General features: G+C 52.5%; 1 protein-coding gene across 1 annotated transcript; it reads left to right on the top strand.

Annotated features, from left to right (window-relative positions):
• Window positions 1-3,350: 3,350 nt before the first annotated feature.
• Window positions 3,351-33,565, top strand: LOC140400224 (serine/threonine-protein phosphatase 2A 56 kDa regulatory subunit epsilon isoform-like). The gene is made up of 4 exons (XM_072489691.1): window positions 3,351-3,512; window positions 6,340-6,467; window positions 33,052-33,153; window positions 33,371-33,565. Exons 1-4 carry the CDS (start codon window positions 3,351-3,353, stop codon window positions 33,498-33,500), a joined length of 522 nt encoding a protein of 173 aa, XP_072345792.1. The 3' UTR covers window positions 33,501-33,565.
• Window positions 33,566-63,327: the final 29,762 nt, after the last annotated feature.

The following is a 63,327-nucleotide window of genomic DNA, read 5'->3' as shown; positions in this document are numbered from 1 at the left end:
TGCAGCTCTGGGTCGACTGGGGCCAGAACTGACCGTGTACTGGCCTAGGGTGTCATAGTTCCCCGCCCAGCTTTGATGTGTTGCGCTCTGTCCCTCGATCGAGGAGGGTCTTGCTCTCTCGCTTTCGGAGCAAGAAAGCCTGAACTTTGCTCCAGAGAGGGGCCCATACCTTCATTCAGGGAAGGAGCCGGCCATTTTGGGACCGAGATGAGGAGAAATCTCTTCTCTCGGGGAAGGAGCCGGCCATTTTGGGATCGAGATCAGGAGAAATCTCTTCACTCTCGGGGAAGGAGTCGGCCATTTTGGGACCGAGATCAGGAGAAATCTCTTCTCTCGGGGAAGGAGTCGGCCATTTTGGGACCGAGATGAGGAGAAATCTCTTCTCTCGGGGAAGGAGTCGGCCATTTTGGGACCGAGATGAGGAGAAATCTCTTCTCTCGGGGAAGGAGTCGGCCATTTTGGGACCGAGATCAGGAGAAATCTCTTCTCTCGGGGAAGGAGTCGGCCATTTTGGGACCGAGATGAGGAGAAATCTCTTCACTCGGGGAAGGAATCGGTCATTTTGGGGACTTGAGATGAGGAGAATGTCTTCACTTGGGCAAGGAGTCAGCCATTTTTATACTCAGATGAGGAGAAATCTCTTCACTCAAAGGCTTTGTGAATCTTTGGAATTCTCCACTCAGAAATATTTACGGTTGTGGGATGGACCGGTTTTTGGTCACTCGGGGAATCATGAGAAATGTTGAGCGGGCGGGGCAATGGAGTCAAATTTCTACAGTGTATTTGGGACCCTTTTCTGGAAGTTTGTTCTAGGACCAAGAAGAGAACAGGCCAGATTGGGCTTTACTGATGAGTAATGAACCAGAATTGACTGTGATGGAGCATCTTGTAAATAGTGATCATAGTACAGTGGTGCATAGTACACAGTACTGTCTGAGGGTGAACCAGACCGTTTGTCGACCTTGGCCTCCGTTATCCTCTCCATCATCATAACTACCTGTTTCCAGCTCTACCCACCCCTGCACCCTCCTCCTCTCTCTCTCCCGCCCCCCCCCTCCCTCCCCCGTCTCATCTGCCAGTACCCTCATCGGAGCAAGACTCAACTATTCCAGTTCATTTCTCGGCAATCCTTCCAACTTCACTCAGTCCGCGGCCGCCCTGGTCGGGTGAGGGCCCATCGGAGGGCGGGGGGGGCCTATACGGGACAGGGCAATTTTTGGGTGGGCGGTCCGGGTGGGGCGGGCGGCCGATCGGGGGCACTATGTTTAAGGTCCAGCTCCACGGTCTGAGTCCGTCATGGAGATCTGCGCGGCCACTGGTGCCCGCCGCCGTGCGCATGCGTGGCCTCTGTCCCGGAAGTGCGGAGGCCCGTATCTGCAGCAAAAGCTCCTCGTTTCACGATGTTTCACTGCTAGCCCCCTGCAATGGCATTGGGGCCATCGTCCCAAAAACGGAGAATCCAGACCCTCTTAAACAAGTGTGCCTGAGTGCTAACCGTATTTAAAAGTGGATTGAGAGCTGAGATGGTTCTGTTGTTTGTGTGAAAGTAAAGATAGCAGTTAAGGGTCACTGTAATGATCAGAATTGTTTACGGGGCAATTGTAAGCTATTTTCTTGCGTGATGTTAAAGATATTTTAATACAGTGTTCATAATAATCTACTGTATCGTGAAATCACTCCTGGAGTGAGGTATCCTTTCCCCACACTCTTCCAAAATACAAATATTGGGGTTTGTGTCTGGTGTCTGAGCCTCTGTTGGGGTCTGGTCCAGGATCATAATACTGGTGTTTTAGTGGAAATTTATTAATATCACTTTTTTTTTTAATTAAGCTTTTTTGATTTGTGTACCCAATTCATTTTTTCAATTAAGGGGCAATTTAGCGCGGCCAATCCACCTAGCCTGCACATCTTTGGGTTGTGGGGGCGAAACCCACGCAAACACGGGGAGAATGTGCAAACTCCACACAGACAGTGACCCAGAGCCGGGATTGAACCTGGGACCTCGGCGCCGTGAGGCAGCAGTGCTAGCCCACTGCGCCACCGTGCTGCCCTAAATATCACTTTACTTCAGGGTACGGTCTAACTAAGGAGGTGCAGAGTCGTTGCCCAGGGGCCTCCACTTTGTGTCAGATTTATCAGTGTGAAGGAATGAAGGTCCAAACTTGCAAATAACGCCAAGTCAGGAGGGTTGCTCAGTTGCTCAGCTGGGAGCAGGGAGCTGCGATGGGGCATGGGCAGGTCCAGCGCGTGGGCACAAAGTGTGGCAGATAGAGTTCACCGCGGGCGAGAGGCCAGTCATCCACTTTGAGGTGCTTCCCCGCGGCTGGAGGGTGGGAACTGTGGGGGAACGGAGGGACTCGGGGCGTCCGTGTATCGCAGAAACCAGGCTGCAGGGTACAAACCTCGCGAGCTGGCCGGGACGTGGAGCATTGGTCCGTCTTTATGCCGAGTAACTGGGTTCGGCTATGGGGCACCCCTCCCCCCACCTCGGGAAGGGTGCAGCGACCCTTGGAGGGGGCAGCAGCGAGGGCATAGATTCGCAAGAATGAAACTGGGACTTAAAGGGGTTAAAATGAAGGCGGGGTTTGATGGGGGACTGTTTTCACTTGAGCAGGACCAGTGTGTGGATCCTTAAAATTAGCCATTCAAGGAGGGGTGGAAAAGAAGGGCAAGTCTCGAGCCCCCCCCCCCCCGGCACCCCGCACCATCCCAGGCGCAGGAAGCTGTTAAGGTTAAGGCTCTCCTTGAGATAGTTGACGATGGTTGGGAAAAGGGGACACGGAATATGAATGCAGTCGACATTGAAGGTCGGCCCATGACCTGATGTGAATTATGGAGCGGGCTCGAATAGCTGGATGGCCTCCTCCTCCTGTCAGGCAGCGAGATGGTGCGGGAATGGAGGAGAAGGATTGGGAAAGGCTGACGTGCGGTGGGTGTCCTCGCTGCGCCGGTTGGCGGACCGAGCGTTGTACCTCCTGAAGGATACGTCGGGGTTGGGGGAGGGCCGCAAGGGGCCACAGGGGACTTGATCGGAGATGCTTCGGGGGTAAGGGGAGGGTGGCAAACTCTATGAAAGATTGGCGGAGGGAGGGAGGGTAGGAGCCGCGGTGCGTTCTTCGGAGGGGTTAGTAGTTGGGCAGCGATGCCCTTCGTTCAGTTTTGGGGCCAGCTCTGTTCAGAGCGATACCGAGCCGGAGAGAGTGCTTTAAAAGCGTGCGGCGGAAAGTAGACGAGACCCCCCAGTCTCGCTGGAGTCCCGGCACACGTCGCGCTCCGTTAAGCCTTTAACTCCCCTGCCCACCCCATGACATTGGGACCCCATGACATTGTATTATTTCCAATGATGTAAGATGGTATTAACAGGTGTCCTGTATACTTTACCCCATCCACAGGTGATGTTCCTGGGGGAGCTTGAGGAGATTCTCGATGTTATCGAACCCTCTCAGTTTGTGAAGATTCAGGAAGCACTTTTCAAGCGGATAGCAAAATGTATCTCCAGCCCTCATTTCCAGGTCTGTGTCTATCAGCCTCACCCCCCCCTCCCTCTTCCTCACCCCCTCTCCCTCTTCCTCACCCCCCTCCCTCTTCCTCACCCCCCTCTCTCTCCCTCACCCCCTCCCTCTTCCTCACCCCCTCCCTATTACTCACCCCCTCTCCCTCTTCCTCACCCCCCTCCCTCTTCCTCACCCCCTCCCTCTTCCTCACCCCCCTCTCCCTCTTCCTCACCCCCCTCCCTCTTCCTCACCCCCCTCTCTCTCCCTCACCCCCTCTCTCTTCCTCACCCCCTCTCTCTTCCTCACCCCCTCTCTCTTCCTCACCCCCCTCTCTCTTCCTCACCCCCCTCTCTCTCCCTCACCCCCTCTCTCTTCCTCACCCCCTCTCTCTTCCTCACCCCCTCTCTCTTCCTCACCCCCCCTCTCTCTTCCTCACCCCCTCTCTCTTCCTCACCCCCTCTCTCTTCCTCACCACCCTCTCTCTTCCCCCCTCCGCCTCTCTCTTCCCCCCCCTCCGCCTCTCTCTTACCCCCTCCGCCTCTCTCTCTTACCCCCTCCGCCTCTCTCTCTCACCCCCTCCGCCTCTCTCTCTTACCCCCTCCGCCTCTCTCTCTTACCCCCTCCGCCTCTCTCTTCCCCCTTCCGCCTCTCTCTTCCCCCTTCCGCCTCTCTCTTCCCCCCCCTCCGCCTCTCTCTTCCCCCCCCTCCGCCTCTCCCTTCCCCCCCTCTGCCTCTCTCTTCCGCCACCTGCCTCTCCCTTCCCCCCCCCTCCGCCTCTCTCTTCCCCCCTCCGCCTCTCTCTTCCCCCCCTCCGCCTCTCTCTTTCCCCCCCTCTGCCTCTCTCTTCCCCCCTCCGCCTCTCTCTTCCCCCTCCGCCTCTCTCTTCCCCCCCCTCCGCCTCTCTCTTCCCACCCTCCGCCTCTCTCTTCCCACCCTCCGCCTCTCTCTTCCCACCCTCCGCCTCTCTCTTTCCCCCCCCCCCTCCGCCTCTCTCTTCCCCCTCCGCCTCTCTCTTGCCCCTCCGCCTCTCTCTTGCCCCTCCGCCTCTCTCTTCCCCCTCCGCCTCTCTCTTCCCCCTCCGCCTCTCTCTTCCCCCTCCGCCTCTATCTTCCCCCTCCACCTCTCTCTTCCCCCCCCTCCGCCTCTCTCTCTTCCCCCCTCCGCCTCTCTCTTCCCCCATCCGCCTCTCTCTCCCCCCCCTCCGCCTCTCTCTTCCCCCTCCGCCTCTCTCTTCCCCCTCCGCCTCTCTCTTCCCCCTCCGCCTCTCTCTTCCCCCTCCGCCTCTCTCTCCCCCTCCGCCTCTCTCTCCCCCCCTCCGCCTCTCTCCCCCCCCTCCGCCTCTCTCTCCCCCCTCCGCCTCTCTCTTCCCCCCTCCGCCTCTCTCTCCCCCCCGCCTCGCTCTCCCCCCCTCAGCCTCTCTCTTCCCCCTCCACCTCTTTCTTCCCCCCTCCGCCTCTCTCTCCCCCCCTCCGCCTCTCCCCCCCTCCGCTTCTCTCATCCTCCCCTCCGCCTCTTTCTTCCCCCCCTCCGCCTCTCTCTCCCCCCCCCCCACCTCTCCCTTCCCCCCCCCTCCGCCTCTCTCATCCTCCCCTCCGCCTCTCTCTTCCCCCCCTCCGCCTCTCTCTCCCCCCCTCCACCTCTCCCTTCCCCCCCTCCGCCTCTCCCTTCCCCCCCTCCGCCTCTCTCTTCCCCCCCTCCTCCTCTCTCTTCCCCCCCTCCGCCTCTCTCTTCCCCCCTCCGCCTCTCCCTTCCCCCCCCTCCGCCTCTCCCTTCCCCCCCTCCGCCTCTCTCTTCCCCCCCCTCCGCCTCTCCCTTCCCCCCCTCCGCCTCTCCCTTCCCCCCCTCCGCCTCTCTCTTCCCCCCCTCCGCCTCTCTCTTCCCCCCCCCTCCGCCTCTCTCTTCCCCCCCTCCGCCTCTCTCTTCCCCCCCTCCGCCTCTCTCTCCCCCCCTCCGCCTCTCTCTCCCCCCCTCCGCCTCTCTCTTCCCCCCCCTCCACCTCTCTCTTCCCCCCTGCGCCTCTCTCTCCCCCCCCCTCCGCCTCTCTCTCCCCCCTCCGCGTCTCTCTCCCCCCTCCGCCTCCCTCTCCCCCCTCCGCCTCTCTCTTCCCCCCCTCCGCCTCGCTCTTTCCCCCTCCGCCTCGCTCTTTCCCCCTCCGCCTCTCTCTTCCCCCTCCGCCTCTCTCTTCCCCCCCTCCGCCTCTCTCTTCCCCCCTCTGCCTCTCTCTTCTACCCTCCGCCTCTCTCTCCCCCCTCCGCCTCTCTCTCCCCCCCTCCGCCTCTCTCTCCCCCCTCCGCCTCTCTCTCCCCCCCTCCGCCTCTCTCTCCCCCCCTCCGCCTCTCTCTCCCCCCTCCGCCTCTCTCTCCCCCTCTCCGCCTCTCTCTCCCCCCCTCCGCCTCTCTCTCCCCCCCTCCGCCTCTCTCTCCCCCCTCCGCCTCTCTCTCCCCCCCTCCGCCCCTCTCTCCCCCCTCCGCCTCTCTCTCCCCCCCTCCGCCTCTCTCTCCCCCCCTCCGCCTCTCTCTCCCCCCCTCCGCCTCTCTCTCCCCCCCTCCGCCTCTCTCTCCCCCCCTCCGCCTCTCTCTCCCCCCCTCCGCCTCTCTCTCCCCCCCTCCGCCTCTCTCTCCCCCCCTCCGCCTCTCTCTCCCCCCCTCCGCCTCTCTCTCCCCCCCTCCGCCTCTCTCTCCCCCCCTCCGCCTCTCTCTCCCCCCCTCCGCCTCTTTCTCCCCCCCTCCGCCTCTCTCTCCCTCTCCCTCTGCTGCCCTCCCTCGCCTTGCTCAGGGTGCAGTGTTTGTACTGGGCTTTGTGAGAATGTTTCTGCTGTGATGATGGTTTGCGATATTCTGTGCAGGTGGCGGAGAGAGCGTTATACTTCTGGAACAATGAATACATCCTGAGTTTGATTGAGGAAAACTGCCAGGGAATCCTGCCCATCATGTTTGGCACACTCTACCGCGTGTCCAAGGAACATTGGAATCAGTAAGTACAAGTGGGGTTCACATCCTCACACTGCCCCCTGTCATAATATACACATCAGTATATGATGGTGCAGAGACACACACTGACTGACACACTGCAAGACCAATCAGCACACACAACACAGCAGCCAATCACCAGTTAGGGCACGGTCACTATAAAGACAGAGGGCACCAGTTTTCCCGCTCGTTCGGGATGCAGCCTCAGAGAGACAGAGCCCGCAGTCAGTAACATCCACCATGTGCTAGCAGTATAGGCTGGTCAGGTTAGGCATAGGTCTTCAGTCAATCTAACATAGTGTCGACCCACAGTGCAAGTATGTTTAACAGCTCTTAGTTAAATAAAATAGAGTTGGACTATTACAAGGGCAGCACGGTAGCATTGTGAATAACACAATTGCTTCACAGTTCCAGGGTCCCAGGTTCGATTCCGGCTTGGATCACTGTCTGTGCGGAGTCTGCACATCCTCCCCGTGTGTGCGTGGGTTTCCTCCGGGTGCTCCGGTTTCCTCCCACAGTCCAAAGATGTGCAGGTTAGGTGGATTGGCCATGATAAATTGCCCTTCGTGTCCAAAATTGCCCTTAGTGTTGGGTGGGGTTACTGGGTTATGGGGATCGGGTGGAGGTGTGGACCTTGGGTAGGGTGCTCTTTCCAAGAGCCGGTGCAGACTCGATGGGCCGAATGGCCTCCTTCTGCGCTGTAAATTCTATGAAAGTGTTGGTAGCCTGTCTATGTCACTGCTCAGGTAAACGCAGTCTCCACAGATCCAGAGTACCCAACACATCATGGTACCAGTATGTGATGTTAGAGCTTAATAGACCGAACTTCAAGTGATCTGCCTTCGACCAGCAATCAGCCATCCGGTAGTATGGACAGTGTCCGCCCTCCCCCGCCGCTCCGCATCACCGGCAACCTCGGTGCGAACTGGAAAATCTTTAAACAGCGATTCCAGCTATACCTCGAAGCTACAGACCTGGAAGCTGCCTCGAACGCCAGGAAGATTGCTCTCTTCCTTTCCACGGCCGGGGACCACGCCATCCATATCTTCAACTCTCTCACTTTCGCTGAAGGTGAAGACAAGTCCAAGTTCAAGACAGTCCTGCTCAAATTCGACAGTCACTGTGACATCGAGGTAAATGAAAGTTTTGAGCGCGATGTCTTTCAACAGCGTCTGCAGGGTAAGGATGAACCTTTTCAATCTTTCCTCACCCGCCTTCGCATCCTCGCGCAGTCCTGCAATTACGGCCCCACCTCCGACTCGATGATCCGCGACCAGATCGTTTTCGGTGTAATCGGACCCCCTACGCCAGCAGCTCCTCAAGGTTAAACAGCTCACCCTTGCGATAGCCATCGAGACCTGCGTTCTGCATGAACACGCCACTAACCGATACTCGCACATGCAGGCGGCTGAAACTGCGCGGCAAGGTCCCCACGAGGCAGAGCGGGTGCAAGCCATTAAACAACTCCAGGGCCGAAGCCTGGATGAGGGCGGCCATTTCGCGCGCTTTCATGCGCGCACTGACCGAGGGGACGGCGAGGCCGAAGACCGCACTGCGCAGGCACGCACTACTTACGACCGCACCGCGCATGCGCGGTGGCGTACCGAACGTTCTGACGTCACGCCGTGCGGCAACCGTGGCTCCGCCCACTTAAAGCGGCAATGTCCTGCAAAATCCCCACGCTGTCTCCAATGTGGCCAGCTTGGCCACGATGCAGCCCTATGCAGGTCTGCTCAACCTACTACCTCTCGTCGCTCCAACCAGCCACGCAGGGATGTCCGAACCATCCAGCCACCGGTCACCGATTCCCACTCCGACTTGATTCCGGACCTTGACACCGAGGACCCGAAAGCACCATTTCGGGTGGACATCATCACCAAACACAAGATGCTCCAGAAGACAAAAGGCAAGTCTCTCCCAATATTCGGCATTGATCCGGACAACGAGTGGTGTGCCACCCTCACGGTCAACCGATACCGCATCCGATCCCGCCTGGACACCGCCGCTTCAGCCAACGTCACTGTGCGGTCTGACCTCGGAAGCCTCCATGTCAAGCCTACCATCCTGCCATCCGCCTGCCAGTTTCTGGACTATAATGAGTAATGCCATTGCTGCCAGCGGCTCTTGCCAGCTTGAAGTGTCGCACCGGTCATTAAAGGCTAACCTGCCATTCGAAATAGTGGGATCCACTAAAGCCTCCCTGCTTGGTGCTCAGGCGTGCAAACTTCTAAACCTTGTCCAAAGGGTTCACTCCCTGTCACCCGCTGACGCTTCCGCACCTCAGGACGCTGACTTTCGGACACAGCTGAACGCCATCATCACCCGATACCACGGTGTGTTCGAGGGCATGGGCACACTCCCATACACTTATAAAATCTTGTTAAAACCAAATGCCACGCCTGTGATGCACGCACCTCGCAGGGTACCAGCACCCCTCAAGGACCCCCTCAAGCAGCAGCTGCAGGACCTCCAGGACCAGGGCGTCATTTCGAAAGTTACAGAACCGACTGACTGGGTCAGCTCTATGGTGTGCGTGAAAAGACCATCCGGCGAATTACGCATATGTATTGATCCCAAGGACCTCAACCGCAATATTATGAGAGAACACTATCCCATTCCAAAGCGCGAAGAACTCACCTGCGAGATGGCTCGCGCCAAACTTTTCACCAAGCTAGACGCATCCAAGGGGTTCTGGCAGATCCAACTCGACGCATCCAGTTGGAAGCTCTGCATCTTTAACACCCCGTTTGGCCGGTATTGCTACAACCGGATGCCGTTTGGCATCATCTCTGCATCGGACGTGTTCCACAGAATAATGAGCAGATGATGGAAGGTATCGAAGGGGTTCGCGTATATGTGGACGGCATCATCGTCTGGTCTACCACCCCGCAGGAGCACACAGATCGCCTCCAATGCGTCTTCCGACGAATCCGCGAGCAAGGCCTCCGCCTCAACAGGGCCAAATGCTCCTTTGGTCAAACAGAACTTAAATTCCTCAGTTTGGCGTGCAGCCGGGTGCTGACAAGGCATCTGCCATTAAGGCCATGAAGACACCGGAGGACAAGAAGGCAGTCCTCCGCTTCCCGGGCATGGTCAATCTCCTGGGGAAATTCATCCCTAACCTCGCCTCCCACGCCACGGCTCTCAGGAACCTGGTTAAGAAGACGACCGAGTTCCAATGGCTCCCCGCCCACGAACAAGAATGGCGGGAACTCAGGGCGAAGCTGACCAAGGCCCCGGTGTTGGCATGTTTCGATCCGGCCAAAGAAACAAAGATCTCCACGGATGCCAGTCAGTCCGGCATTGGAGCAGCGCTCCTTCAACGTGACGACGCCTCCTCGGGCTCCTGTCGCATACGCGTCACGTGCAATGACGCCCACCAACCAGCGCTATGCGCAAATTGAAAGAGTGCCTGGGCCTTCTTACCGGAGTCGTCAAATTCCATGACTATGTCTATGGACTCCCAAAGTTCACAGTCGAGACAGACCACAGGCCACTGGTCAATATCATTCAAAAAGACCTTAACGACATGACGCCGCGCCTGCAGCACATTCTCCTTAAACTCAGGCGGTACGACTTCGAACCCGTCTACACCCCGGGTAAGGAGCTCATCATCGCCGGTGCACTCTCCCGATCTGTCACCACACCCTGCGACCCAGCGGGCTTCGTGTGCCAAATTGATGCTCAGGTGGCATTCGCCGCATCCAATCTGCCCGCCACGGACGAACGACTCATCCAGATTCGTCGTGAGACGGCCAACGATCCCCTGCTCCAACGTGTCATGCGCCACCTGTCAGACGGGTGGCTCAAGGGCCAATGCCCTCAATTCTAGAACATTAAAGATGACCTGGCGGTGGTAGATAGAATTCTACTAAAGCTGGACAGGATCATCATTCCGCACAGCATGCGGAACCTCGTCCTTGAGCAGCTCTATGAGGGCCGCCTGGGAGTGGAGAAATGCCGCCGATGGGCCCATGTGGCAGTGTACCGGCCTGGAATCAACGAGGACATTGCCAACGCCGTTCTTAACTGCCCAACATGCCAGCGTTTCCAGCCTGCTCAGCCAAGGGAGACCTTGCAACCCCATGAGTTGGTCACGTCCCCCTGGACCAAAGTGGGCATCGACCTGTTCCATGCACTTGGCCGGGACTACGTCCTCATAGTGGACTATTTCTCAAACTACCCGGAGGTAGTTAGGCTACACGACCTCACCTCAACTGCGGTCATTCGGGTGTGCAAGGATACCTTCGCTCGGCATGGCATCCCGCTCACGGTCATGTCCGACAATGGCCCGTCTTTTGCCAGTCAGGAGTGGTCCAATTTTGCCAAACGATACAACTTCACACATGTCACGTCCAGTCCCCATTACCCCCAATCCAATGGCAAAGCTGAAAAGGGGGTGCACATTGTCAAACGACTCCTGTGCAAGGCGGCCGATGCAGGATCCGATTTTTACCTCGCCCTGTTTGCTTACAGATCAGCTCCATTGCCACCGGCCTGTCATCGGCCCAATTGTTGATGAATTGCACGCTGCGGACGACGGTGCCGGCCAGTCATGTCCCGGACTTGGACAACCTTCCGGTCCTTCGTCGAATGCAGTTGTCTCGGGCCTACCACAAATCGGCGTACGACGCCCGTGCCACGGATCTCCCTGCTCTGGCTCCTGTTGACGAGGTCCGTGTCCAACTTCCCGATCGTGGTTGGTCCGCCACCGCTGTGGTGCTCAGACAAGTGGCCCCCAGGTCATTTCTGGTTCGTCTACAAGGCTGCTCCCTTCGTCGCCGAAATAGGCGGGCACGACGACTCCTTCCTCGCTCGCCACCAGATCATGTTGCTATGGGCGAGGTGTTTTCAGAACCCCAAAATGTATCATGGAGTTCAACAAACCTCCCCCTTTAATGGATGTGTTGCTTTTCCGAGCACACGGCTTGTTCTCTAGGTGTGGGATTACAATTATGGACACGTGGGTTTTTAAACACAAAACACTGTTTATTCCATGAACTCAATTTAACATCTTAAATAAACATTGGATCTCTTAACGCCCCTTACTTCAAAGATAACTCAGAAAATATTGCAACAGTAAATAACTCCTTAAAATGTTCCTTCAAACTTCCAAGATACTTAACACCTTTAAACAGTCTCACATCAGGTTAAAGGATATATATATTTTCTGTAGAATGGCAGAGATATATTAGCTTGGTTGACTTCCGCTCCAGCACCTTGCTTTCTTCATGCAGCTCTCTGGACACACACAGACACACCCAAGCTGCTGTCTCAAACCTGGCTTTCTCCCTTCAAGCAGATCACAGTGAACCAGAACTTCTCAAGCTGCTGTCTCAAACTGGCTTTCTACTTTTAAACTGCTCTCAGCAAAACCAGCCAGGCACTTTTTAGCTGCTCTCAGCAAAACCAGCCAGGCACTTTTCAAACTGCCAAACCCAACTGCAAAATGGCTGACCTGAGCTGAGCTCCACCCACTCTGACATCACTGTTTTCTTAAAGGTACATTGCTTAAACATCCAGTTCTTAAAGGCACTCTCGCATGACACCTCCCCACCCCAAGAAAAAAAAATAAACAAACTTCAAGATGGTTTCATTTTTCACTTTTGCACCATCCACTAAGGAATGCACACAATAAATATACATTTTCATTTCAAGAAAACACACACAAACTGGGATGATGATTCTTCTTCCTCCAACCAAAATTCTTCTTGATCGACAGTCTCTTTGAACAGTCTCTGCACGATCCATCCGTTCCTCTACTCCTCTGCATTTCTCTTCAGAATCAGATACTTTAGTTCAATCTGACCACAGCTCCCTTGCAATTCTCCAATACAGGAACATTGGTGATCACAGCTTTCAGGCCGTCAAATGCCTGTTGAAAGTCTGCTGTCCATTGAAATTTTTTACGTTTCTTCAGCAAGTCCAGCGGAGTAATCACGCCACAAAACCTTTGGACAACTGTTCGATCAAATTCATTCATGCTAAGAACTCGCATTATCTCCCTTCGGCTTGAGGGTATCGGAAACCCCTCAAGGAAAATGATTCAGGCTTCTCCAAATTCACTTTCGGCTAGGTTCATCACCAAACCCGCCTCCTGAAGTCGATCGAAGAACTCCATACGATGGTTTAAATGTTCTTTCCATGTCTGGAAGTTGGAAATAAAAGCGGATTGTCTCTCTTTCTCCATGCAATCCTTCAATGGTGGGACAGGATAAGTGTCTGTTCTTGTAACTGCATTCACCTTTCGATAGTCCACACACAACCCTTGGGTACCATCTGGTTTAGGTACCATCACTATGGGTGAGCTCCATTGGCTGCAATCCACTTCAATTATGCTATTTTTCAGCATACACTCAATCTCTCTGTTAACCTGTGCCAATTTTAAAGGGTTAAGTCTATATGGATGTTGTTTGATAGGAACAGCATTTCCCACATCTACACCATTTTAGTACTTCCCAATTTATCTCTACAAACTTGCCCATGTAATATCAATAACTTTCAGGTCAGTTCGTTTTTCCTCTGGAAGGTAACTTAACAATTCATCCCAATTTTTAAGAACATCCTCATTTTCCAATTTAATTTGAGGTATGTCAAATTCACAGTCATCTGGATTTGGTTCATCACTTTGAGTTAGAATCATTAAAACCTCCTTTTTCACTCCTTCCCTTTCAAAGTACCTTTTAAGCATATTCACATGGCACGCTCGGTGAGTCTTCCTTCTATCTGGTGTTTTTACCACATAATTCACCTCACTTAATTTCCTTTCAATCTGATACGGTCCACAAAACCTAGCTTTTAAAGGCTCCCCTACCACTGGTAACAACACTAAAACTTTATCCCCACTGGCAAAACTACGGACTTTGGATTTCTTGTCCGCTACCAGTTTCATCACATTTTGTGCAACTTTCAAATGTTGTCTAGCCAATTCACCTGCTTTATTTAATCGTTCCCTAAAATTTGACACGTAATCCAATAGTGTAACTTCCGATTTCTCACCCACCAATTTTTCCTCAATCAATTTAAGTGGTCCTCTTACCTCATGACCAAAAATGAGTTCAAAAGGACTAAATTTGGTAGACTCATTAACTGCATCCCTAATTGCAAACAATACGAATGGGATTCCTTTATCCCAATCCTCTGGATAATCTTGACAATACGCCCTCAACATTGTCTTTAACGTCTGATGCCACCTTTCTAACGCTCCCTGCGATTCTGGATGGTACGCAGTTGATTTAAATTGTTTTATTCCTAAGCTATCCATAAGTTCTTTGAATAACTTTGAAGTAAAATTTGTTCCTTGATCCGATTGAATTTATGTGGGTAGTCCATATCTAGTAAAGAATTGAAGTAACTCCTCCACAATCCTTTTAGCTGTAATATAACGTACTGGAATGGCCTCTGGAAACCTAGTAGACACATCCATTACAGTCAAAAGATATTGATTCCCACTTTTTGTTTTAGGAAGCGGTCCTACACAATCGATTAGGGCCCTTGTAAAAGGTTCCTCAAATGCTGGAATGGGTATTAAGGGCGCTGGTTTTATCACTGCTTGAGGTTCCCCTGTCACTTGACATGTGTGACATGATCGACAAAATGTAACTACATCTTTATGTAGTCCAGGCCAATAAAAATGTTTCTGGATTTTAGCTTGAGTTTTCCTTATTCCCAAATGACCTCCCACTGGTACCTCATGTGCAACTCGCAACACCTCCTTTCTATACCCTACCGGCAATACTACTTGTTGAACTTCTGCCCACTTTTCATCCGCCTGCATATGTACAGGTCTCCAATTTCTCATCAAGACATCATTTTTACGGTAATAACACTCTGGTATACTCTCAGATTCCTCTTCCGTATATGCTTTCTGATATATCCGTTTTATTTCTACATCTTTCTGTTGTAACTCCGCCAATTTTCCTGAACTAAAAATATCCGCCTCATCCTCCACCTGTTCTTGTCCTTTTTCAACCATCTGATCAAAAATCGTTTCTGATAATTGCACTTCAACTTCATCTTCACTCTTTGATTTCTCCTCTTGTCTTAACCGGTGACTTTGCGACCTTGTTATTACACAATCCTAAAAAATCCCAGGTTATTCGTCCTTCAACCCTTCAGTTGACTGATTTTCCACTGGCTTATTAACCACAGTAGGCATCACTCCCACCTGCGATCCAGCTATATCATTACCCAAGATAAACTGTATTCCTGGACAAGATAGTTTACCTATTACTCCTACTACCGCTTCACCACTCTTCACTGGACTTTCCAACCTTACCTTATATAATGGAACACTACTCTTCTCACCCTGAATTCCACATATCACCACCTTTTCTGGCAACATTCTTCCCAAACTACATAATTCCTCATCTCTTACCATTAAAGATTGACTAGCCCCTGTATCTCTTAAAATTGTGACTTCATTACCTGCTCCTCCTGATACACATGAGTAAACTTTCCCCACACAAGCAAATTCTTTAAAGACATCTGGCACCTTCTGAATAATTACTTCTTGAACAGGCTGTACAATCGTTTGCACCTCCTTCACTTCCCTTGGGCTTTCCTTTACCACTCTAACAAATCCCACTGTCTTATCCTGTTTTACCACATCAGCCTTCCCAGTGCTTTTCTTCAACCACCAACACTGACTTTACACGGCCTAGTTTATTACAGTGAAAACATCTGAAACCTTTCATTTTTCCACCCTCCTGGATTTATTTTTTAATCTGAGGTACACTCTCTTTATTGTCTCCCATCAGATCACCTTTACCTTTACCACTTGAGTATTTCTCATGTCCCCAGTTTCTATCCCTCACCGGCTGAAACTGATGTCGGAAACCAATCTTTGATTTATGAACTAATTCATAATCATCTGCCATTTCTGCTGCTAATCTCGCAGTTTTAACCCTCTGTTCTTCCACATGAGTTCTCACTACATCAGGAATTGAATTTTTAAACTCCTCCAAAAGTATTATTTTTCTGAGAGCTTCATACGTTTGGTCTATTTTCAAAGCCCTTATCCACCTATCAAAATTACTCTGTTTGAGCCTTTCAAACTCCATGTATGTTTGACCAAATTCTTTCCTTAAATTTCTAAACCTTTGTCTGTAAGCTTCAGGCACTAGCTCATATGCACTTAAGATGGATTTCTTCACCTCCTCATACGTTCCAGATACCTCCTCCGGGTGTGATGCAAATACTTCACTAGCTCTACCTACCAGCTTTGTTTGAATCAGTAATACCCACATGTCCTGTGGCCATTTCACTTGTTTAGCTACCTTCTCAAATGAAATGAAAAAGGCTTCCACTTCCTTCTCGTCAAACCTTGGCAATGCTTGGACGTATTTAAATAGATTCCCACCAAGCCTTCGACTATGATGCTCTTTCTCACTATCCTCATCACTATCCTCCAACTGTACGTTTCCCTTTACGTCTGCCAATTTTAACTGATTGTCATGTTTCATGGCCATTTTCTGAAGTTCAAACTCCCTCTCTTTAACTTTTTCCCTGATCTGTATCTCCCTTTTTCTTTTTGTTCTGCTAGAGCCATTCTTTCTTTTCTCCTTTCTCTCTCTCCTTTTCTTTTTCCTCTCTCTCTTTCTCTTTCCTCTCTCTCACTCTCATATTCCAGCCGCTTTAATTCTTTCTCGTGTTCCATTTGTTTAATTTGCAACTGAATTTTTGCCATTTCCAATGAGTCAAACTCTATCTCAGGCAACTTTAAATGCTGAACCACCGCCATAATTACCTCATCTTTTCGCATTTTGTCAGGTAATGTTAACTGCAATGTTCTTGCCAAATCTAACAGTCTGCTTTTCGTTTCTGTCCGTAAAGTACTGCGTGTGACCGTCTCCACCCCAAAATCTTCTGAGCCTCTGAAAGAGCCATTGTTCACAACACTCTCCCCACTTAAACTAAAATACCACACCGGAAAGCAACAATCCTTCACTGTCTTTAAGTTCACGAAAGCCAATCCAATCGATAGACTTTTATCCCCCTCGAGCCCCCAATTGTTATGGACGAGGCTTTTTCAGTACCCCAAAATGTATCATGGAGTTCAACAAACCTCCCCCTTTAATGTATTTGTTGCTTTTCCGAGCACACGGCTTGTTCCCTAGGTGTGGGATTACAATTATGGACACGTGGGTTTTTGAACACAAAACACTGTTTATTCCATGAACTCAACTTAACATCTTAGATAAACATTGGATCTCTTAACACCCCTTACTTCAAAGATAACTCAGAAAATATTGCAACAGTAAATAACTCCTTAAAATGTTCCTTCAAACATCCAAGAGACTTAACACCTTTAAACAGTATCACATCAGGTTAAAGGATATATATATTTTCTGTGGAATGGCAGAGATATATTAGCTTGGGTGAATTCCGCTCCAGCACCTTGCTTTTGTCCTGCAGCTCTCTGGACACACACAGACACACCCAAGCTGCTTTCTCAAATCTGGCTTTCTCCCTTCAAGCAGCTCACAACAAACCAGAACTTCTCAAGCTGCTGTCTCAAACTGGCTTTCTGCTTTTAAACTGGTCTCAGCAAAACCAGCCAGGCACTTTTCAAACTGCAAAACCAAACTGCAAAATGGCTGACCTGAGCTGAGCTCCACCCACTCTATGACGTCACTGTTTTCTTAAAGGTACATTGCTTAAACATCCAGTTCTTAAAGGCACTCTCGCATGACAATGCCCTGCCGCGCCGTCACGACGAACCCGTCACGGACTTTGCAGATCTCCCTTTCGCTCTGCCACCCTCGGAGTCTGACACAGTCCCGCCCATTCCAGAACAGGCGGCCCCTGACCCACCTTTGAGGCGGTCAACCAGAATTTGTCGCCCACCTCAGAGACTGAATTTATGAACTGCCTGAATTCATGGACTCTTTGAACTCATGAACTGATTGTTTCGTTACCCTGTTTGATTAACTCACTGTTTGTACATACTGTTGATCTAGTTATATTTTGTGTTACATATTTGGAAGGAATAACAGGAATGCGGAATATTTGGCTAATGGTAAAGTTCTTGGAAGTGTGGATGAGCAGAGGGATCTCGGTGTCCATGTACATAGATCCCTGAAAGTTGCCACCCAGGTTGATAGGGTTGTGAAGAAGGCCTATGGAGTGTTGGCCTTTATTGGTAGAGGGATTGAGTTCCGGAGTCAGGAGGTCATGTTGCAGCTGTACAGAACTCTGGTACGGCCGCATTTGGAGTATTGTGTACAGTTCTGGTCACCGCATTATAGGAAGGACGTGGAGGCTTTGGAGCGGGTGCAGAGGAGATTTACCAGGATGTTGCCTGGTATGGAGGGAATATCTTATGAGGAAAGGCTGATGGACTTGAGGTTGTTTTCGTTGGAGAGAAGAAGGTTAAGAGGAGACTTAATAGAGGCATACAAAATGATCAGGGGGTTGGATAGGGTGGACAGTGAGAGCCTTCTCCCGCGGATGGATATGGCTGGCACGAGGGGACAAAGCTTTAAACTGAGGGGTAATAGATAGAGGACGGAGGTCAGAGGTAGGTTCTTTACGCAAAGAGTAGTGAGGCCGTGGAATGCCCTACCTGCTACAGTAGTGAACTCGCCAACATTGAGGGCATTTAAAAGTTTATTGGATAAACATATGGATGATAATGGCATAGTGTAGGTTAGATGGCTTTTGTTTTGGTGCAACACCGTGGGCCGAAGGGCCTGTACTGCGCTGTATCGTTCTATGTTCTATATTGTCCATCTGCACTAGACACCTTCCAATGTAAATATCTTAGAGTTTCTGTACATAGTCCTGTAAATATGCTCGCATGTGCCACACATAGTTAGGAACATTCGCATACTACATTATTTATTGCCACAAACATTTTTTTTAGAAAAAGGGGGATGTCATAATATACACATCAGTATATGATGGTGCAGAGACACACACTGACTGACACACTGCAAGACCAATCAACACACACAACACAGCAGCCAATCACCAGTTAGGGCACGGTCACTATAAAGACAGAGGGCACCAGTTTTCCCGCTCGTTCGGGATGCAGCCTCAGAGAGACAGAGCCCGCAGTCAGTAACATCCACCATGTGCTAGCAGTACAGGCTGGTCAGGTTAGGCATAGGTCTTCAGTCAATCTAACATAGTGTCGACCCACAGTGCAAGTATGTTTAACAGCTCTTAGTTAAATAAATTAGGGTTGTACTATTACAAGTGTTGGTAGCCTGTCTATGTTACGGCTAAGGTAAACGCAGTCTCCACAGATCCAGAGTACCCAACACATCATCTCCCCACCCGCTCTCGTAAATACTGACACACTCCACCTTGTAAATACTGACGGACAGCCCCGTGTAAATACTCACAGTCCCGTGTAAAAACTGACGCACAGCCCCGTGTAAATACTGACACACAGCCCAGTGTAAACACTGACGCACAGCCCCGTGTAAATACTGATGCATAGCCCCGTGTAAATACTGACACACAGCCCAGTGTAAACACTGACGCACAGCCCCGTGTAAATACTGACGCACAGCCCCGTGTAAATACTGACGCACAGCCCCGTGTAAATACTGACGCACAGCCCAATGTAAACACTGATGCGCAGCCCCATGTAAATACTGACGCACAGCCCCATGTAAATACTGACGCACAGCCCAGTGTAAATACTGACACACAGCCCAGTGTAAACACTGACGCACAACCCCGTGTAAACACTGACGCACAGCCCCATGTAAATACTGACACACAGCCCAGTGTAAACACTGACGCACAACCCCGTGTAAATACTGACGCACAGCCCCGTGTAAACACTGACGCACAACCCCGTGTAAATACTGACGCATAGCCCCGTGTAAATACTGACACACAGCCCCGTGTAAATACTCATGCACAGCCCCATGTAAATACTCATGCACAGCCCCATGTAAATACTCACGCACAGCCCCGTGTAAATACTGACACACAGCCCCGTGTAAATACTGACACACAGCCCAGTGTAAACACAGACGCACAACCCCGTGTAAATACTGACGCACAGCCCCGTGTAAACACTGACGCACAACCCCGTGTAAATACTGACGCATAGCCCCGTGTAAATACTGACACACAGCCCAGTGTAAACACTGACGCACAGCCCCGTGTAAATACTGACGCACAGCCCCGTGTAAATACTGACGCACAGCCCAATGTAAACACTGATGCGCAGCCCCGTGTAAATACTGACACACAGCCCCGTGTAAATACTGACGCACAGCCCCGTGTAAACACTGACGCACAGCCCCGTGTAATTCCTGACGCACAGCCCCGTGTAAATACTCACACACAGCTCCGTGTAAATACTGACGCACAGCCCCGTGTAAATACTGATGCACAGCCCCGTGTAAATACTGACGCACAGCCCCGTGTAAACACTGACGCACAGCCCCGTGTAAATACTGACGCACAACCCCGTGTAAATACTGACGCACAGCCCCGTGTAAATACTAACACACAGCCCGGTGTAAACACTGACGCACAGCCCCGTGTAAATACTGACGCACAGCCCCGTGTAAATACTCACACAGCCCCGTGTAAACACTGACGCACAGCCCCGGGTCAATACTGACGCACAGCCCAGTGTAAATACTGACACACAGCCCGGTGTAAATACTGACGCACAGCCCCGTGTAAATACTGACACACAGCCCGGTGTAAACACTGACGCACAGCCCCGTGTAAATACTGACGCACAGCCCCATGTAAACACTGACGCACAGCCCCGTGTAAACACTGACGCACAGCCCCGTGTCAATACTGACGCACAGCCCCGTGTCAATACTGACGCACAGCCCCGTGTAAATACTCACGCACAGCCCCGTGTAAATACTCACGCACAGCCCCGTGTAAATACTGATGCACAGCCCCGTGTAAATACTGATGCACAGCCCCGTGTAAATACTGATGCACAGCCCCGTGTAAATACTGACGCACAGCCCCGTGTAAATACGCACGCACAGCCCTGTGTAAATACTGACGCACAGCCCCGTGTCAATACTGACGCACAGCCCCGTGTAAATACTGACGCACAGAACCGTGTCAATACTGACGCACAGCCCTTTGTAAATACTGACGCACAGCCCCGTGTAAACACTGACGCACAGCCCCGTGTAAACACTGACGCACAGCCCCGTGTAAATACTGACGCACAGCCCCGTGTAAACACTGACGCACAGCCCCGTGTAAACACTGACGCACAGCCCCGTGTCAATACTGACGCGCAGCCCCGTGTAAATACTGACGCACAGAACCGTGTAAACACTGACGCACAGCCCCGTGTAAATACTCACACACAGCCCCGTGTAAACACTGACGCACAGCCCCGTGTAAACACTGACGCACAGCCCCGTGTAAATACTCACACACAGCCCCGTGTAAATACTCACACACAGCCCCATGTAAACACTGACGCACAGCCCCATGTAAACACTGACGCACAGCCCCATGTAAACACTGACGCACAGAACCGTGTCAATACTGACGCACAGCCCAGTGTAAATACTGACACACAGCCCCGTGTCAATACTGACGCACAGCCCCGTGTCAATACTGACGCACAGCCCCGTGTAAACACTGACGCACAGCCCCGTGTAAACACTGACGCACAGCCCCGTGTAAATACTGACGCACAGCCCCGTGTAAATACTCACGCACAGCCCTTTGTAAATACTGACGCACAGCCCCATGTAAACACTGATACACAGCCCCGTGTAAACACTGACGAACAGCCCCGTGTCAATACTCCCGCACAGCCCCGTGTAAATACTCACGCACAGCCCCGTGTAAATACTGACGCACAGCCCCGTGTAAATACTCACGCACAGCCCTTTGTAAATACTGACGCACAGCCCCGTGTAAACACTGATACACAGCCCCGTGTAAACACTGACGAACAGCCCCGTGTCAATACTCCCGCACAGCCCCGTGTAAATACTCACGCACAGCCCCGTGTAAATACTGACGCACAGCCCCGTGTAAATACTCACGCACAGCCCTGTGTAAATACTCACGCACAGCCCCGTGTAAACACTGACGCACAGCCCCGTGTAAATACTCACGCACAGCCCCGTGTAAACACTGATGCACAGCCCCGTGTAAACACTGATGCACAGCCCCGTGTAAACACTGATGCACAGCCCCGTGTAAACACTCGCACAGCCCCGTGTAAACACTCGCACAGCCCCGTGTAAACACTCGCACAGCCCCGTGTAAACACTCGCACAGCCCCGTGTAAATACTCACACAGCCCCGTGTAAACACTGACGCACAGCCCCGTGTCAATACTGACGCACAGACCCATGTAAACACTGACGCACAGCCCCATGTAAATACTGATGCACAGCCCAGTGTAAATACTGACACACAGCCCGGTGTAAACACTGACGCCCAGCCCCGTGTAAATACTGACGCACAGCCCCCTGTAAACACTGACGCACAGCCCCGTGTAAACACTGACGCACAGCCCCGTGTCAATACTGACGCACAGCCGCGTGTAAATACTGATGCACAGCCCCGTGTAAATACTCACGCACAGCCCCGTGTAAATACTCACGCACAGCCCTGTGTAAATACTGACGCACAACCCCGTGTCAATACTGACGCACAGCCCCGTGTAAACACTGACGCACAGAACCGTGTCAATACTGACGCACAGCCCTTTGTAAATACTGACGCACAGCCCCGTGTAAACACTTACGCACAGCCCCGTGTAAACACTCGCACAGCCCCGTGTAAACACTCGCACAGCCCCGTGTAAACACTCGCACAGCCCCGTGTAAATACTCACACAGCTCCGTGTAAATACTCACACAGCCCCGTGTAAACACTGACGCACAGCCCCGTGTCAATACTGACGCACAGCCCCGTGTAAATACTGACGCACAGAACCGTGTAAACACTGACGCACAGCCCCGTGTAAACACTGATGCACAGCCCCGTGTAAATACTCACGCACAGCCCCATGTAAACACTGACGCACAGCCCCATGTAAATACTGACGCACAGCCCCGCGTAAATACTGACGCACAGCCACGTGTAAATACTCACGCACAGCCCCGTGTAAATACTCACGCACAGCCCCGTGTAAATACTGACGCACAGCCCCATGTAAACACTGACGCACAGCCCCGTGTAAATACTGACGCACAGCCCCGTGTAAATACTGACGCACAGCCCCGTGTAAATACTGACGCACAGCCTCGTGTAAATACTGACGCACAGCCCCGTGTAAATACTGACGCACAGCCCCGTGTAAACACTGACGCACAGCCCCGTGTAAATACTGACGCACAGCCCCGTGTAAATACTGACGCACAGCCCCGTGTAAATACTAACGCACAGCCCCGTGTAAACACTGTCGCACAGCCCCGTGTAAATACTCACACAGCCCCGTGTAAACACTGATGCACAGCCCCGTGTAAACACTCGCACAGCCCCGTGTAAACACTCACACAGCCCCGTGTAAATACTCACACAGCCCCGTGTCAATACTGACGCACAGCCCCGTGTCAATACTGACGCACAGCCCCGTGTAAACACTGACGCACAGCCCCATGTAAATACTGACGCACAGCCCAGTGTAAATACTGACACACAGCCCGGTGTAAACACTGACGCACAGCCCCGTGTAAACACTGACGCACAGCCCCGTGTAAACACTGACGCACAGCCCCGTGTAAACACTGACGCACAGCCCCGTGTAAACACTGACGCACAGCCCCGTGTAAACACTAACGCACAGCCCCGTGTAAACACTGTGCATGGCCCCGTGTAAATACTGACGCACAGCCCCGTGTAAACACTGACGCACAGCCCCGTGTAAAAACTGACGCACAGCCCCTTGTAAATACTGACACACAGCCCACTGTAAACACTGACGCACAGCCCCGTGTAAATACTGACGCACAGCCCCGTGTAAATACTGACACACAGCTCCGTGTAAATACTGACACACAGCCCCGTGTAAATACTGACGCACAGCCCCGTGTAAATACTGACGCACAGCCCCATGTAAATACTCACACACAGCCCCGTGTAAATACTGACACACAGCCCCGTGTAAATACTGACGCACAGCCCCGTGTAAATACTGACGCACAGCTCCGTGTAAATACTGACACACAGCCCCGTGTAAATACTGACGCACAGCCCCGTGTAAACACTGACGCACAGCCCCGTGTAAACACTGACGCACAGCCCCGTGTAAACACTGACGCACAGCCCCGTGTAAACACTCACGCACAACCCCGTGTAAACACTGACACACAGCCCCATGTAAACACTGATGCACAGCCCCGTGTATACACTGACAGACAGCCCCGTGTAAATACTGACGCACAGCCCAGTGTAAACACTGAGGCACAGCCCCATGTAAATACTGATGCACAGCCCCGTGTCAATACTGACGCACAGCCCCGTGTCAATACTCACGCACAGCCCCGTGTAAACACTGACGCACAGCCCCGTGTAAATACTGATGCACAGCCCCGTGTAAATACTGACGCCCAGCCCCGTGTCAATACTGACGCACAGCCCCGTGTAAACACTGATGCACAGCCCCGTGTCAATACTGACGCACAGCCCCGTGTAAACACTGACGCACAGAACCGTGTCAATACTGACGCACTGCCCTTTGTAAACGCTGACGCACAGCCCCATGTAAACACTGACGCACAGCCCCGTGTAAACACTGACGCACAGCCCCGTGTAAATACTGACGCACAGCCCCGTGTAAATACTGACGCACAGCCCCGTGTAAACACTGACGCACAGCCCCGTGTCAATACTGACGCACAGCCCCGTGTAAATACTGTCGCACAGAACCGTGTAAACACTGACGCACAGCCCCGTGTAAATACTGACGCACAGCCTCGTGTAAACACTGACGCACAGCCCCGTGTAAATACTGACGCACAGCCCCGTGTAAATACTGACGCACAGCCCCGTGTAAATACTGACGCACAGCCCCGTGTAAATACTGACGCACAGCCCCGTGTAAACACTGACGCACCGCCCTGTGTAAACACTGACACACAGCCCTGTGTAAACACTGACACACAGCCCTGTGTAAACACTGACACACTGCTCCGTGTAAATACTCACACACAGCCCCATGTAAATACTGACGCACAGCCCCGTGTAAATACTGATGCACAGCCCCGTGTAAATACTGACGCACTGCCCCGTGTAAACACTAACGCACAGCCCCGTGTAAACACTGTGCATGGCCCCATGTAAATACTGACGCACAGCCCCGTGTAAACACTGACGCACAGCCCCGTGTATAAACTGACGCACAGCCCCTTGTAAATACTGACACACAGCCCACAGTAAATACTGACGCACAGCCCCGTGTAAATACTGACGCACAGCCCCGTGTAAATACTGACACACAGCCCCGTGTAAATACTGACACACAGCCCCGTGTAAATACTGACGCACAGCCCCGTGTAAATTCTGATGCACAGCCCCGTGTAAAATACTCACACACAGCCCCATGTAAACACTGACGCACAGCCCCATGTATACACTGACGCACAGCCCCGTGTAAACACTGACGCACAGCCCCGTGTAAATACTGACGCACAGCCCCATGTAAACACTGACGCGCAACCCCGTGTAAACACTGACACACAGCCCCATGTAAACACTGACGCACAACCCCGTGTAAACACTGACACACAGCCCCGTGTAAATACTGACGCACAGCCCCGTGTAAACACTGACACACAGCCCAGTGTAAACACTGAGGCACAGCCCCATGTAAATACTGATGCACAGCCCCGTGTCAATACTGACGCGCAGCCCCGTGTAAATACTGACGCACAGCCCCATGTAAACACTGACGCGCAACCCCGTGTAAACACTGACACACAGCCCCATGTAAACACTGACGCACAACCCCGTGTAAACACTGACACACAGCCCCGTGTAAACACTGACGCACAGCCCCGTGTAAACACTGACACACAGCCCAGTGTAAACACTGACGCACAGCCCCATGTAAACACTGACGCACAGCCCCGTGTAAATACTGACGCACAGCCCCGTGTAAATACTGACGCACAGCCCCGTGTAAATACTCACACACAGCCCCATGTAAACACTGACGCACAGCCCCATGTAAACACTGACGCACAGCCCCGTGTAAACACTGACGCACAGCCCCGTGTAAATACTGACGCACAGCCCCATGTAAACACTGACGCACAACCCCGTGTAAACACTGACACACAGCCCCATGTAAACACTGACACACAGCCCCCTGTAAATACTGACGCACAGCCCCGTGTAAATACTGACGCACAGCCCCGTGTAAATACAGACGCACAGCCCCGTGTAAATACTGACGCACAGCCCCGTGTAAATACTCACGCACAGCCCCGTGTAAACACTGACGCACAGCCCCATGTAAATACTGACGCACAGCCCCGCGTAAATACTGACGCACAGCCCCGTGTAAATACTCACGCACAGCCCCGTGTAAATACTCACGCACAGCCCCGCGTAAATACTGACGCACAGCCCCGCGTAAATACTCACACAGCCCCGTGTCAATACTGACGCACAGCCCCGTGTAAACACTGACGCACAGCCCCGTGTAAATACTGACGCACAGCCCCATGTAAACACTGACGCACCACCCCGTGTAAACACTGACACACAGCCCCCTGTAAATAATGACGCACAGCCCCGTGTAAACACTGACACACAGCCCAGTGTAAACACTGAGGCACAGCCCCATGTAAATACTGATGCACAGCCCCGTGTCAATACTGACGCGCAGCCCCGTGTAAATAATGACGCACAGCCCCATGTAAATACTGACGCACAGCCCCATGTAAATACTGACGCACAGTCCCATGTAAACACTGACGCACAGCCCCGTGTAAATACTGACGCACAGCCCCGTGTAAATACTCACGCACAGCCCCGTGTAAATACTGACGCACTGCCCCATGTAAATACTCACGCACAGCCCCGTGTAAATACTGACGCACAGCCCCGTGTAAATACTCACGCACAGCCCCGTGTAAATACTGACGCACAGCCCCGTGTAAACACTGACGCACAGCCCCGTGTAAATACTGACGCACAGCCCCGTGTAAATACTGACGCACAGCCCCGTGTAAATACTGACGCACAGCCCCGTGTAAATACTGACGCACAGCCCCGTGTAAATACTGACGCACAGCCCCGTGTAAACACTGACGCACAGCCCAGTGTAAACACTGACGCACAGCCCCGTGTAAATACTGACGCACAGCCCCGTGTAAATACTGACACACAGCCCCGTGTAAATACTGACGCACAGCCCCGTGTAAATACTGACGCACAGCCCCGTGTAAACACTGACGCACAGCCCCGTGTAAATACAGACGCACAGCCCCATGTAAATACTCATGCACAGCCCCATGTAAATACTCATGCACAGCCCCATGTAAACACTGACGCACAGCCCCGTGTAAACACTGACGCACAGCCCCATGTAAATACTGACGCACAGCCCCATGTAAACACTGACGCACAGCCCCGTGTAAATACTGACGCACAGCCCCGTGTAAACACTGACGCACAGCCCCGTGTAAACACTCACGCACAGCCCCGTGTAAATACAGACGCACAGCCCCATGTAAATACTCACGCACAGCCCCATGTAAACACTGACGCACAGCCCCGTGTAAACACTGACGCACAGCCCCATGTAAATACTGACGCACAGCCCCATGTAAACACTGACGCACAGCCCCGTGTAAAAACTGACGCACAGCCCCTTGTAAATACTGACACACAGCCCACTGTAAACACTGACGCACAGCCCTGTTTAAATACTGACGCACAGCCCCGTGTAAATACTGACACACGGCCCCGTGTAAATACTGACGCACAGCCCCGTGTAAACACTGACACGCAGCCCCGTGTAAATACTGACGCACAGCCCCGTGTAAATACTGACGCACAGCCCCGTGTAAATTCTGACGCACAGCCCCGTGTAAATACTCACACACAGCCCCATGTAAACACTGACGCACAGCCCCATGTAAGCACTGACGCACAGCCCCGTGCAAACACTGACGCACAGCCCCGTGTAAACACTGACGCACAACCCCGTGTAAACACTGACACACAGCCCTGTGTAAATACTGACGCACAACCCCGTGTAAATACTGACGCACAGCCCTGTGTAAACACTGACGCACAGCCCCGTGTAAATACTGACGCACAGCCCCGTGTAAACACTGACGCACAGCCCTGTGTAAACACTGACGCACAGCCCCATGTAAATACTGACGCACAGCCCTGTGTAAACACTGACACACAGCCCCATGTAAACACTGACGCACAGCCCCGTGTAAATACTGACGCACAGCCCTGTGTAAACACTGACGCACAGCCCCGTGTAAATACTGACGCACAGCCCCGTGTAAATACTGACGCACAGCCCCGTGTAAATACTGACGCACAGCCCCGTGTAAATACTGACGCACAGCCCCGTGTAAATACTGACGCACAGCCCCGTGTAAATACTCACGCACAGCCCCGTGTAAACACTGACGCACAGCCCCATGTAAATACTGACGCACAGCCCCGCGTAAATACTGACGCACAGCCCCGTGTAAATACTCACGCACAGCCCCGTGTAAATACTCACGCACAGCCCCGCGTAAATACTGACGCACAGCCCCGTGTAAATACTCACACAGCCCCGTGTCAATACTGACGCACAGCCCCATGTAAACACTGACGCACAGCCCCGTGTAAATACTGACGCACAGCCCCATGTAAACACTGACGCACAACCCCGTGTAAACACTGACACACAGCCCCATGTAAACACTGACGCACAACCCCGTGTAAACACTGACACACAGCCCCCTGTAAATAATGACGCACAGCCCCGTGTAAACACTGACACACAGCCCAGTGTAAACACTGAGGCACAGCCCCATGTAAATACTGATGCACAGCCCCGTGTCAATACTGACGCGCAGCCCCGTGTAAATACTGACGCACAGCCCCGTGTAAATACTGACGCACAGCCCCGTGTAAACACTGACGCACAGCCCCCTGTAAATACTGACGCACAGCCCCATGTAAATACTCACGCACAGCCCCATGTAAACACTGACGCACAGCCCCGTGTAAACACTGACGCACAGCCCCATGTAAACACTGACGCACAGCCCCGTGTAAATACTGACACACAGCCCCGTGTAAATACTGACACACAGCCCCATGTAAACACTGACGTACAGCCCCATGTAAACACTGACGCACAGCCCCATGTAAATACTGACGCACAGCCCCATGTAAATACTGACGCACAGCCCCATGTAAACACTGACGCACAGCCCCGTGTAAATACTGACGCACAGCCCCGTGTAAATACTCACGCACAGCCCCGTGTAAATACTGACGCACTGCCCCATGTAAATACTGACGCACAGCCCCGTGTAAATACTGACGCACAGCCCCGTGTAAATACTCACGCACAGCCCCGTGTAAACACTGACGCACAGCCCCGTGTAAACACTGACGCACAGCCCCGTGTAAACACTGACGCACAGCCCCGTGTAAATACTGACGCACAGCCCCATGTAAATACTCATGCACAGCCCCTTGTAAACACTGACGCACAGCCCCATGTAAATACTGACGCACAGCCCCATGTAAACACTGACGCACAGCCCCGTGTAAATACTGACGCACAGCCCCGTGTAAACACTGATGCACAGCCCCGTGTAAACACTGACGCACAGCCCCGTGTAAATACTGACGCACAGCCCCGTGTAAATACTGACGCACAGCCCCGTGTAAATACTGACGCACAGCCCCGTGTAAATACTGACGCACAGCCCCGTGTAAATACTGACGCACAGCCCCGTGTAAATACTGACGCACAGCCCCGTGTAAACACTGACGCACAGCCCCATGTAAATACTGACGCACAGCCCCATGTAAATACTCACGCACAGCCCCATGTAAACACTGACGCACAGCCCCGTGTAAACACTGACGCACAGCCCCATGTAAATACTGACGCACAGCCCCATGTAAACACTGACGCACAGCCCCGTGTAAATACTGACGCACAGCCCCGTGTAAACACTGACGCACAGCCCCGTGTAAACACTGACGCACAGCCCCGTGTAAATACTGACGCACAGCCCCGTGTAAATACTGACGCACAGCCCCCTGTAAATACTGACGCACAGCCCCATGTAAATACTCATGCACAGCCCCATGTAAACACTGACGTACAGCCCCATGTAAACACTGACGCACAGCCCCATGTAAATACTGACGCACAGCCCCGTGTAAATACTGACGCACAGCCCCGTGTAAACACTGACGCACAGCCCCGTGTAAATACAGACGCACAGCCCCATGTAAATACTCATGCACAGCCCCATGTAAATACTCATGCACAGCCCCATGTAAACACTGACGCACAGCCCCGTGTAAACACTGACGCACAGCCCCATGTAAATACTGACGCACAGCCCCATGTAAACACTGACGCACAGCCCCGTGTAAATACTGACGCACAGCCCCGTGTAAACACTGACGCACAGCCCCGTGTAAACACTCACGCACAGCCCCGTGTAAATACTGACGCACAGCCCCGTGTAAATACTGACGCACAGCCCCATGTAAACACTGACGCACAGCCCCGTGTAAATACTGACGCACAGCCCCATGTAAATACTCACGCACAGCCCCATGTAAACACTGACGCACAGCCCCATGTAAATACTGACGCACAGCCCCGCGTAAATACTGACGCACAGCCCCATGTAAACACTGACGCACAGCCCCGTGTAAACACTGACGCACAGCCCCATGTAAATACTGACGCACAGCCCCATGTAAACACTGACGCACAGCCCCGTGTAAATACTGATGCACAGCCCCGTGTAAACACTGACGCACAGCCCCGTGTAAATACTGACGCACAGCCCCATGTAAATACTGACGCACAGCCCCATGTAAACACTGACGCACAGCCCCGTGTAAATACTGACGCACAGCCCCGTGTAAACACTGACGCACAGCCCCGTGTAAATACTGACGCACAGCCCCAATGTAAACACTGACGCACAACCCCGTGTAAACACTGACGCACAGCCCCGTGTAAATACTCACGCACAGCCCCGTGTAAACACTGACGCACAGCCCCGTGTAAATACTGACGCACAGCCCCGTGTAAATACTGACGCACGGCCCCGTGTAAACGCTGACACACAGCCCCGTGTAAATACTGACGCACAGCCCCGTGTAAATACTGACGCACAGCCCTGTGTAAACACTGACGCACAGCCCCGTGTAAACACTGACGCACAGCCCCGTGTAAATACTGACACACAGCCCCGTGTAAATACTGACACACAGCCCCGTGTAAATACTGACGCACAGCCCCGTGTAAATCCTGACGCACAGCCCCGTGTAAATACTCACACACAGCCCCATGTAAACACTGACGCACAGCCCCATGTAAACACTGACGCACAGCCCCGTGTAAACACTGACGCACAGCCCCGTGTAAATACTGACGCACAGCCCCATGTAAAGACTGACGCACAACCCCGTGTAAACACTGACACACAGCCCCATGTAAACACTGACGCACAACCCCGTGTAAACACTGACACACAGCCCCGTGTAAATACTGACGCACAGCCCCGTGTAAACACTGACGCACAGCCCAGTGTAAACACTGACGCACAGCCCCGTGTCAATACTGACGCGCAGCCCCGTGTCAATACTGACGCGCAGCCCCGTGTAAATACTGACGCACAGCCCCGTGTAAATACTGACGCACAGCCCCGTGTAAACACTGACGCACAGCCCCGTGTAAACACTGACGCACAGCCCCGTGTCAATACTGACGCACAGCCCTGTGTAAATACTGACGCACAGCCCCGTGTAAACACTGACGCACAGCCCCGTGTAAATACTCACGCACAGCCCCATGTAAATACAGACGCACAGCCCCATGTAAACACTGACGCACAGCCCCGTGTAAATACAGACGCACAGCCCCATGTAAATACTGACGCACAGCCCCATGTAAACACTGACGCACAGCCCCGTGTAAACACTGACGCACAGCCCCGTGTAAATACTCACGCACAGCCCCGTGTAAATACTGACGCACTGCCCCATGTAAATACTGACGCACAGCCCCGTGTAAATACTGACGCACAGCCCCGTGTAAACACTGACACGCAGCCCCGTGTAAATACTGACGCACAGCCCCGTGTAAATACTGACGCACAGCCCCGTGTAAATTCTGACGCACAGCCCCGTGTAAATACTGACGCACAGCCCCGTGTCAATACTGACGCACAGCCCTGTTTAAATACTGACGCACAGCCCCGTGTAAATACTGACACACGGCCCCGTGTAAATACTGACGCACAGCCCCGTGTAAACACTGACACGCAGCCCCGTGTAAATACTGACGCACAGCCCCGTGTAAATACTGACGCACAGCCCCGTGTAAATTCTGACGCACAGCCCCGTGTAAATACTCACACACAGCCCCATGTAAACACTGACGCACAGCCCCATGTAAGCACTGACGCACAGCCCCGTGTAAACACTGACGCACAGCCCCGTGTAAACACTGACGCACAACCCCGTGTAAACACTGACACACAGCCCTGTGTAAATACTGACGCACAGCCCCGTGTAAACACTGACGCACAGCCCCGTGTAAACACTGACGCACAGCCCCGTGTAAACACTGACGCACAACCCCGTGTAAATTCTGACGCACAGCCCTGTGTAAACACTGACGCACAGCCCCGTGTAAATACTGACGCACAGCCCCGTGTAAACACTGACGCACAGCCCTGTGTAAACACTGACGCACAGCCCCATGTAAATACTGACGCACAGCCCTGTGTAAACACTGACACACAGCCCCATGTAAACACTGACGCACAGCCCCGTGTAAATACTGACGCACAGCCCTGTGTAAACACTGACGCACAGCCCCGTGTAAATACTGACGCACAGCCCTGTGTAAACACTGACGCACAGCCCGTGTAAATACTGACGCACAGCCCCGTGTAAATACTGACGCACAGCCCCGTGTAAACACTGACGCACAGCCCTGTGTAAACACTGACGCACAGCCCCATGTAAATACTGACGCACAGCCCTGTGTAAACACTGACACACAGCCCCATGTAAACACTGACGCACAGCCCCGTGTAAATACTGACGCACAGCCCTGTGTAAACACTGACGCACAGCCCCGTGTAAATACTGACGCACAGCCCTGTGTAAACACTGACGCACAGCCCCTCGTCAATACGGACTGGCGCACGGCCCCTCGTCAATACGGACTGGCGCTCGGCCCCTCGTCAATACGGACTGGCACACGGCCCCTCGTCAATACGGACTGGCGCACGGCCCCTCGTCAATACGGACTGACTATGTTTTCCAAACCTCTCTCCGTGATATCAATGTGTTGAGGGGGGGGGGGGTGCCTCTGGGGTGTGGTATTTCGGAGTACGTACGGGAGCCGGAGCCCTGATTGTCCTTTCATTCCTCAGGATGATCATATCGCTGATTTACAATGTGTTGAAGACCTTCATGGAGATGAACAGCGCACTCTTCGACGAACTGACGGCCTCGTACAAAGTGGACAGGCAGAGGTACGGGCCACCCCGCTGTTGGGTTGGGCTGCGAGATCCGAGGGTGGGTGGAGCCGAGGAGGTTGGGGGGGAGGGGGGGGTGGTGGGGGGGTTTGTGGGGGGTCGTGCCGGTTGAATTACCCGGAGCGTCCGCCGCTCCCGCCCGTGTTCGCTCCTGTCCTCTGACAATAAGGTCGAGGAAGCTAATCTCTCGGTCTGTTTCCTCTTGTGCCCGCAGGGAGATTAAGAAGGAACGTGAGCGGGAGGAGCTGTGGAGGAAACTGGACGACCTGCAGCTGAAGAAGATGAAGAGTCTGGAGGAACTGGATGATCTATCCAACGGCCGGAACCTCAGCTGCCCTAACTAGCTGCGAAGTGCCAAATCGAGACCCTAGGCATAGCCCCCCCCCCCCAACCCAACCTCAGCAACCCCCCCCCCCGACACCCCCCCCCCCTCGTCCCGACACCCCCCCCCCCCTCGTCCCGACACCCCCCCCCCCCTCGTCCCGACAGCCCCCCACCCCCCCCCCCAACCTCCTCACAGATAGCAGTGAAAACCGAGCTGTGTGGCTGCCGTCCCTGACGAACTGCGGACTCCGTTGCCTCGGTCTGTACAATCTCCCTTTAGATATCTCGACCGGCGACCCTCCCGGGTGAGGCTCGGGAACGGTGTCGGGGAGAGAGATGTATTTTAAAACTTCCTTTTAAAAAAAAAAAAAAGAAGCAAACCGTGACTTGAAACATTTTATCTAGTTCGATGTTCCTGGCAGAGTGTTAACCTGTTTCTCAATCTTCACCTCCACCTCCTCTTCCCCTCCCCCCCCCACCCCCCTCCTCCCCTTTCGCCTAACCCTGCCCCCTCATTGATATAACGGACAATAAACTCCTTTTTATCCGGTGCCTCTTGGGGTCTAGCAAAGCCTTGGGCCGAGTGCCCCGTCATTAGCGTAGTCAAACTCTCCCACAGGCGCAGTCGCCCTCGCTCGCGCGCTCACTCCCTTGTACCGCCTTGCGTGTGTAGAACAAGAAGGGATCCTCGCCCCCCACACTTTCTTTTTTGAGGCAGTAACCTAATGTCCTGGACCGTCTCCGTGTCGCAGTTTACCCGGGGTCGGGGGATATTGGGGGGGTGGGGCGGGGGGAGGGGGCGACCCAGACCGAATTCCTGAACCGCAATCCCTCCCGGGGCAAGCCAGGGGCAAATGCAGACCGCGTTGCAACAGCCCAACGCTGTCGAGTGCCCCGGTGACAACCCTCCGGGTCCTTCCCCCATCTCCGCTCCCGGCTCCCGCTGATCCCGCGGGTGGGAGGCGGGGGGGGTGCGCTGGGGCATCGATAATTCTGCTCCCCTCTCTCCCCCGGGGGAGACTAGTCTGAGGAGACCAGTTCCAACCTTGAGGGCTGACCGTCCGGTACCATGTCCCGGCCTCTGTGACAAACCACCTCTTCCCCCCCCCCCCCGCCCACCCCGGTGACCCCATATGGATTTGGGGGAGGGGCGGGTGTGGTGGGGGATTGGTGTGATTTGAACGTGAGGGGTGGGGGGAGACACGGAACGACTGTCTTGTCAGCACCTGCGAGACCGCCTGACTTTGCCTAGCAGGGGTCAAGGGGCAGATTGCATTGTTTCCCCTGCAGCCAAGTGGGTCAGGGGTCGTGACCTGCGCAGCCATTGGTCAGGGTCCAATAAGAGGCTCCGGAGGGGTGCGGGGGGGGGGGGGGGGGGGGGGAGGAGAAGAGTGGCCGGATTATGGTTTGCGAGGTGATGGCGGGGTGGGAGAGGGGGGCTGAGCCCCACGGCTGCCGCTCGAGGTGGAGTTCGCAGCGAGGGCCACGGTGTGGATTTGCGGCAGCATTTCCTCACGCTCGGGCTCCGAGTATATCGAGGTATCGGCGACGGGAAGCAAGGCCCTCGCCCCCCCCCCCCCCCCCCCCCAAGCGTCAACCGCTGCCGCCATGTCGCGTCTCATTCACACACGCTCCCCAACCAGCTCAGCAGCCCGTACCGTTCCTCTGTGACTGCGGCCCGGAGGCGGGAGAGAGGTGTGGGAGGAGGCCGTGAGGCGCGGGGGGGCGGGGGGGGGGGGTGCGAGAACGCGAGGCACTCCACACGGCTGGTGGCCTACTGGCGGACGCCAACTCTCCTGGACTGTAAGGCAGACAGCAACCCTCCATCTTGTGACACCCCTTGGACACCAATGACTGTTACCGCATCTCCATACTTATGGGGAGGGGGGGGGGGGTGGGAGAGAGAGAAACCAGTAAATTATCGACCCCCTCCCCTCCTCCACCCCACCCACCCCCTTCTCCCGCGCCCTCACCTTCTCCTGCAGTTTCCTGGTCAACCCGTGCGATGTGTAGCAATGTCTTAAGTAGGTTAAGTTAAAAGAGTCACAATACACTACTGATGTGCTGTGTTCCCCGCCCGCTGCGAGGCCGGGTCCTGCCCACTTGTAGAGAGGACCGGCAGGGTGGTCGTCACGCTGGACTCACTCTTCGCCTCGCTCCACCTGGGGGCGCAATAAAAACGGCAAAAAAAAAAAAAATGACAAACCTCCCTCTGGCTCTGCCTCTCTCTCACTTACCGCGCGCCAGCTCGGGCGGCCGCCAACCGGTCCCGGAATCGTCCGCTCGGCCGCAGCACAGCGCGATCCCACAGACGGTGCTCGCAAGAGACCGCTCGGAGCCCGTCGCTTTTCGTGACGTTGGTCGGGGGGGTGGGGGGGGCGATTAGCCCCTCCGCTCCAGGGAGGAAACTACCCCCCCTCCCACCTCCTTCACCTCCTTCTACGTGGTTATCGTAATGGGGGGGGGGTTTGATTCAATGCGTCATCCAGGATACAGCACCTCTGACAGTGCGGCACTCCCTCAGTACTGACTCTCTGACAGTGCGGCACTCCCTCAGTACTGACCCTCTGACAGTGCGGCACTCCCTCAGTACTGACTCTCTGACAGTGCGGCACTCCCTCAGTACTGACCCTCTGACAGTGCAGCACCCCCTCAGTACTGACCCTCTGACAGTGCAGCGCTCCCTCAGTACTGACCCTCTGACAGTGCAGCACTCCCTCAGTACTGACCCTCTGACAGAGCGGCACTCCCTCAGTACTGACCCTCTGACAGTGCAGAGCTCCCTCAGTACTGACTCTCTGACAGTGCGGCACTCCCTCAGTACTGACCCTCTGACAGTGCGGCACTCCCTCAGTACTGACTCTCTGACAGTGCGGCACTCCCTCAGTACTGACTCTCTGACAGTGCAGCACTCCCTCAGTACTGACCCTCTGACAGTGCAGCACTCCCTCAGTACTGACTCTCCGACAGTGCGGCACTCCCTCAGTACTGACTCTCTGACAGTGCAGCACTCCCTCAGTACTGACCCTCTGACAGTGCAGCACTCCCTCAGTACTGACCCTCTGACAGTGCAGCACTCCCTCAGTACTGACCCTCTGACAGTGCAGCACTCCCTCAGTACTAACCTCTGACAGTCCAGCACTCCCTCAGTACTGACCCTCTGACAGTGCGGCACTCCCGCAGTACTGACTCTCCGACAGTGCAGCACTCCCTCAGTACTGACCCTCTGAGAATGCAGCACTCCCTCAGTACTGACTCTCTGACAGTGCAGCACTCCCTCAGTACTGACCCTCTGACAGTGCGGCACTCCCTCAGTACTGACCCTCTGACAGTGCGGCACTCCCTCAGTACTGACTCTCCGACAGTGCAGCACTCCCTCAGTACTGACCCTCTGAGAGTGCAGCACTCCCTCAGTACTGACTCTCCGACAGTGCAGCACTCCCTCAGTACTGACTCTCTGACAGTGCAGCACTCCCTCAGTACTGACTCTCTGACAGTGCAGCACTCCCTCAGTACTGACTCTCTGACAGTGCGGCACTCCCTCAGTACTGACTCTCTGACAGTGCGGCACTCCCTCAGTACTGACCCTCTGACAGTGCGGCACTCCCTCAGTACTGACCCTCTGACAGTGCAGCATTCCCTCAGTACTGATCCTCTGACAGTGCAGCACTCCCTCAGTACTGACTCTCCGACAGTGCAGCACTCCCTCAGTACTGACTCTCTGACTGTGCAGCACTCCCTCAGTACTGACCCTCTGACAGTGCAGCACTCCCTCAGTACTGACCCTCCGACAGTGCAGCACTCCCTCAGTACTGACCCTCTGACAGTGCGGCACTCCCTCAGTACTGACCCTCTGACAGTGCAGCACTCCCTCAGTACTGACCCTCTGACAGTGCAGCGCTCCCTCAGTACTGACCCTCTGACAGAGCGGCACTCCCTCAGTACTGACCCTCTGATAGTGCAGCACTCCCTCAGTACTGACCCTCTGACAGTGCAGCGCTCCCTCAGTACTGACCCTCTGACAGTGTAGCTCTCCCTCAGTACTGACCCTCTGACAGTGCAGCACTCCCTTAGTACTGACCCTCTGACAGTGCAGCACTCCCTCAGTACTGACCCTCTGACCGTGCAGCATTCCCTCAGTACTGAACCTCTGACAATGCAGCATTCCCTCAGTACTGACCCTCTGACAGTGCAGCACTCTCTCAGTACTGACCCATGACAGTGCGGCACTCCCTCAGTACTGACCCTCTGACAGTGCTGCACTCCCTCAGTACTGACCCTCTGACAATGCAGCACTCCCTCAGTACTGACCCTCTGACAGTGCAGCATTCCCTCAGTACTGACCCTCTGACAATGCAGCACTCCTTCAGTACTGACCCTCTGACAGTGCAGCACTCCCTCAGTACTGACCCTCTGACAGTGCAGCACTCTCTCAGTACTGACCCTCTGACAGTGCAGCACTCCCTCAGTACTGACCCTCTGACAGTGCAGCATTCCCTCAGTACTGACCCTCTCACAATGCAGCACTCCCTCAGTACTGACCCTCTGACAGTGCGGCACTCTCTCAGTACTGACGCACTGACAGTGCTGCACTCCCTCAGTACTGACCCCCTGACAATGCAGCACTCCCTCAGTACTGACCCTCTGACAGTGCAGCACTCCCTCAGTACTGACCCTCTGACAGTGCAGCACTCCCTCAGTACTGACCCTCTGACAGTGCAGAACTCCCTCAGTACTGACCCTCCGACAGTGCAGCATTCCCTCAGTACTGACCCTCTCACAATGCAGCACTCCCTCAGTACTGACCCTCTGACAGTGCAGCACTCCCTCAGTACTGACCCTCTGACAGTGCAGCACTCTCTCAGTACTGACGCACTGACAGTGCTGCACTCCCTCAGTACTGACCCCCTGACAATGCAGCACTCCCTCAGTACTGACCCTCTGACAGTGCAGCACTCCCTCAGTACTGACCCTCTGACAGTGCAGCGCTCCCTCAATACTGACCCTCTGACAGTGCGGCACTCCCTCAGTACTGACCCTCTGACAGTGCTGCACTCCCTTACTACTGACCCTCCGACAGTGCAGCACTCCCTCAGTACTGACCCTCTGACAGTGCAGCATTCCCTCAGTACTGACCCTCTGACAATGCAACACTCCCTCAGTACTGACCCACTGACAGTGCTGCACTCCCTCAGTACTGACCCTCTGACAATGCAGCACTCCCTCAGTACTGACCCTCTGACAGTGCGGCGCTACCTCAGTACTGACCCTCTGACAGTGCTGCACACCCTCAGTACTGACCCTCTGACAATGCAGCACTCCCTCAGTACTGACCCTCTGACAGTGCAGTGCTCCCTCAATACTGACCCTCTGACAGTGCAGCGCTCCCTCAGTATTGACCCTCTGACAGTGCAGCGCTCCCTCAGTATTGACCCTCTGAGAATGCAGCACTCCCTCAGTACTGACCCTCTGACAGTGCGGCACTCCCTCAGTACTGACCCTCTGACAGTGCGGCACTCCCTCAGTACTGACTCTCCGACAGTGCAGCACTCCCTCAGTACTGACCCTCTGAGAGTGCAGCACTCCCTCAGTACTGACTCTCCGACAGTGCAGCACTCCCTCAGTACTGACTCTCTGACAGTGCAGCACTCCCTCAGTACTGACTCTCTGACAGTGCAGCACTCCCTCAGTACTGACTCTCTGACAGTGCGGCACTCCCTCAGTACTGACTCTCTGACAGTGCGGCACTCCCTCAGTACTGACCCTCTGACAGTGCGGCACTCCCTCAGTACTGACCCTCTGACAGTGCAGCATTCCCTCAGTACTGATCCTCTGACAGTGCAGCACTCCCTCAGTACTGACTCTCCGACAGTGCAGCACTCCCTCAGTACTGACTCTCTGACTGTGCAGCACTCCCTCAGTACTGACCCTCTGACAGTGCAGCACTCCCTCAGTACTGACCCTCCGACAGTGCAGCACTCCCTCAGTACTGACCCTCTGACAGTGCGGCACTCCCTCAGTACTGACCCTCTGACAGTGCAGCACTCCCTCAGTACTGACCCTCTGACAGTGCAGCGCTCCCTCAGTACTGACCCTCTGACAGAGCGGCACTCCCTCAGTACTGACCCTCTGATAGTGCAGCACTCCCTCAGTACTGACCCTCTGACAGTGCAGCGCTCCCTCAGTACTGACCCTCTGACAGTGTAGCTCTCCCTCAGTACTGACCCTCTGACAGTGCAGCACTCCCTTAGTACTGACCCTCTGACAGTGCAGCACTCCCTCAGTACTGACCCTCTGACCGTGCAGCATTCCCTCAGTACTGACCCTCTGACAGTGCAGCACTCTCTCAGTACTGACCCTCTGACAGTGCAGCACTCCCTCAGTACTGACCCTCTGACAGTGCAGCACTCCCTCAGTACTGACCCTCTCACAATGCAGCACTCCCTCAGTACTGACCCTCTGACAGTGCGGCACTCTCTCAGTACTGACGCACTGACAGTGCTGCACTCCCTCAGTACTGACCCCCTGACAATGCAGCACTCCCTCAGTACTGACCCTCTGACAGTGCAGCACTCCCTCAGTACTGACCCTCTGACAGTGCAGCACTCCCTCAGTACTGACCCTCTGACAGTGCAGAACTCCCTCAGTACTGACCCTCCGACAGTGCAGCATTCCCTCAGTACTGACCCTCTCACAATGCAGCACTCCCTCAGTACTGACCCTCTGACAGTGCAGCACTCCCTCAGTACTGACCCTCTGACAGTGCAGCACTCTCTCAGTACTGACGCACTGACAGTGCTGCACTCCCTCAGTACTGACCCCCTGACAATGCAGCACTCCCTCAGTACTGACCCTCTGACAGTGCAGCACTCCCTCAGTACTGACCCTCTGACAGTGCGGCGCTACCTCAGTACTGACCCTCTGACAGTGCAGCACTCCCTCAGTACTGACCCTCTGACAGTGCAGCGCTCCCTCAATACTGACCCTCTGACAGTGCGGCACTCCCTCAGTACTGACCCTCTGACAGTGCTGCACTCCCTTACTACTGACCCTCCGACAGTGCAGCACTCCCTCAGTACTGACCCTCTGACAGTGCAGCATTCCCTCAGTACTGACCCTCTGACAATGCAACACTCCCTCAGTACTGACCCACTGACAGTGCTGCACTCCCTCAGTACTGACCCTCTGACAATGCAGCACTCCCTCAGTACTGACCCTCTGACAGTGCGGCGCTACCTCAGTACTGACCCTCTGACAGTGCTGCACACCCTCAGTACTGACCCTCTGACAATGCAGCACTCCCTCAGTACTGACCCTCTGACAGTGCAGTGCTCCCTCAATACTGACCCTCTGACAGTGCAGCGCTCCCTCAGTATTGACCCTCTGACAGTGCAGCGCTCCCTCAGTATTGACCCTCTGACTGTGCAGCACTCCCTCAGTACTGACCCTCTAACAGTGCATCACTCCCTCAGTACTGACCCTCTGACAGTGCAGCACTCCCTCAGTACTGACCCTCTGACAGTGCGGCACTCCCTCAGTACTGACCCTCTGCCAGTGCTGCACACCCTTACTACTGACCCTCCGACAGTGTAGCACTCCCTCAGTACTGACCCTCTGGCAGTGCAGCACTCCCTCAGTACTGACCCTCTGACAGTGCAGCATTCCCTCAGTACTGACCCTCTGACAGTGCGGCACTCCCTCAGTACTGACAGTCCGACAGTGCGGCTCTGCCTCAGTACTGACCCTCTGACAGTGCAGCACTCCCTCAGTACTGACCCTCTGACAATGCAGCACTCCCTCAGTACTGACCCTCTGACAGTGCAGCATTCCCTCAGTACTGACCCTCTGACAATGCAGCACTCCCTCAGTACTGACCCTCTGACAATGCAGCACTCCCTCAGTACTGACCCTCTGACAGTGCGGCGCTACCTCAGTACTGACCCTCTGACAGTGCGGCACTCCCTCAGTACTGACCCTCTGACAGTGCGGCACTCCCTCAGTACTGACCCTCTGACAGTGCAGCACTCCCTCAGTACTGACCCTCTGACAGTGCGGCACTCCCTCAGTACTGACCTTCTGACAGTGTAGCACTCCCTCAGTACTGCCCCTCTGACAGTGAAGCACTCCCTCAGTACTGACCCTCTGACAGTGCAGCACTCCCTCAGTACTGACTCTCTGACAGTGCAGCACTCCATCAGTACTGACCCTCCGACAGTGCCGCACTCGCTCAGTACTGTCCCTCTGACAGTGAAGCACTCCCTCAGTACTGACCCTCTGACAGTGCGGCACTCCCTCAGTACTGACCCTCTGTCAGTGCAGCGTTAACTCAGTACTGACCCTCTGACAGTGCAGCACTCCCTCAGTACTGACCCTCTGACAGTGCAGCACTCCCTCAGTAGTGACCCTCTGACAGTGCAGCGCTCCCTCAGTACTGACCCTCTGACAGTGCAGCACTCCCTCAGTACTGACCCTCTGACAGTGCGGCACTCCCTCAGTACTGACCCTCTGACAGTGCAGCATTCCCTCAGTACTGACCCTCTGACAGTGCGGCACTCCCTCAGTACTGACCCTCTGACAGTGGGGCACTCCCTCAGTACTGACCCTCTGACAGTGCGGCACTCCCTCAGTACTGACCCTCTGACAGTGCAGCACTCCCTCAGTACTGACCCTCTGACAGTGCAGCACTCCCTCAGTACTGACCCTCTGACAGTGCAGCACTCCCTCAGTACTGACCCTCTGACAGTGCAGCACTCCCTCAGTACTGACCCTCTGACAGTGCGGCACTCCCTCAGTACTGACCCTCTGACAGTGCAGCACTCCCTCAGTACTGACCCTCTGACAGTGCAGCACTCCCTCAGTACTGACCCTCTGACAGTGCAGCACTCCCTCAGTACTGACCCTCTGACAGTGCAGCACTCCCTCAGTACTGACCCTCTGACAGTGCAGCACTCCCTCAGTACTGACTCTCTGACAGTGCAGCACTCCCTCAGTACTGACCCTCTGACAGTGCAGCACTCCCTCAGTACTGACCCTGTGACAGTGCAGCACTCCCTCAGTACTGACCCTCTGACAGTGCAGCACTCCCTCAGTACTGACCCTCTGACAGTGCAGCACTCCCTCAGTACTGACCCTCTGACAGTGCAGCACTCCCTCAGTACTGACTCTCTGACAGTGCAGCACTCCCTCAGTACTGACCCTCTGACAGGACTGACTGAATCGCGGTTGCACTTCCAGCCCCATATCTGAATGGGACATGTTACCCACAGGAGCAATTGTCGCTGAATTCGTTTCAACCGAAGCTCGACCAGCTTTCTGTGAGAACCTGACTGAACGATGCATCAACTCGAGAGCACAATGAGTGATTGTTTCTCCTTCCGTCCTAATTTCGTTTCTGGAATTAGTTTGTGACGAAAACCTTGTCTGGCAAAGCGCCGAACCAAAGCATCCCGAAGAACATTTCGCCGGCTGCTGACTGTCGTCGAGTTCACCGCGATCAATTTACAAACTGTCTACTCTGTGCAGATATTAGCAGTCGGGGTGCTGTTCGCCTCGGCCGCCTGCTCCCCCCTACAGGCCCTCGGCCGTGCCTGGTGTCCCCGGCTCGTGATGTGGGAGCCATTTCAACAACATCTCCCTTTGCCTCCATCGCCGTCCGACTTTCCCCAAGGCGCTTCTCAGGAGCGTCAGCAACAAACATGTGGCACTGAGACACAAGGGGGTATCGGGATTATTACCATCCCGGGCCAGCGGTTGCTGCGGTAACGGACACAACCCTCAATATTTTATTTAATTCGTAAGATTGTGAGGAAAGGACACTTCGCTCCGGAGTGATTCCACGCACAAATAGGAATCGGGAACGTTGAAACAAACCATTAGTCACAAAGTATTACTAACTTTAACGTCAGAAAGGAAATAGCTGACAATTGCCCGGTAAACGTTGCTTAACAATGATGATTAAACACTAACTCCTCACTGCTACCATTTATCTCCACTCAAGCAAAACCCTTCTCAGGTCAAAATCCACTTTTAAATGCAGCTAACCAACACCCCGCTGTAAATAAATGTCTTGGATAAACGCTGAGAGAGAGAGAGATCCTTCAGGAAACCAGCTTGCAATGTCCATGAGGCGTTTGCACATTCCTCCCCGTGTCTGCGTGGGTCTCGCCCCCCCCCCCCCCCCAGCCCGGCAGGTGGGGTTGGCCCTTAATTGGGGCAAATCAGAATTGGGCACTTTCGATTTTTTTCAAGAAGGAAACTGGCTTGCAGATTCTTGCCTGTGTCAAACTGCTGTTTAACCTACCAGCCTTTTGAGAAACTGCTGCTCTGTTCGCAGCCAAATCTTTAAACTGAACTCCAGACTGAAACTCAACAGCTGACTGTTTCGGTGACTGGCTGCTAGTTAACTACGGCATCTTACTAAATCTAAACACAATGGGCGGGATTGACCGTTTCCCCAACGTCAATTTCATAATCAGTGATCGGAAAGAGAATCCCTTTTTATGCCGAAATCGGGGGCGGCGCCTGTTTGATGCACGTTTTGTATGCTCCACCACCAAGCAAAATGGAGTCAGCGCGCCACGCGCCCTTAGGACGGCCTCGGCACGTCACCTGGAGGCCCTCCCCCGACGGGCCGAGTTCCCGACCGCGCGGTTGACGTGTGGTCGCAGCGAACCTGGCGTGGCGGCTGCGGACTGTGTCTAGCGCCGCCACAGTTGGGCGGGCGCCATGCTGCTGGCTGGGGGAACTGGTGGGGGGGGATGGCCCACCAACCCCCCCCCCCACCCCCACCCCATCTGGCAGTTCGCGTCCGCACACAGCCGGCGTCATGTTTTACGGCGTGACCGCCGCAGGTCACAGACCCGGCCATTCTCCGGCCGTTTATATCGTGGAAGCCGTTTTTTCCCGCACTCTGGCTGCTGGCCCCTCACCGGTCGCAGGATCGCCTGGGGGGGGGGGCCTGATTTGTTTTTCACGGTAAAACCGCCACGGATCCTCCACACTTAGGCTCAAAATCTACTCCCGAGGGAATCATCTTCATACCAATAAAATTTAATTCACCCAACTTTTACGATGCTTTAATTATCCCCTGTAGCCATTTATCTTATATACGAGGATTGATTAAACGAAAACATGACTGCAGCAGCCACACACACTAACCCGGTTTCTAACATTTACTGTACCAAATGCATGTAGTACAATATCTGAAATTCCTTAATTCATCACAGGATGGATGAAAAGAGTTAGATTTTAAGGAATGTTTTGAAGAGAGAGGGTGAGCATTGAGTCATTCCGCATGGCTCCATGGAGGCCATGTAGGCTCCCTGTGCACCAATCCCGTCAGTCCCCCCTCCCTCTGACCCTGCAGCTCTGCAAGTTTGTTTCCCTCAACTTGCCATCCAATGCTTTACCATGTGGACTGGGATTTTTATTTGGAGAACTGGAAGGTGGTCGGGAATACCAAGGGGAGAATTTGGTGGGGAGGACGAGGCAGTGAGAATTCTTCCAGAGGGAGCGCTGGCTGAGGCCTGTTCTGCAGGCTTCACCTGGGGAATTAGAATTTTGAAAGTCTGCAATGTGAGCAGGAATCCTTGGACAAGGGCTTTTCTTCAGAGGTTGGTTGGATGGACTGAGGCCTATTCCACAGGCTTCACCCGGGGAATTTGAATTTTGAAAGCCTGCAATGTGACCAGGAATCTTTGGACAAGGGATTTTCTCCAGAGGACAAGTGGACGGACTGAGGCCTACTCCACAGGCCGCACTCACGGAGTTGATTTTGAAGCATGGACGACCCCAAGAGATTCTTCCCTGGGTAAGGGATCCTCAGACATGACCTATAACCGGAGAGAAACATAATAAATAAATGTAAATTCAAAACTTGCCATCCAACTTTCTTTTTGTGTTTTGAAACCGTTGATCCCATAGGTGGAGGGGTCCCAGATTTCAGAACCATGGCTGTTGGACGGGTGATTAGCAGTTGTGGAATGGGATACGTGTGGGAGTTCGAGGAGCAAAGATCTCAGAGGGTTGTCGAGCTGGAGGAGGTTGCCAAGAAACACACAGGATCCCGAGAAGGGTTGACAGAGTGGATGTTGAAAGAGTGTTCCCCCTTGTAGTCAAAGGCTGGGAATCCTGCGGAGAGTAACTCACCTCCTGACTCCCCCAAAGCCTGTCCACCATCTACAAGGCACAAGCCAGGAGTGTGAGGGAATACTCTCCACTCGCCTGGATGGGCGCAGCTCCCAACAACACTCGAGAAACTCAACACCATCCAGGACAAAGCAGCCCCGCTTGATCGACACGCGAACCACAAACATTCACTCCCTCCACCACCGACGCACAGCGACAGCCGTGTGCACCGTCTACAAGATGCACTGCAGTAACTCACCAAGGTTCCTCAGACAGCACCTTCCAAACCCACGCCCATTACCATCTGGAAGGACAAGAGCAGCAGATACCTGGGAACCCCACCACCTGGAGGTTCCCCTCCGAGTCACTCGCCACCCCGACTCGGACATATATCGGCCGTTCCTTTGCTGTTGCCGGGTCAAAATCCTGGAACAGTTGAGCAGTTGATGTCATATACATAGATTTTAGTAAGGCGTTTGATAAGGTTCCCCATGATCGGCTTATGAAGAAAGTAAGGAGGTGTGGGATAAAGGGCAATTTGGCCAATTGGATAAGTAACTGGCTATCACATAGAAGACAGAGGGTGGTGGTGGGTGGAAAGTTTTCAGACTGGAGACCAGTTACCAGCGGTGTACCACAGGGATCAGTGCTGGGTCCTCTGCTATTTGTGATTTTTATAAATGACTTGGAGGAGGGGGCTGAAGGGTGGGTCAGTAACTTTGCTGATGACACCAAGATTGGTGGAGTAGTGGATGAGGTGGGGGGCTGTTGTAGGCTGCAAAGAGACATTGATAGGGTGCAGAGCTGGGCCGAAAAATGGCAGATGGAGTTTAACCCTGATAAGTGCGAGGTGATTCATTTTGGTCGGACAAATTTGAATGTGGATTACAGGGTCAACGGCAGGGTTCTGAGGAATGTGGAGGAACAGAGAAATCTTGGGGTTCATGTCCACAGATCTCTGAAGGTTGCCACTCAAGTGGATAGAGCCGTGAAGAAGGCCTATAGTGCGTTAGCATTTATTAACAGGGGGCTTGAGTTTAAGAGCCGTGGGGTTATGCTGCAACTGTACAGGACCCTGGTGAGCCCACATTTGGAGTATTGTGTGCAGTTCTGGTCACCTCATTATAGGAAGGATGTGGAAGCATTGGAAAGGGTGCAAAGGAAATTTACCAGGATGCTGCCTGGATTGGAGGGTAGGTCTTATGAGGAAAGGTTGAGGGAGCTAGGGCTTTTCTCTTTGGAGCGGAGGAGGATGAGAGGCGACTTAATAGAGGTTTATAAGATGATGAGGGGGATAGATAGAGTGGACGTTCAGAGACTTTTCCCTCGGGTGGATGTAGCTGTTACTATAACTATAAGGTTCAGGGTGGGAGATATAGGAGGGATGTCCGAGGTAGGTTCTTTACTCAGAGAGTGGTTAGGGTGTGGAATAGACTGCCTGCTGTGATAGTGGAGTCGGACACTTTAGGAACTTTCAAGCGGTTATTGGATAGGCACATGGAGCACACCAGAATGACAGGCAGTGGGATAGCTTGATCTTGGTTTCGGACAAAGCTCGGCACAACATCGAGGGCCGAAGGGCCTGTTCTGTGCTGTACGGTTCTATGTTCTAACATTCCCTATCAGCACAGTGGGTGTACCTACACCTCAGGGACTGCAGCGGTTCAAGAAGGCACCTTCTGAAGGGAACTAGGGCAGGGCAGTAAATGCCGGGCCTAACCAGAGACGCCCACGTCCCGTAAATGAACAAAGAAGAGAGAGCAGAATTAGGGGACTGATCCCCCCCCCCCCCCCCCCCCCCCCCAGCCATGTCTTTCTCGGCAGCGCACCATTCGCCGGCGGCGGGGAAAGTGAATCACAACGGCCGGGAAATTATGGCCAAGGTGTCCCCCATTTTAGACGGACATGAAGAGAATCCAGTCGCACGGGATCAGGGGTGAGCTGGCAAGGTGGATACAGAACTGGCTAGGTCATAGAAAGCAGAGAGTAGCAATGGAGGGATGCTTTTCTAATTGGAGGGCTGTGACCAGTGGTGTTCCACAGGGATCAGTGCTGGGACCTTTGCTGTTCATAGTATATATAAATGATTTGGAGGAAAATGTAACTGGTCTGATTAGTAAGTTTGCAGACGACACAAAGGTTGGTGGAATTGCGGATAGCGATGAGGACTGTCGGAGGATACAGCAGGATTTAGATTGTTTGGAGACTTGGGCGGAGAGATGGCAGATGGAGTTTAATCCGGACAAATGTGAGGTGATGCATTTTGGAAGGTCTAATACAGGTAGGGCGGCACGGTAGCACAGTGGTTAGCGCTGTTGCTTTACAGCGTCAGGGTCCCGGGTTCGATTCCCCGCTGGGTCACTGTCTGTGCGGAGTCTGCACGTTCTCCCCGTGTGTGCGTGGGTTCACTCCGGGTGCTCCGGTTTCCTCCCACAAGTCCCGAAAGACGTTCAGGTTAGGTAATGTGGACATTCTGAATTCTCCCTCTGTGTACCCGAATGTGGCGATAGATTTTCACAGTAACTTCATTGCAGTGTTAATGTAAGCCTACTTGTAACACTGATAAAGATTCTATTATTATACAGTAAACGGCAGAACCCTTAAGAGTATTGACACACAGAGGGATCTAGGAGTACAGGTCCACAGATCACTGAAAGGGGCAACACAGGTGGAGAAGGTAGTCAAGAAGGCATACGACATGCTTGCCTTCATTGGCCGGGGCATTGAGTATAAGAATTGGCAAGTCATGTTGCAGCTGTATAGAACCTTAGTTAGGCCACACTTGGAGTATAGTGTTCAATTCTGGTCGCCACACTACCAGAAGGATGTGGAGGCTTTAGAGAGGGTGCAGAAGAGATTTACCAGAATGTTGCCTGGTATGGAGGGCATTAGCTATGAGGAGCGGTTGAATAAACTCGGTTTGTTCTCACTGGAACGAAGGAGGTTGAGCGGCGACCTGATTGAAGTCTACAAGGTTGAGTCGACAAGAGTGGATAGTCAGAAGCTTTTTCCCAGAATGGAAGAGTCAATTACATGGGGACATAGGTTTAAGGTGCGAGGGGCAAGGTTTCGAGTAGATGTACGAGGCAAGTTTTTTTACACAGAGGGTAGTGGGTGCCTGGAACTCGCTACTGGAGGAGGTGGTGGAAGCAGGGACGATAGTGACATTTAAGGGGCATCTTGACAAATACATGAATAGGATGGGAATAGAGGGATACGGATCCGGGAAGTGTAGAAGATTGTAGTTTAGTCGGGCAGCATGGTCGGCACGGGCTTGGAGGGCCGAAGGGCCTGTTCCTGTGCTGTACTGTTCTCTGTTCCCCAGAGAGCGGTGGAGTCAGGGACATTGAATATTTCCTGAATAAATAAATTCTTGACTAACAAGGGGAAGGGGGGTCAAAGGTTATCAGGAGTTCGGCAGGATCATGATAGGTAACCTAATGGACAGCAGAGCAGGTATGAGAGGGCCGAATGGCCTACTTCTATCTGCTCCTCGTTCGTAAGTCCGAGAAAGGGAAATGGAAGTCTGAGTAAACTAGCTCAAAGTACATAGAACATAGAACTGTACAGCACAGAACAGGCCCTTCGGCCCACGATGTTGTGCCGAGCTAGTCTGAAACTAAGATCAAATCAACCTACTCCCAATCATTCTGGTGTGCTCCATGTGCCTATCCAATAACCACTTGAAAGTTCCTAAAGTGTCCGACTCCACTACCATAGCTGGGAGTGCGTTCCACGTCCCATCCACTCTCTGAGTAAAGAACCTACCTCGGACATCCCTCCTATATCTCCCACCCTGAACCTTATAGTTATGCCCCCTTGTAACAGCTACATCCTCCCGAGGAAATAGTCTCTGAACGTCCACTCTATCTATCCCCCTCATCATCTTATACACCTCAATTAAGTCACCTCTCACCCCCCTTTGCTCCAAAGAGAAAAGCCCTAGCTCCCTCAACCTTTCCTCATAGGACCTATCCTGCAAACCAGGCAGCATCCTGGTAAATCTCCTTTGCACCCTTTCCAATGCTTCCACATCCTTCCTATAATGAGGTGACCAGAACTGCACACAATACTCCAAATGTGGTCTCACCAGGGTCATGTACAGTTGCAGCATAACCCCGCGGCTCTTAAACTCAATCCTCCTGTTAATAAACGCTAACACACTAGAAGCCTTCTTCACGGCTCTATCCACTTGAGTGGCAACCTTCAGAGATCTGTGGACATGAACCCCAAGATCTCTCTGTTCCTCCACATTCCTCAGAACCCTGCCGTTGACCCTGTAATCCACATTCAAATTTGTCCGACCAAAATGAATCACCTCGCACTTATCAGGGTTAAACTCCATCTGCCATTTTTCGGCCCAGCTCTGCATCCTATCAATGTCTCTTTGCAGCCTACAACAGCCCTCCACCTCATCCACTACTCCGCCAATCTTCGTATCGTCTGCAAATTTACTGACCCACCCTTCAGCCCCCTCCTCCAAGTCATTCATAAAAACCACAAATAGCAGAGGACCCAGCACTGATCCCTGTGGTACACCGCTGGTAACTGGTCTCCAGGATGAAAATTTACCATCTACCACCACCCTCTGTCTTCTATGTGATAGCCAGTTACTGATCCAATCAACCAAATTTCCCTCTGCCATGCCTCCTTTCTGCATGAGCCGACCATGGGGCACCTTATCAAATGCCTTACTAAAATCCATGTATAGTACATCAACTACTCTACCTTCATCTATATACTTAGCTACCTCCTCAAAGAATTCAATCAAACTTGTGAAGCAAGACTTACCCTTCACAAATCCGTGCTGACTATCCTGGATTAAGCTGTATCTTTCCAAATGATCATAAATCCTATCCCCCAGGACCCTTTCCAATAATTTACCGGTGACCGAAGTGAGACGAACCGGCCTATAATTCCCAGGGTTAGACCTTTCTTGTAGAAGGGGACAACATTCGCCTCTCTCCAGTCTTCTGGCACTATTCCTGTAGACAGGGAGGACATAAAGATCAAAGCCAAAGGCTCTGCAATCTCACCCCTCGCCTCCCAAAGAATCCTAGGATATATCCCATCAGGCCCAGGGGACTTATCTATCCTCAGGCTTCTCAAAAGTTCAAACAAATCTTCCTTCCGAATATCTACCTCCTCCAGCCTACCAGCCTGTAGATTATAAGAAGGGGAGAAATGGACGTGGACCCATTACAGACCGAGACAGGCGACATTATAATGGGAATTTAGGAAATGGCCTCCTTCTGCACTGTAGAGATTCTATGGATCTATCAATCCCCGGGACTGCTGGCCTGTTCCCTGGAGCTTTAAGAGATGGCGACAGAAGAGTTCTGCAGACGTTCGCTGGTGGTAGGATGCCCTGGTCCCCGCGGCAGCGTAGCCCCGCCCAGGGGCCTCCCCAGCAGCGTGGGGTGCCTCGCGACGGGCGCAGAGAATCCCGTCACCGGCGAGGGGCGCGCCGCCTCCCGCGGCCGAGAAGCGCGCAGCTGCAGGAGGCCAAGAATCCCGGCCAGAGGATGCAATAATTTTGATTCCTTCGACTCCAAGATATCCGAGACCCTGGGAAGCTGCCCAGCGCCACCAAGGCAGGAAATGCAATCAACAACAAAGAACAAAGAAATGTACAGCACAGGAACAGGCCCTTCGGCCCTCCAAGCCCGTGCCGACCATGCTGCCCGACTAAACTACAATCTTCTACATTTCCTGGGTCCGTCTCCCTCTATTCCCATCCTATTCATGTATTTGTCAAGATGCCCCTTAAATGTCACTATCGTCCCTGCTTCCACCACCTCCTCCGGTAACGAGTTCCAGGCACCCACTACCCTCTGCGTAAAAAACATGCCTCGTACATCTACTCTAGACCTTGCCCCTCTCACCTTAAACCTATGCCCCCTAGTAATTGACCCCTCTACCCCGGGGAAAAGCCTCTGACTATCCACTCTGTCTATGCCCCTCATAATTTTGTATACCTCTATCAGGTCGCCCCTCAACCTCCTTCGTTCCAGTGAGAACAAACCGAGTTTATTCAACCGCTCCTCATAGCTAATGCCCTCCATACCTGGCAACATTCTGGTAAATCTCTTCTGCACCCTCTCTAAAGCCTCCACATCCTTCTGGTAGTGTGGTGACCAGAATTGAACACGAAACTCCAAGTGTGGCCTAACTAAGGTTCTATACAGCTGCAACATGACTTGCCAATTCTTATACTCAATGCCCCGGCCAATGAAGGCAAGTATGCCGTATGCCTTCTTGACTACCTTCTCCACCTGTGTTGCCCCTTTCAGTGACCTGTGGACCTGTACCCCTAGATCTCTTTGACTTTCAATACTCTTGAGGGTTCTACCATTCACTGTATATTCCCTACCTGCATTAGACCTTCCAAAATGCATTACCTCACATTTGTCCGGATTAAACTCCATCTGCCATCTCTCCGCCCAAGTCTCCAAACAATCTAAATCCTGCTGTATCCTCTGACAGTCCTCATCGCTATCCGCAATTCCGCCAACCTTTGTGCCGTCTGCAAACTTACTAATCAGACCAGTTACATTTTCCTCCAAATCATTTATATATACTACAAAGAGCAAAGGTCCCAGCACTGGACCCTGTGGAACACCACTGGTCACAGCCCTCCAATTAGAAAAGCATCCCTCCATTGCTACTCTCTGCCTTCTATGGCCTAGCCAGTTCTGTATCCACCTTGCCAGCTCACCCCTGATACCGTGTGACTTCACCTTTTGTACCAGTCTGCCACGATGGACCTTGTCTCTCCTCCCATTCAAGGAAGGAGAGAGAGACAAAATAGTGAAGAGAGGGCAAGTTAGGCCAGACATGAACAGCAGGGGGAATCTGTTGTTGAAAATTCCTCAATCGTCACAGTATTTAGTCAACAGAGATTTCGGAACAGGAAGAAGTCGTGTCTGGCAATTCTTTCATGGAATGTTAATAATGTCCAGCGTTTTTTTCCTCATCCCTAATTGCCCCCTTGAACCGGGCGTCTCGCTCGACCCATTTCAGAGGGGGGGGGGGGAGTTACGAGTGGATCAAGAAAGACAAAGAACAAAGAAATGTACAGCACAGGAACAGGCCCTTCGGCCCTCCAAGCCCGTGCCGACCATACTGCCCGACTAAACTACAATCTTCTACACTTCCTGGGTCCGTATCCCTCTATTCCCATCCTATTCATGTATTTGTCAAGATGCCCCTTAAATGTCCCTATCGTCCCTGCTTCCACTACCTCCTCCGGTAGCGAGTTCCAGGTACCCACTACCCTCTGCGTAAAAAACTTGCTTCGTACATCTACTCTAAACCTTGCCCCTCTCACCTTAAACCTATGCCCCCTAGTAATTGACCCCTCTACCCTGGGGAAAAGCCTCTGACTATCCACTCTGTCTATGCCCCTCATAATTTTGTATACCTCTATCAGGTCGCCCCTCAACCTCCTTCGTTCCAGTGAGAACAAACCGAGTTTATTCAACCGCTCCTCATAGCTTATGCCCTCCATACCAGGCAACATTCTGGTAAATCTCTTCTGCACCCTCTCTAAAGCCTCCACATCCTTCTGGTAGTGTGGCGACCAGAATTGAACACTATACTCCAAGTGTGGCCTAACTAAGGTTCTATACAGCTGCAACATGACTTGCCAATTCTTATACTCAATGCCCCGGCCAATGAAGGCAAGCATGCCGTATGCCTTCTTGACTACCTTCTCCACCTGTGTTGCCCCTTTCAATGACCTGTGGACCTGTACTCCTAGATCTCTTTGACTTTCAATACTCTTGAGGGTTCTACCATTCACTGTATATTCCCTACCTGCATTAGACCTTCCAAAATGCATTACCTCACATTTGTCCGGATTAAACTCCATCTGCCATCTCTCCGCCCAAGTCTCCAGACAATCTAAATCCTGCTGTATCCTCAGACAGTCCTCATCGCTATCCGCAATTCCACCAACCTTTGTGTCGTCTGCAAACTTACTAATCAGACCAGTTACATTTTCCTCCAAATCATTTATATATACTACAAAGAGCAAAGGTCCCAGCACTGATCCCTGTGGAACACCACTGGTCACAGCCCTCCAATTAGAAAAGCATCCCTCCATTGCTAACCTCTGCCTTCTATGGCCTAGCCAGTTCTGTATCCACCTTGCCAGTTCACCCCTGATCCCGTGTGACTTCACCTTTTGTACTAGTCTACCATGAAGGACCTTGTCAAAGGCCTTACTGAAGTCCATATAGACAACATCCACTGCCCTACCTGCATCAATCATCTTAGTGACCTCCTCGAAAAACTCTATCAAGTTAGTGAGACACGACCTCCCCTTCACAAAACCGTGCTGCCTCTCACTAATACGTCCATTTGCTTCCAAATGGGAGTAGATCCTGTCTCGAAGAATTCTCTCCAGTAATTTCCCTACCACTGACGTAAGGCTCACCGGCCTGTAGTTCCCGGGATTATCCTTGCTACCCTTCTTAAACAGAGGAACAACATTGGCTATTCTCCAGTCCTCCGGGACATCCCCTGAAGACAGCGAGGATCCAAAGATTTCTGTCAAGGCCTCAGCAATTTCCTCTCCAGCCTCCTTCAGTATTCTGGGGTAGATCCCATCAGGCCCTGGGGACTTATCTACCTTAATATTTTTTAAGACACCCAACACCTCGTCTTTTTGGATCACAATGTGACCCAGGCTATCTACACCCCCTTCTCCAGACTCAACATCTACCAATTCCTTCTCTTTGGTGAATACTGATGCAAAGTATTCATTTAGTACCTCGCCCATTTCCTCTGGCTCCACACATAGATTCCCTTGCCTATCCTTCAGTGGGCCAACCCTTTCCCTGGCTACCCTCTTGCTTTTTATGTACGTGTAAAAAGCCTTGGGATTTTCCTTAACCCTATTTGCTAATGACTTTTCGTGACCCCTTCTAGCCCTCCTGACTCCTTGCTTAAGTTCCTTCCTACTTTCCTTATATGCCACACAGGCTTCGTCTGTTCCCAGCCTTTTAGCCCTGACAAATGCCTCCTTTTTCTTTTTGATGAGGCCTACAATATCACTCGTCATCCAAGGTTCCCGAAAATTGCCGTATTTATCTTTCTTCCTCACAGGAACATGCCGGTCCTGTATTCCTTTCAACTGACACTTGAAAGCCTCCCACATGTCAGATGTTGATTTGCCCTCAAACATCCGCCCCCAATCTATGTTCTTCAGTTCCCTCCTAATATTGTTATAATTAGCCTTCCCCCAATTTAGCACATTCATCCTCGGACCACTCTTATCCTTGTCCACCAGTACTTTAAAACTTACTGAATTGTGGTCACTGTTACCGAAATGCTCCCCTACTGAAACATCTACCACCTGGCCGGGCTCATTCCCCAATACCAGGTCCAGTACCGCCCCTTCCCTAGTTGGACTGTTTACATATTGTTTTAAGAAGCCCTCCTGGATGCTCCTTACAAACTCCGCCCCGTCTCAGCCCCTGGCACTAAGTGAGTCCCAGTCAATATTGGGGAAGTTGAAGTCTCCCATCACCACAACCCTGTTGTTTTTACTCTTTTCCAAAATCTGTCTACCTATCTGCTCCTCTATCTCCCGCTGGCTGTTGGGAGGCCTGTAGTATACCCCCAACATTGTGACTGCACCCTTCTTATTCCTGATCTCTACCCATATAGCCTCACTGCCCTCTGAGGTGTCCTCTCGCAGTATAGCTGTGATATTCTCCCGAACAAGTAGCGCAACTCCACCTCCCCTTTTACATCCCCCTCTATCCCGCCTGAAACATCTAAATCCTGGAACGTTTAGCTGCCAATCCTGCCCTTCCCTCAACCAGGTCTCTGTAATGGCAACAACATCATAGTTCCAAGTAGTAATCCAAGCTCTAAGTTCATCTGCCTTACCCGTAATGCTCCTTGCATTAAAACATATGCACTTCAGGCCACCAGACCCGCTGTGTTCAGCAACTTCTCCCCGTCTGCTCTGCCTCAGAGCCACACTGTCCCTATTCCCTAGTTCTCCCTCAATGCTCTCACCTTCTGACCTATTGCTCCCGTGCCCACCCCCCTGCCATACTAGTTTAAACCCTCCCGTGTGACACTAGCAAACCTCGCGGCCAGGATATTTATGCCTCTCCGGTTTAGATGCAACCCGTCCTTCTTATACAGGTCACACCTGCCCCGGAAGAGCTCCCAGTGGTCCAGATAATGGAAACCCTCCCTCCTACACCAGCTGTTTAGCCACGTGTTTATCTGCTCTATCTTCCTATTTCTAGCCTCACTGGCACGTGGCACAGGGAGTAATCCCGAGATTACAACCCTCGAGGTCCTGTCTTTTAACTTTCTGCCTAGCTCCCTGAACTCCTGCTGCAGGACCTCATGCCCCTTCCTGCCTATGACGTTAGTACCAATATGTACAACGACCTCTGCCTGTTTGCCCTCCCCCTTGAGGATTCCCTCTACCCGTTCGGAGACATCCTGGACCCTGGCACCAGGGAGGCAACATACCATCCTGGAGTCTCTTTCACGTCCACAGAAGCGCCTATCTGTGCCCCTGACTATAGAGTCCCCTATTACTATTACTCTTCTGCGCTTTGACCCTCCCTTCTGAACATCAGAGCCAGCCGTGGTGCCACTGCTCTGGCTGCTGCTGTTTTCCCCTGATAGGCTATCCCCCCCGACAGTATCCAAAGGGGTATATCTGTTCGAGAGGGGGACAACCACAGGGGATTCCTGCACTGACTGCCTGCCCTTTCTGGTGGTCACCCATTTCTCTGCCTGCACCTTGGGTGTGACCACATTTACATAACTGCGATCTATGACGCTTTCCGCCACCTGCATGCTCCTAAGTGCATCCAATTGCTGCTCCAACCGAACCATGCGGTCTGCGAGGAGCTCCAGTTGGGTGCACTTTCTGCAGATGAAGCCATCCGGGACGCTGGAAGCCTCCCGGACCTTCCACATCTCACAGTCAGAGCACAGCACCCCTCTAACTGACATTGCATCAATTAATTAAAATTTGTCTTTTTTTTTTTTTAAATACTTTTTTTTAAATTGCAAAGTTACTGTCATCTATCTGTTTCCTAGCACTAGATTTCTAATAGAAATGCGATAGCTAACTATAATACTCTCCGATCTCTGGCTTAGATATCCTCTAAATTATAATTAAGTTATTATGTTTAATTAGTTCCCAAATACTCAAATTTATTTTAAATTTAGGTTAGAATCCCAACCAGCCACTCAGGCCACAGCTTTTCTGTGATGTCACTTCAGTTTCCCCCCGACACACACAATTTGAAAAAGGTATAAAAGTAAAAATCACTTACTTACCTTCTTACCTTCTGAGTGTCTGAGATGTTCTCAGGTTCTCTCGCTGACAGAGACTGCTCCTCCACCTCCGATCCTTGACCTGCACAATGCTAATAATATAATAACATAATATGGCACTTACCTTACACCAATGGGACTTATTATTAGGTTAGAGGAGGAGGGTGGGTGGGAGACACTACACGTGTAGTGTCTCGGGTTTCCTCTCCACCAGAATTTATTGGTTGGGGGGGGGGGAGACTTGCCAGAGGTCCGCGGGTCGAACTTCCGGTTCCCACCTTATATAAAAACAAATAAAACAGAAAAGAAGAACAGACACGGGACCAGGCAAGGCTTTTTAAACTCACTACTCACCTCCAAGAAGGCCCCTGCGCACCGCTGCCGCCGAAATCCAAAGGGCTGCTCCTGTAAAGGTAAGAGCTTTTAAACTCACTACTCACCTCCCAGAAGGCCCCTGCGCACCGCTGCCGCCGAAATCCAAAGGGCTGCTCCTGTAAAGGTAAGGCTTTTAAATACGCTACTCACCTCCCAGAAGGCCCCTGCGCACCGCTGCCCCTTAGTACCAACATTGGCTGTGTGTGTGTGTGTGGGGGGGGAGGTCTGGAGTCACATGTAGGCCAGACCGGGGTAAGGACGGCAAATTTCCCCCTTTCCCGAGAGGGAATTCCCGGACGGGTTTTTACGACAATGGGTTTCACGATCAAATATTCTTATTTTATTAAATTCAAATTTCTCCGCCTGATGTGGTGGGATTTGACCCCGGGTTCCCAGCATTGGGTCTCTGTATCGCTAGCCCAGTAACAATACCGCAACACCACAGCCGCCTCCCCACCCCCGTGAACATGGTGTATTTGGATTTCAAAACGTATTCACTAAGCTGGTTAAACAAAAATGAGAGCTCGGAGTATTTGGAGGGGGGCTGACGGGGTGGGTATTGATGTGTGTTGAGGAGTGATTTGATGGGTCGAGAGCAGATTGGGGATACATTTGCCCCAGCAGCCTCGGACACACCCGTACCCACCATCATCACAGCTTCCGAAGTCAGAGCGGCCTTCTTGAAAGTGAACCCTTGGAAAGCGATGGGTCCTGACGGAGTCCCTGGCCAGGCACTCAGATCCTGCGCGGACCAACTGGTGGGTGTGTTCGTGGACATCTTAAACCTCGCCCTACTCCATTCCGAGGTTCCCACCTGCTTCAAGAGGACCACCATCATCGGTGCCAAAGAAAGACCAGGCAACGTGCCTCAACGACTATCGTCTGGTGGCGCTGACATCGATCATTATGAAGGGCTTCGAGAGGGTGGTCATGAGACACATCAACTCCATACTCCCAGAATGACTTGATTCACTGCAATTCGCGTACCGCCTCATCCGGTCCACAGTAGACGCCACCTCCCTGGCCCTACACTCACCCCTGGAGCATCTCAACAACAAGGACTCCTACGTCAGACTCCTCAGCTCCGCCTTCAACACCATAATCCCAGCCAAGCTCGTATCAAAGCTCCAAAACCTAGGACTTGGCTCCTCCCTCTGCGACTGGATCCTCGACTTCCTGACCCATAGACCACAATCAGTAAAGATAAACAACAACATCTCCTCCACAATAGCCCTCAATACCGGGGCCCCGCAAGGCTGGGTACTTAGCCCCCTACTCTACTCCCTATACACACATGGCTCTGTGGCAAAATTTGGCTCCAACTCCATCTACAAGTTTGCTGATGACACGACTGTCGTGGGTCAGATCTCGAACAACGATGAGTCAGAATACAGGATAGAGAACCTAGTGGAGTGGAGCAGCGACAACAATCTCTCCCTTAATGCCAGCAAAACTAAAGAGCTGGTAATTGACTTCAGGAAGCAAAGTACTGTACACACCCCTGTCAGCATCAACGGGGCCGAGGTGGAGATGGTTAGCAGTTTCAAATTCCTAGAGGTGCACATCTCCAAAAATCTGTCCTGGTCCACCCACGTCGACGCTACCACCAAGAAAGCACAACAGCGCCTATACTTCCTCAGGAAACGAAGGAAATTTGGCATGTCCACATTAACACTTACCAACTTTTACAGATGCACCATAGAAAGCATCCTATCGGGCTGCATCACAGCCTGGTATGGCAACTGCTCGGCCCAGGACCGCAAGAAACTTCAGAGAGTCGTGAACACCGCCCAGTCCATCACACGAACCTGCCTCCCATCCATTGACTCCATCTACACCTCCCGCTGCCTGGGGAAAGCGGGCAGCACAATCAAAGACCCCTCCCACCCGGCTTACTCACTCTTCCAACTTCTTCCATCGGGCAGGAGATACAGAAGTCTGAGAACACGCACGAACAGACTCAAAAACAGCTTCTTCCCCACTGTCACCAGACTCCTAAACAACCCTCTTATGGACTAAACTTATCTCTCCTGTCATGTGAGAGTGCCTTTAAGAAATGTACCTTTAAGAAATGGGTGTTTATAAATGGGTGTGTATATAAATATCTGTAGTGAGAGTACCTTTAAGAAATGGGTGTTTACTACTGCAGTGATGTCAGAGTAGTGGGTGGAGCTGGGCTGTCTGTCAGCTTTTTACTTTCGTTTTAGGCTGTTTGCTGCAGGGTGTGTTTTAGTTTCGTTTTCAGAGCTGGACAGCTGCAGTCACAGCCAGAAGGGGTATGAATCTCTCTCTCTAATCTAAAGACTGAAAATCGATCCTGGTGATTTAAAACGAATAACTGCAGTGACTTTAACCTGATGTGCTTCTGTTAAAAGGTGTTTTAAGTCTTATGGATGTTAAAAGGAAAGCTTAAAGGATTAGTTAATGTTGTATTCTTTGGGGGTTGTATTTGAATTGATGGTTGCTAAGATGTTCACTGTATGTTTTAAAAAGGTTAACTTGAGTTCATAGAATAAACATTGTTTTGCTTTAAAAAATACTTGTCCATTTCTGCTGTGCCACACCTGTAGAGTGGGCCGTGTGCTCCCCATACCACAATCTATTAAAAGTTGTGGGTCAGGTGAACTCCTATACACTTTGGGGTTCTCGAAACCCTGGCCCATAACACTCCACATGTCTCCTCTACTGAGTAGCACTATTCTCCTGTACGCTTCACCCGATGTCCGTGTCTCTGTATTTACATTGTGTATTTATCGTATGTCCTATGTTTTTATATATGGAACGATCTGTCTGGACTGTACGCAGAACAATACTTTTCATTGTACCTCGGTACACGTGACAAATCTAAATCCAATCTAATCTAACCTTTGAGTGATGGTTGGATGGGCAGAACAAGGATATGTGCTCGGGCACCATCTCCTTATATTCCTGATACCCGTGGGGGACCGAGTGTCAGGTTTGCTGATGATGCAAAGTTAGAACCGTAGATGGTGCTGAAAGAGGCCGTTCGGCCCATCGAGTCTCCACCGGCCAATAAAGGAAACGTGCTGCCCCTTTCAACCCCTTTGCCCAGCACCTGGCCTGCAGCCTCTCAGGTTCCAGTGATTCAGACGCAGATCCAGGCCCCTTGGCCAATGGGTTGAACGTTTCAGCTTCAACCACCAGCTTCCGGCTGCCACCCTTCCTGAAAATCTGTTTTTCCGGGACGTGGGAGCCGCTGGTTCTTGGCCCAGCGTTTGTTGCCCATCCCTAATTGCCCCTGGAGAAGGTGGTTGGGCGAGCCGCCATCTCGAAGCCGCTGCAGTCCCGTGTGTAGGTACACCCGCCGTGCCGTTAGGGAGGGAGTTCCGGGATTTTGACCCCAGCCACAGCGAAGGAACGTCCGTTGTATTTCCAAGTTGGGATGGCGAGCGGCTCGGAGGGGAACCTCTAGGTGGTGGTGTTCCCCGTGACCATTCATGGTATAACAAGCAGTTGGATGGTAAATGGTGCATTCGACTCCGTTACCCAGGGATTGGGTCAAAGTGCCACTCTCAACAGTGGTGAAGAAACTGGACCAAGACCATAACTTTTTTAAGTTTTAAGATGGAGCAGAAAGATTGTTGCTAACTTCTGGTTGGCTCTTAATTTGGCTCTGTTTAATTACGTTTGCTCGAGAGTCGCCAGGTATCTCTCGACACCGCCACAAGGTTCAGAACCGAATACTGACCAATGACTCGATACACCAGTTAGTAAGTTCAAAAGCAATGCTCATTTATTTACACACAGTCAAATCTACTCATGCATAAACTCTACAAACTAAACTACCACTATTACTAAAGCCTATACTTAGCTTCGGGCGCCCACTCAGTCAGAGGAACAATGGCCATTGCTCGCTTCTGAGGCTGCTGGGTTGAGCTATTTACATGGTAGCAACTAGGAGCGTCTATCTCGTAGCGTGCGTTGACTTGGGACTTACTTGGTCTGATGCAGCTGCTAGGCAGGTCTCTCTCTTCGGTGAGAGCCAAGGCCAAAGGAGGCGTTTCTCCCTTAGGGGATACCTTTTATACGGAAAAGGGGCTTTGCGCGCTTTTGGGCGGGCCTTGAACTTGGCCTCAACTAATTGGGTCTTTCCCAATCATCGGTATCGATTTTCCTCCAATAGAGGGGTGGTTCCCTGATCGCTGGGCGTGTCCTGGTGACTGTCAGTCAGCTTTGTCTCAGCTTCTCCTGGCGCCGGGGAGTCTGTCCTAAAATTGTGTATCTAAATGTTTCCCTTTTGTCCCCCGAGATGGCGCATTAGTGTGTAGATTGTTTGGTAGTTTCTGTCCTGTCTGAGCGTTTAAGGTTCTAATCAACAGACAGGGCTTGCACCTGCTTGTTTCTTGGCATTGTCCAATTATCCCAGCATTCTTTGCAGGTGTCCATTTTGTAATCGGGACGTGGCCGTCCCAGATGGCTACAAGGTCGATTCGCTCCAGGACTGATAATATAAGAAATGGGGCTCGGTTATTTTATTAACAAACTTTATTAAAACAAACAAAAATAAAACAATCATGAAACTTTTAAACTTCAACTCTGAACACTAACTGATTACATGTAGTTCCTTAACCTTAACACACTAGTTCCCATTAAACAGCACTTTTCCAGAACATGCAGCTCTCATGCCACTTACACAGACAGGTAAAGGCAATACTTGCATTTAACAAAGCAATTTTTCTTCTGTTAGGGACAGTCTTTCAGAACCCTTTTCCAGAGCCTGCCTCAGTGGCAACTTTCTTGACCTCTCTCGGTTGAGTTCCTCTGTAACTGTTCACAACAGCACACTCACTCTCTCTCTCTGTCTCTCTCTCTCACCGTCTGTCTCTCTCTCTCACACACTCTCTCGCACGCACTTTCTCTCTCTGTCTGTCTCTTTCTCTCTCTCTGTATCTGTCTGTCTCTCTCTCATATACTCTCTCTCACACTCTCTCTCTCTCACACACACACTCTCTCTCTCACTCACTCCCTCTCTCTCTCACACACTCACACACTCTCTCTCTCACTCTCTCTGTCCCTCTCACTCTCACTCTCTCACACACTCTCTCTCACACTCTCGCTCTCTCTCACTCTCTCTCCCTCGCACTCACTCTCCCTCTCACTCTCTCTCTCTCTCCCTCTCACTCTCTCTCTCCCTCTCACTCTCTCTCTCTCTCTCCCTTTCTCTCTCCCTCTCACTCTCTCTCTCTCCCTCTCTCTCTCCCTCTCACTCTCTCTCTATCCCTCTCTCTCTCTTTCCTTCTCTAGATCCTGTCCTCACTCCCGGTCTCTCATTCTTTCTGTATTTCTCTCTGTCTCTCACTCTCTCGCACTCTCTCACCCCCAGCCCACCAAACAAAAGTTTGCCTTAGGCGTGAACCCATCAGAGCCAAGCTGTTGATTATGCAACTAACTTGGGTGGAGCTCCTTCCTCACCTCGATTCACCAATAGGTACACTAAGAACTAATTGGAGAAAATCAGTCGAGCTCATACCATGGCTCATTCAGAAACACTGACCCATTCTGTCCAAACAATGGGAATCTGCTCAAACCTTGCGCTTTTGTTGAATTACCCGGGAACCTGGGATGCCCAGTGTTCCCCGTTGCTGTCCCATGGCCTGAGCTGATCGCAGTTGACTTGCCAACTCTACAAGGGGTGCAGGAGCCTCAAAGACCCCGGTATGCGGGATCATAAGTCTTTGAAGGTGGAAGCTCAGTTGGAGAGAGAGTCAATAAAACATTTAGCATTCTGGGCTTTATTAATAGGGGCATAGAGTTCAAGAGCAAGGAGGGTTACCCTGAAGTTGTGTAAAACAGGAGTTAGACCTCAGCTGGAATATCAGGCACAGCTCTGGACGCCACACTGTGGGAAGGATGTGTCCGCGGTGGAGAGGAAGAGGTCCACAAGAACGGTCCCAGGGGATGAGAAACTTCCGCTATGAGGATGGATTGGAGAGGATCGCGACTGTTCCCCGCGGAGAGAAGGCGGCTAAGAGGAGATTTGATGGAGATGTTCGAAATCACGAG

Source organism: Scyliorhinus torazame, chromosome 24 (genome assembly GCF_047496885.1).
Source record: "Scyliorhinus torazame isolate Kashiwa2021f chromosome 24, sScyTor2.1, whole genome shotgun sequence".
In the NCBI taxonomy this organism is placed as follows: Eukaryota; Metazoa; Chordata; class Chondrichthyes; order Carcharhiniformes; family Scyliorhinidae; genus Scyliorhinus; species Scyliorhinus torazame.
The sequence above is the reverse complement of the archived record's forward strand: the minus strand, read 5'-3'. Positions and strand labels throughout refer to the sequence as shown.

Coding starts and splice junctions, on each gene's coding strand:
- LOC140400224 (XM_072489691.1), top strand. CDS start 3,351: ATGGTATTAACAGGTGTCCTGTATACTTTACCCCATCCACAGGTGATG. Junction 3,513..6,339: donor TCTCCAGCCCTCATTTCCAG/GTCTGTGTCTAT, acceptor TATTCTGTGCAG/GTGGCGGAGAGAGCGTTATA. Junction 6,468..33,051: donor TCCAAGGAACATTGGAATCA/GTAAGTACAAGT, acceptor TTCATTCCTCAG/GATGATCATATCGCTGATTT.